Genomic DNA, 57,257 nt, shown 5'->3' on the forward strand with positions numbered 1-57,257 from the left:
CGATTTGGGGATCAAGATGAGACATTATGGGGACATTCCATGTTAATTCACGCATTCATCAGGAACGGTGACGTTCTTATCTCCCCCTAACGGAGGGAAGACTGCCTCATCAAAGTGACAATCCGCAAATCTAGCGCTAAGGAGATTGCCTGTTAAGGGCTCTAAAGAGCACATAATGGATGAGACTCCTAATCGACATGTATGCCCATCCTTTGTTGAGGACCCAACTTTGTACATTGTGACGGCACAATTTGCACGAGGACTGCATACCTAAATGCTCGTAAGTGCGAAACATCAGGTTCATACCCAGTCACCAGCTGTAACGCGGAGTAGGTTAATAGCAGTGGGCCTCAACGTGACCAACATAGCTGCATGCAAGATTGCATAGCCCCAAGCAAAAACTAGAAGCTTGGTGCGCATTACCAAGATTCTATTTGCGAGACCATCTTGGGTGTGAACATAGGAAACTATATGTTCAACATCAATCCCAAGGGATATGCAATAATCATCTAAAGACTTCGATATAAACTCTCCTGTATTATCAAGTCTTATAGACTTTATGGGATAATCCGAGTGGTGAACCCTCAATTTCATGATATGGGTGAGAGTTTAGCAAAAACAGCGTTTTCTTGTGGACAATAGTGTAACAAGTGATCACTTTGTCGATACATCAACCAAAACCATTAAAATTTAACTGGTCCACATGGTGATTGGATATGTCCACTAATTCCCCTTGCATTCTGTGCAGAAAAATTGTGGTGTATGTACTAATCTTTGCATATGATGGTCTAGTATTAAATATTCTTAACGAGTATGGCATAGTGTGTCATTATATACAAGACCCTTATTCAGAAGGGGATGCACCTGCGATGAGTTGAGGATACAGTGCATCATACTTTGACCTGTGCGTCCCAAACGGTCATGCCATAGCAAGTAGTTGCTTGAATTAGTTAGCTTCTAGCTAACAGATTTCAAATTCTCCAATGTACGCTTGTGGCCACACACTTGGAGGTTATGCAAAGATATTACACTCATTTTTCTCAATGGTTTCAATGTAATAACTGTTGGTTCGAATATCCTTAATACTCAATAACGTTCTTCTGGAACGTGGAGATTATAAGGCCTCATTAATGGTAGGTTTAGTACCATTGGACAACATACAGTAGGTTTTGTCATAGCCCTCTATCAAGTTGGATTGACTTGATACAGTTGTCACAGAGGTATGAATAGACAATAAATTTCAAAAATATCTCCGATCTGGGAGTATGGTGTGCGTAATAGCACTTTTAACCAGACAACAAACTTCCCCACAAGACATGCCTATTCATAAAGTTAATTCAATGGATCACATGTATGAATAAGTTTATTGAATTAAATATATTCGAACAAACCACATTTCTATAATTCAAAATAATTGAAAACATAAATCACCAAAATCCGAAGATGTTTCATTCATTAAGATGAAATAGATATGGCACAAAGGGGCCAATTATACCCATTTCTTCAAGTTCTAATCCTCGGTATGTTTAGTAATTGCTCGAAAATCCATGATCTCTAGTGTGGAATCGATAGAAAATAACCCTTCAATAAAGTTGGTATTTCGAGTTCCGTGACCGGCGTAATACTCATCTATTGCTTTAGCTATCGCACAGCAGGTGCAGGACCAGCAATCAATTCCTCCACATCTATAACAAAGATCATTCTAATTTTGGTGGCGGCAGCCCGAACCAGTGTTCCTTTCCACTTTGGCTTGTTGGACAAAGACACTATAACATGGGGCCATGTTTTGGGCCTGTTATATGGGCTATTTATGGGCCCACCTCTCTTTCCTTGTCTAGAAAGATCGGACTTTTTGTCCCTTCTACAACCACAATTTCTCCTTTTGCGATTAGATTTGCGATGAGCAACATCATTTGCTTCAAGCAAAAGTGCTGTTTGGGTACCAATGGGCTTGGTTTGATCATTCCTCAACAAGAGGTTGTTGTTCATTTCAGTAAGCAACAAGATAGTGATCAATTCTGAGAATTAGTAAAGTGCCTCTCCTTGTATTATTTTGGGCAGATGGGCTTGTTCAGGCAAGAAAGCATGCCAACTTTAGATAATTTCTTCTAGAAACTTTCAATTGCTAAAATTTGACATTAAATCGTGGATATTACTCAACCCTTTAGGTAACTCCAATTGAATACGACTAGGTAAGGAAGTATGAGGTTTTGGTGGAGCGAGGCTCACTTAAGTACACAGCCCCATTCGAACCTTACCTAGACATCGCATCCAACTGGATGAGCCTAGTTGGAGAAGATTCATAACATTTCGTGACTTAATGTGAAAATATATGTATAACTAATGGGAACTTCAGGTTCTATAACATGGCTTTGAGAAATCGGATTAAACATGTAAAATCTTATTGTTTTATCATGTACGGTGAATTTATGTAGGAAACTTCAAGTTCCTTCTATGGCTTTATCGAAACTACGGGTTCGATATTTATGTATAAACTTCTAGTTTATTAAGTACCTGCATTTTCTATACATATATTCTAGTGCGAAAATTTAAACAAGTAGTAAAATAATTATGAACAAACAAATTGGAATAACATCTCACAATTGCATAGAAAGAATTCATAAATTAAATCTCATAATTGGAATAAATGCTGCTGGCACAGAATATATATAAAATATGGTAAAATTATATTAACATGCAAAATAGCGCAACGGTAAGATTGGTGTTTTGCACATGGCCGTGCTTGGGTTCGAATCCCAGCAAAAGCGAAGTCGATCATTTTTGCCTTTGGTTTGGTTCTTCTTGATCAAAGAAGAATTGGGCTCGATGGTAGGGCTTGCTGGGCTCTGCTCAAGCCTAAAGGAGGGTAAGGCTCCTGCTTCATGGAACCAAAGAGAAAGTGGGCCTACTGGGCTCAACTTGGGCTATTTGAAGCTATCGGTGCGCCTGACAAAGCGACACATGGCGATCTACACTGGCCTGCTTGACAAATCTTCCGGGCCTGGCATTTGGTTGTGCTCTACTGGGCTCAATCCAATGATCTTCTGGGTAGCCTGATGCAGTCAGCCCATTAGCAACCTTCTAGGCCAGGCAAGGTGCTTTTGGGCCTTGAATGTAGTGGGGCACTGACGTGGCTTCATCTGCTCTACTAGGCAAGCCTTGAGGCTTTGGGCCTTCGGGTCAAACTGGGCTGCAGGAAACCAGAAACAACTGCAATCCTAAAGACCCTAATTTTTTTTCTTTCCAATCAATCAATCCAAAACACATGAATGAATATATATATATAGATACACACACACACACAAATATATATGCCAAATGATTAGGGTTCATGCATCATGGTGATTTTTCACATAATCAATCAATAGGCTCAATAAACATGAATATAAAATTAGATTTTAGAAAAAAAAAAAAATTACTTGATGAAGAACATATGAATCTTCAATTTATATGTGTAAAACTGAGAAGGTTGTCTTCTCAGCCAATCCAAGAGCTTGTTTGTGATTCAGATCCTAAACCAGATTGAACGATGATCCTTCTTTGGTTGATAAGCAATTTCAAAGTTTTTCGTGCTCCAAAAAACTATTCTCAATGGTAGAACTGTTCGTGCTGATAACGTGTTGTAAAACGATAGTAAAAGAATTTGAGAGAGAGAGAGAGTTTAGACACAGAGAATGAAGTATGAGAAAATAGAGTAATTTTATTCATCTCACAATTAGGTTTATATATGAGTACCTCAAGTTTACAAAAGGTAACTATTTAACGATTACATCAATCACTCGTTTGATTACAGTCAATCAATCGGTAATTATATTCTGTTAATCACCGATCAATCTTAATTGGCGTATATCATGCAACACTAATTGCTATTACATGCATAGCCACATTAATATTTACAACAAACAGTACGCGTTAATTAATTGCGCCCAATCAACACAAATCCTGAAACCTAAATCCATTAAAGTTTGAAGTCGCAGATACATAAATTTGAAGAAAATAACATGCAAATGTGGCTTTCACCCAAATCTCTAGTGGCATTAGCAGCAAGCTATGACATAGCAATATTATAACAATCTCTCCACACGTAAAGAAAAACAAACTTTCAAACCAGTGGCAGCACATCACTCACTGGTACGTATCAAAATGCGATCACTAGTCACCCTATAAACAAAGTGACACGGCGGCAATTGTCTCAACAGGCAGCATGAGGGGCACCTTCCACAGGTGTACTCATTCTCCGTCCTGGCCAAATCATGCACTCTTCGAAAGCTCCTTTAACAATTTGGTGCAAACTGATCAGTTGTTTGCAAACTGTTGAAACTTGCATGTGAATCAGAAGACCCCTCTGAGTTCCTAGAATAAAAATGAAATTAGTAAATGTCGAGCCGTACATCTTATTTAGGCTCCAAACTACATCAACTCCGACAGCATCTATGGTTCCTTGAACAATGTGATATCTCACACCGGGTAAATCTTTAACCCCCTCTTACTAAGACTACAGAATGTTCTTGTAAATTATGGCCAATACTAGATATATAAGCAGTGATTTCTTATGGGCACAGGCATCCCAAGTAATTCAGTCCTACAGTTCTTCATTATCTGCCTATGGCCTTTTTTTCGTAAGCGCTCATTTGTATGGGCTTTTAGTTTAATGTTTCTATTCTTCTTCTCGTTCAAATAAAAAGATAAAAGAATAAATGTTGAAGGATGTCGACATAATGTGTGCCTCTACAAACTAGGGTTTAGAATTGTAATAGGAAAGCTAGTGTTCTATGTATTCAATTGTATTCAGATTCTATTACCTATTGTGTACCTTGTAACTCCCTATATAAAGGGCTCCTACTATCAATAATAAACACAATCACAATTCTCCTACAACACGTTATCAGTAAGAGCCCTAGCCCTAGCCCGAAAAAAAAAAAAAAAAAAAAAAAACCTAAAACCCTAAACACCAAAAACTGCCGCAGTTTTTCCAACCCTAGCAGCAGCCCCCTGCTGCTTGTTGCTATCCAAAATTGTTGCAGAAATTGCTGCTTGTTGCTGTCCAAAACTGCTGCTTGTTGCTGTCCAAAACTGATGCTTGCTGCTGCAGAAACTACTGTCGAACCTGCTGCTGATTGCTGTTGCCGCTGCTTGCTGCCCCTTGTTGCTGCTGCTGCCCTAACACGCCTGCTTCAACACGCGCGTGTTCTCAAGCCCAAATCATCACGTAAGATTTTGTAATTAAAGTTGCTGCTTTTTGTAATTTAAATTCCTTTTATTTTCTGCAGAATGTTGGAATATATGTTGCCAAATGGTTTTGAGTATTTAACAAAGCGGAATTGTGGGGATTCACGCTTAACGAACTAAGAGTGTTCGTAAGAACTAAGAGTGTTCATAATTAAACGAACTAAGAGCGTTCGTATGAACTAAGAGTGTTCATAATACTTAGACCGTAAGCATCAAATTGTGACCATATTAAAAACATCATTGTTTGGTCTAATCCAAAAGAGATTCATGGAAATTGATTTCTTGGAAGCATAGCTCGGAAATCTTATTATTTTAGTTTTCGTAAAAGTTTAGCTCCGAAACTAATATATCTTCTCTTCTTATTTTCAAGATGTCGAATGAACCTACACTCGACTTTCCCATGCTTAACTCAACAGGCTTGGATTACCATAGCTGGGTAACCGATGTAGAGAACCACCTCACTTCAAAGGGAATATTACCCATAATCCAGGCACCTAACCCAAATTTTGTGTTAGTCTGAACACCTGCAAAGCATGCTCAAGCAGTCATCTTGATGCGACGTCATATGGACAAAACACTCAGATTGGAGTATATGTCGATCAAGGATGCAAGAGAGCTATGGGTAGCGCTAGAAGAGCGCTTTGGCAATGTCCAACATTCCCTCCTCCCTGACTTGAAGGTTCAATGGAACAATCTGCGCTTTGCTGACTTCAAGTCTGTTACTGAATATAATTCAGAAACTTTTCGCATACAATCCATGTTGAGATTTTGTGGACAACCTGTCATAGAGCAAGAGCTAATTGAGAAGACTCTCTCCACCTTCCCCGTTTCAGCCATTGTGGTATCAAAGCAATATCGTACTGAAATCAATGCTGGACGGATCACGAGGTTTCATCAGCTTATCAATATCATATCTGTAGCTAAGAAACATGATAACATACTCGTAAGGAATTATAATTCAAAGCTCATTAGAACTAAGAGCGTTCATGAGGCGAATTATAATGCACCCAAAGGAGGGCGCAAGGAGCGGAACCCTAGGAATAAGGGACGTATGGGTCTATATAACCGCCCTAATTAGGAAGGAAGCCACAAGTTTGGAGCAGATACACGTGGTGGCAATGCCACACGTGGGAGATGGGGTCGTGGCAACCCTAGCCATGGTGGTGGAGCCATAGCTCATGGTGGTGACGCCATGGGTCGTGGTGGAGGTGCCAATGCTCCTAGGGAACGCCCACAAAGTGCACAACGTGCGCCTCAATTGAAGGGAGGCAGCCATAATGATGTGTGTCATCGATGTGGATCAAGTGAGCATGGGTTCAAGCAATGGAAGGCAAGTGAGCAACTAACTGCAAGATACAGGGCATACAGGGACCTGAGGGAGCAAGAAGTGTACCTTGCAGAAGAAGAAGATAATGGTGGAGACGTCAATCTCACCATAGAGGACTTCAAAGCTGAAGACAAAGTGCACAAGGATGCTGCAGACTTTGATTAGAATAGTCCTTTTTATTTTCTAAGAATCATGTAATAGTCAATAAATCACAATTGTATCAACTCTTTCTTATGTGGCGCACCCAATAAAATATGATGTCTAGGAAAGTCATTGAGATAATTGGTACTTAAGCGAGCCTCGCTCCACCAACATCTCTCTCTACTTTCCTGGTCATATTTGATTGGAATTACCAAACGGATAGAGTAACTACAATGTGTCTTAGTTTGATTTTCTTTATTTCGGATTAGACTTTTTGGAACCTTTGATGTAATCATTGGTTATTTTTATTAATAAAGTATCGTTTTATTATTGAATGTCTTGGACATGTCTTAATTCCGAACTTTATTATTATTATTTTTCAGTATGTTTCCTAGAGAGTTGGAATGCCTTGTTGATAGTGGCACTACACATACTATATTGCGAGATAGGCAACTGTTTTTATGGATGATGCCTAGTCGATCTTCTGTGAGTACGATGGCTGGACCATCACAATTGATTTATGGTCGAGGACCAGCTCAATTTATGTTGCCAAATGGCACAAGTATTAATGTCACCGAAGCTCTATATGCTCCTAGGGCTGGAAGAACCCTATTGAGCTTTAAAGATATAAGAGCCAATGGTTTTCATGTGTAAACACATTGTGAGAATGGACAAGAGTTCCTTTGCATCACCTTTAATGACTACGGACATAAACGAGTATTAGAAAAACTTATGTGTCTCTCTAGTGGGTTGTATGCAACCACTATTCGAGTCATTGAATCCGACCATATCATGAGAAATGACTTATCGGATTCTGACACATATAGGCTTTGGCACGATCGTCTGGGACACCCAGGTCGTGATATGATGATCCGTATACTAAAGACTTCACACGGACATCCATTTTTCAAAATGAAAAGAAGTCAGAACCAAAATTCGGTCCAAGGTAGGGCCAGAGCCGCCTACCCCCTGCGGCCCAATAGTGGTATTGACACCACTAATGCCTCCTTGGTTCCTTTTTCTACTTCTAAGGTCAATTGTGACTTCGTGGTACGACCAAATTCTTCCTTAGTTGCTTCTAAAGCTCATCATTCGTTTTGCAAAGCCTGCTCTTTAGCAAAGTTAGGATCTAAACCATCCTATGCAAAGGACACTAAAAAAAACATACCATTCTTACAAAGAATCCAAGGTGATATTTGTGGACCTATCCAGCCAACTTGCGAACAATTTAGATACTTTATGGTGTTGGTTGATGCATCGACACGTTGGTCACATGTCATGTTTTGTCCACTTGAAATGCTGCATTTGCTAAACTCCTAGCACAAATCATTAAGTTAAGGGCTCACCACCCTGATCATCCCATTAAGTCAATTTGTCTTGACAATGCTGGAGAGTTTGCATCAAAAACTTTTGATGACTATTGCATGTCCATTGGGATTGAGGTTGAACACCCTATTCCTCACGTTCACACCCAAAATGGTCTAGCAGAAGCTGCCATTAAAAGACTTCAAATGGTTGCTAGAGCATTGGTTATGCGCACCAATGCTTGGGGCTATGCAATATTGCATGTAGCTGTGCTTATTCGTCTGAGGCCTACTACCACTCAACCCTTTTCTGCGTCCCAGTTGGTTACTGGATATGAGCCTGACGTCTCACACTTACGCATATTTGGGTGTGTAGTTTATGTGCCAATTGCGCCGCCACAGAGCACCAAAATGGGTCCTCAAAGACGATTAGGCATTTATGTTGGATATGACTCTCCAACTATTATCCGCTACTTAGAACCATTGACAGGCGATCTATTTACCGCTAGATTTGCGGATTGTCACTTTGATGAGACAGTCTTCCCATCGTTAGGGGGAGATAAGAACAAAAATGTTCAACAGGAATGACAGGAATTGTCGTGGTCTGTCCCCACTTTGTCTCATCTTGATCCCCGAACCGCACAGTCCGAAATTGAAGTGCGGAGAATTCTCGATCTTCAGAATGTAGCAGACTCAATGCCTGACGCATTTTCTGATATCGCTAAAGTGACAAGATCACATATACCTGTTGCAAACGTGCTTGCAAGGATTGATGTCCCTAAAAATAATGGACATGGCACCAACCCTAGGGGTATTTGGCATGGCGCCGCCACCACTAATGGTGATGGAAATGTGGCTCAGGCTGGGCTCCCAGCAAGGAAACGTGGGAGGCCCAAAGGTTCGATGGATTCTCACCCAAGAAAGAAAGCGAGTATGGCACAAATAGATCCATTAATCATCGACATAAATAACCAGTCTCATGAAGATATTCCAGATTATGGTTATGTCCAAGAGACATCATTGGGGGACGCTCCAATGTTAGAACCAATTCTAGGGAATAGAGAGATCTCCATGAATTACACTAGTGTACATGAGACGTTGAGTCGAGATTCTATTATCCTTGATGATGTGTTTGCATATTCTATCGCTCGAGGAATTATAGACCTTGATGATATCGAACCTCGCTCCGTTGAAGAATGTCAACGAAGAGCAGATTGGCCTAAATGGAAAAATGCGATCCAGGTTGAAGTGGATTCACTAACAAAGAGACAGGTATTTAGGCCTATAATGCTGACACCCCCAAATATAAAGTCTGTTGGCCATAAATGGGTCTTTGTTAGAAAGCGTAATGAGAAAAATGAGGTTGTTAGATACAATGCCCGCCTCGTGGCGCAAGGTTTCTCACAACACCCTCGATTCGACTACGAGGAGACATATTCTCCCGTAATGGACGTTATAACGTTCCGCTACCTTGTCAGTTTGGTAGTTTCTGAAAAACTTGACATGCAGCTTATGGATGTGGTTACAGCATATCTCTATGGCGATCTAGATTCAGAGATATATATGAAAGTCTCAGATGGACTTCAATTACCCAAGTCAAGTGGCTCTAAACCACGGAGCGCATTTTCAACAAGATTGAGACGCTCACTATATGGATTGAAACAATCCGGACGGATGTGGTATAACCGTCTAAGTGACTACTTGATTGGGAAGGGATATGTCAACAATGAAATATGCATGTGCGTGTTTATAAAAAGGACAAGTTCCAGATTTGCAATTGTAGCAGTTTATGTCGATGACATGAACCTAATTGGAACTCTAGATGAGTTAAAGGAAACTCTTAAATACTTGAAATCCAAATTTGACATGAAAGATCTTGGGAAAACACGGTTTTGTCTCGGACTAGAGCTTGAGCACCGTAGTGATGGGATTATGATCCATCAGTCAGCATATACTCAAAAATTACTAAGGCACTTTAATAAAGATAAAGCAAAGCCTGTGAGTACTCCCATGATCGGCCGTAGTCTTGAGCCTGGAAAAGATCCATTTCATCCAAGGGATAAGGACGAAAACTTATTAGAGGCTGAAGTGCCCTATCTAAGTACAATAGGCGCATTATTGTACTTAGCTCAATGCACAAGACCGGATATCTCATTTGCAGTGAACTTGTTTGCTCAACATAGTTCTGCACCAACACGCTGCCATTGGATTGGCATAAAGACAATCTTTCGATAGTTAAGAGGTACGATCGATGTGGGCTTATTTTATCCCTACAGAGATAGAAGAAATGACGGAACTATGGGATCAGACCCCACAAGGAAAAATGCCACCTTCCGTGCTCCTCATCCCCTCCATCAAAATGACAACGATGTCTTGATGGGTTTTGCTGATGCAGGGTATCTCTCTGACCCTCACAAAGGTCGCTCCCAAACGGGTTATGTCTTTACCATGGGAAGCACTGCGATATCTTGGAGGTCTACAAAGCAGACCCTTGTTGCCACTTCCTCAAATCATGCAGAGATTATTGCTCTACATGAAACCGTGCGAGAATGCATATGGCTAAGATATGTAATTAGACACATTCGAGGAACTTGTGGTTTGAAGTCTACCACAGATGAACCTACATGCATTTATGAAGATAATGCAGCTTGTATTAAGCAAATAAAATTAGGTTTCATCAAGGGCGACAACACCAAGCATATATCGCCTAAGTTCTTTTACAATCAGCAACAACAGGCACTTCTAAATATTGAAGTGAACCAAATCCGATCTGAGGATAATGTAGCGGACTTATTTACTAAGTTGTTACCTAAATCCACCTTCGAGAAACATGTGAAGAGCATCGGATTAAGAAAGTTATCCGAACTCTCATGATTGTAGCAATCAGGGGGAGATATTGACATCATGGGGAGGTATGATGTCTACATGTTCGATCTCGAAGAGTGAATGACGTGTTGTGCTCTTTTTGCCATTCGACCAGGGTTATTTTTGTCCCACAGGGTTTTTGTTACCTGGCAAGGTTTTTAGTGAGGCAACGATCAAATCGTCATCACCAAGTTTGAGCGGCACAAGGGGGAGTGTTGAAGAATGTCGACATAATGTGTGCCTCTACAAACTAGGGTTTAGAGTTGTAACAGGAAAGCTAGTGTTCTAGGTATTCAATTGTATTCAGATTCTATTACCTATTGTGTACCTTGTAACTCCCTATATAAATGGCTCCTATTATCAATAATAAACACAATCACAATTCTCCTACAACAATAAAGACGAATTTGGAAAAAGGTCGGTCATGACAAAAAAAGAAGAAGAACAGGACAAATGCCTATGTGCCTCCCTCTTTCTATCTTTCTCGATGTTACAAAAACTCAAGCAGCTGCGAAAGGCCCCTACCTTGCCTTCTGCCGCCACTATCATCTCTCTCTTCTCTTTTCTCACTATGTTGGTCTGGCACCGGCGACAAATACTTGTGGTACCGGTTGTAGACTCTTCCTTGAGTTCCTTGCCCCGACCCTGATGAATTTCCCTCCCCCGAGACTATAGTGACTCCTTCCTTCTCTGTTTGTTTGGTTCTTTTCGAGACTGGGAGTTGTTCTATACCACCGATCGTCAATGATTGCATACTCCTCAACCTGTCAGGATAGTCAGACAGATTTGAGCACCCAGGCAGATTGAGAAATGTAAGGTGTGCCAGATTACAGATGCTGTCCGGAAGAGCTTCAAGGTTTGTGCAGTCCCTGATACTTAATACATTAAGCCCCTTAAGCCGTACAATTGATGAGGGCAGTTCTTTAATTGCAGTCTCATCCAAACCAAGCTCTGATAGCTCCGTCATAACTTCTGAAATCTCGGGAAACTTCTGAAGACTTGAGCAGCCAGATAGTTGAAGTGTCTTAAGAGATTTCATATGGATACTGCTCCGAAGAATCTTGAGTTTTCTGCAATCTTTTAGACTTAAGAACACAAGGCTTTCTAGATCAAAAACCGATGGGTGCACATCAAATAAACTTGTACAACCTTCAAGAGTTAGCTTCTTAAGACTTGTAGCCTCAGTCAAGTCGGGGGTGTTCTTAAGATCTGTACAGTGACTTAAATTGATGAATTTCAAGTTTTCAAGAAGCTGCATGCACCAGGAAAACACACACACATCAAATAATACATACATAAGGCAGCTATACCTCAGTTTCATCTTTTAAGATATGTTAATGATGACTGTACCTTGGTTTCATTCCGAAGTTGTTCAAGGCGACTAAAACGCATGTCAAGGTCAACAAGATTCTTTGGGTGAAAATTGGATGGCAAAGACTTCAGGGGGTATCTATGCCAGATGAGAGACCTCAGCTCATGAGAAATAAACCCGAAGTCTCCAACCACATGTTGTTTACAGTTATTGGAGCCATTATCATATATTTGGAGCAGTCTTAGTTTCACCATTGTATCAAAAGCCTTTGCACGGAAGCATATCATTCTTTCCTTTGACAAATCAAGGTTTATAGCTTCAACTGTACCCGTAACCTGCATAACAAAATACACACACACACACACACAGAGTAAGTACAAATAAGGAGAAGCATTTTAGGATCATAAAGTTATATATGTTATAAATAAAATATCTCACCATATTTTCAGTTGACAGGCACTGAATTCCTTCATAAGTCCATAACCTACTGCGTTCTCCAGGATCATGAAGAGATGCTAGGAGGGACTCTTCTCGGCCAACCTTCTCTATTAGATCAAACATTTTGAGAGTCCCGTCCCTATCTGAGATATCTATGAGAGATCTATCAATTAGAACTGTTAACCCACCATAGGACAAGCCACAACTATGCAAAATTTCTGCTACACGGTCCTTTTCCATTCCCTTGAAGAAACAGGCAACATCTAAAAATATTTTCTTCTCTAAATCATGAAGGCCACGAAAGCTTCCGTTAAACACAGACTCAACTTCCCTGGAGCTCAAGCTCGCCAAGGCAGCTTCCCACTCAGATTTACTTTTGCCAAAAAGAAAAGATCCCAAAACTTTAAGTGCTAAAGGCAGACCTTGGGCATATTCTGTGGCAGACCGCAAGAGACTATTGTACTCTGTCGAGGGTTCAGTTGTTCTGAATGCATAATGTCTGAAAATCTCAAGAGCTTCATCATCTAAAAGCTTGGGACAGTATTTTTCCGGTTCTACTTTCTTATTTCTAGTTGTTAGTATTCCATCACGTAGTATATTTTCATTTCTAGTTGTAACAATCACTCTACTTCCACTACCAAATGGTTGTTGCTTTCCAAGTAAGGTTTCAATCTGGTCCTTAGAATCTACATCATCAAGAACGAGGAGAAATTTTTTCTTACCTAGCCTGTTCTGTATCATATTGAGCGCTTTATCCAAGGAGCCTACATTCTGCACCTTTTCCTTCAAAATTCTAGATAAAAGTTCTTCTTGCATAAAAAGTGCGCCGTGCTTCCTGAAACCTTCCTTGACATCCTCAAGAAAGCAATGGTATTCAAATTCATTAGCAATTGTTTCATAAACAGCTCTCGTGATGGTTGTCTTACCAATGCCACACATTCCCCATATTTCAACAATGCGATAATCATTCACCTGTAGAGGACATAATAGCAACTGCATGTGATTTATGTGGCGATCCACTCCAACCAAGCAATTGGTTGATGATGATGGTGACTTCTTCAGGCGTAAGAGAGAAAATGGTTGCTTTAAACCACTACCCTCTGCTTCGAGGTCCTGCAAGGATTCCAACTTTTCCAAGTTTTTGGGCAAGTTATGAAGATTTGAGCACCCTGACAGCCTGAGACGTATAAGCTCTGTTAAATTACAGACATTGTCTGGAAGAATGACTAGACTTCTGCAGTTCCTCAAGCTCAATAACATAACCCTCTTAAGCCGTTCAATGGATGGGAAAAGCTGTTTGATAGAAGTTCCATCCAAATGAAGCTCTCTTAATCCTTCCATATCTTCTAAAATCTCCGGAAACACCTCAAACTTCGAACAACCAGAGAGTGACACAATTGTAAGCGACTTGAGTAGAGAAAAGCTGCTCGGCAGAGTCTTAAGTTCTCCGCAATCTTCTATCCTCAAAGTAAAAAGTTTTGTACAATGTACTTCAACAGTTTTTGGAAACACCCCAAATTTGGCACAACCAGAGAGTACAATTTCTTCAAGGTGCCTCAGTTGAAAAATGCTGCTCGGAAGACTTGTAATTTCTCCACAATCTCTAAGGCTCAAAGATCTCAGGCAGGTAATATTGTTGATTGACTGGGGAAGTTCTTCAATTGCAGTATCATCTAAATGAAGCTCTAAAAGCAAGCACATAGTTCCTGAAATCTCGGGAAACCTCTGAAGGTTTGAGCAGCCAGAAAGATTAAGTGATTGAAGAGATACCATTTCAATGCTACTTGGAAGACTCTTAAGCACTTTGCACCCTCTTAGACTCAATACAGCAAGGTGTATAAGAGCCGAAGTTGACGGTGAAAACTCTTTAATAGAAGTTCCATCCAAATAGAGCTCTCTTAATTTTTCCATATCTTTTAGCCCGGAAATTTCTGGAAACACCTCAAGATTAGAACAACCAGAGAGATAAACATATCTGAGGGACCGGAGTTGGCAAATGCTGCTTGGGAGACTCTTAAGTTTGCTGCAATCTTTTAGGCTCAAAGTGGCAAGTCCCTCGAGATTTTTAATTGATGAAGGCAGTTCTTTGATTGCAGTCTTATCTAAACTAAGCAGTGGTAGCTTCTTCATAACTACAGAAATCTCGGGGAATTTCTCAAGTTTTGAGCAACCAGAAAGCTCAAGAGTATTAAGAGATTTCATACCGATGCTGCTTGGAAGATTCTTGAGCTCTTCGCACCCTTTAAGACTCAAGAATACGAGGTTTTCAAGATTAGAAATGGATGAGTGAATCTCCAACAAACTTGTACAACCTTCAAGGTTTACCGTCTCAAGATTTGTCGCCTTGCTTAAGTCCGGTGTCTCTTTAAGGTACGGAGATCGACTTAAATTGATGAATTTCAACTTTTCCAGACGCTGCGTCAGAAACCATGAAAACAAGCATTAAATAACATAAAAGTCATTTAAACTTGTTTATTATTTTCTTTTTGTATCCATAATTCTGCTACATATGAACAGCAATGTTTCGAATCCACAACCATAAAATATAATCTTGTACTGCACCACCAACAATTATTTTGTTAGACTAATGCATATAGATAAAATATAATCTTCTACTACACCACCAACATATGTATTAAGTCCAAATTAATTAGCTCAGCAAAATGGTCTAAACTATGTAGATAATATACATTTATTTAGGCAAAAATAAACCCATTTTCTTTAGAAAATACATCAATTTATTTAGACCATATAAAACATATAGTATCTTATTAATTATCAATAAAAAATTACTAAGACAACTTGCAAGAAACATAATATATGTATCGTTGAATTTATATAATCAAATGCCCCAATAAAGAGAAAATTAGCATAATGTAATAGAACAATAAGAGTTTGGTGGGATTCAATTCATTGGTGGCTCTCATAATTTTAATTATAATTGGCATGCAACGTTCTTAACACGTAAGTGTCTTGCCATCAGAAGATCACACTTATGCCACATCTATGCTACTATAAAGAAAAGAGGTGATGTCAACCATACTAAAAATTTTGTACGCAAATGGCTCTTATAATACATTGAAAACCAAATTAATTAGAAAGGATAAAGGCACTCAAATTACAAATAATGGAGTAAATGTCTCGACCTAGTAGAGCTCTACTAGGGTTGGGAGAGCGCAGCCTTCGGGTTTGGCCTCTCTGTACCTCTCTCCATCCTGCATGGAGTGTAACTACGGCGTCTCTTTTGGGATCGCCCAAATCAAGGCGAGGTATATCCGTGTCTTCTCTGTCGCAGAATCCTTCTGTACCATCGTTGCTAATAGGACTGAGGATCTGGTCTTTTCTGGAGCAATTGCCTCTTGCTGTGTAGTCTTGTGCAGCCTCAGGGGCGTGGAGTTATGGTGGCTTGTCTAGGCCACGGCGTGCGCGGCTCAAAGGATCTGAGGTGCAGATAGATCGGGTTAGAGCATGGCAGTTGCGCTTGAAGAGATGGGCTTTGTACGGGTCGGGTCAGTTTCTGTTCAAGTCTCTCCATGGATGGCAACACTCTCAACGTGGTTGTCTTCCGGCCGACCGGCTTCCTCTAGTATGGGGGCAACGTCAAGTTGTGGCTCCAATTTCATTTTTCTGGGTTGTCGACGTTGGGTCTAGTCTTTTGGACCCCCGTCGTCAGATGGCTGGAGGTGCTTAGGGGTCAGTTACTGATGTTGGCGTAGATTGGGTGGTGGTGCAGGTGTCAGTGGCGGCAAAGTCAAAGACTCTATTGAGTTGATTGCAAGGGCAAACCCTAATTGGGGTTGGGCATTGCTTTGGTTTTCTGATTTGGGCTTGGGACCTGATGGAATGGCTAGGGCTACAGTATGTGATCCAAGTGGTTCTTCTCTGTTTTGGATCCAAATTTGGGATCCGGGAGACTTTTTCTGGGCTCTAAATTTTTCTATATGTTGGAATTGCTTCTTTGGTTACTTAGGTAGAAGATTGCTCTCTATTCAGCGCATTTTTTTGCGTGGAGTAGGCAAGATCGGTCACACTACCGCCGGTTACCTTGATAGAAGGTTACCCTCTATTCGACGTATTTCTTTGCGTGGAACTATGGTCGACCATACTATTGGTACCGTTTTACATAGCTCGGATTCAGTCCGGTGCCTCATCAAATACTTAATTGCATCCCTTCGTATCCTTGCTAGGTTTTATTTCAGATACTTTGTTGCATCTAGTATTTCTCTTGTTATTTTATATTTTGATGTAGATTCTACATCTATAAGTTGTAATTTTTCTTATGACTATTATTAATAAAATGGTTGACTATTACTCTCATAAAAAATAAAAAATAAAAACTACAAATAATGGATTTTTTTTTTTATTTACAAAAAAGAAAAAGAAAAAAGAACTTGCACAACATCCAACCAATAACCACCAACCTTTTTTAGGTAACTGCCTTCACTCTTTCACTCATCATCGAGTGTGTAAATCTTATATTTAGCACTCCCAAAAGAAAAACAAAAAACTTATATATTAAGCCAGTTCAGGTTAAAATTTTAAAAACCAATAATATCCTTCCTTAATAGAACTTTATTTATAAAAAATCTTATATATAAAGAGTTAAAGACTAAGATGGTAAATTGAATTTGTGTGCTCCACAAAACTCGTGAAGTCATAGCGACTATCAATTTATGTGCTCCACAAAACTTGGACGACTTTGGTCTAGAGTTGCGATTTTCTTCTAGTTCGGCAGCGCTCGTCAGCGTTGTTTTACCTTTTGGGCAGCTGCCGGACTGGCTCTGGAATGCTAATGCCTCGGCGGCTTCTGGTGTGGGAGGTTTGGCTCAATGGTTTGCAGGAATGGGTGGAGATGGAGTCTGAACCATTTTTCTAATTCGAGATCGAATTGTACAGGGACTGTGGGTTTGGTCATGGGTTTCCAGAACCTGCAGCGGCATCTTCATCATGGGATTTCCAGAACTGGAGGAGGCGTTGGCTATGGCAGAGTCGGAGCAGATCGTGTCGTGGAGGCGTGCATGGCTTTGGTGGTCTGGTTGGATTGCTGTGGCTACGTGGCTATGGAGGGTCTGGCTAGATCATGAGAGCCGACATGGCTTGGTGGTTCTGGACAATTTCGTGGGGTGGCTGCGGCGGTGAGGTTACTGGATAGTGGTGGTCGGCAGCGCTACACCGAAGTTGTGAATAGATTTTGGGTTGGAGATGGTGTTTGGGCTGGGCTTGGGGCACCTTTCTCTGCTGAGCCGGGAGTTGGACTTCCTCTCTCTTGGAGCTGCCCTCTTGGGCTAGCTGGGGTGTTTTTGCCCCAGGCCCATTGCTATGTTTTAGTTTATCTAATTACAATAATTTCCTGTTTAGGAACCTATGTACTTTTGTGCATCCTATGTACCTCTAGCACATTTGCAGTAGTACGGAAAGAGGACTCTCGCTATGTCTACGTACTTCTTTTTATTTTTTTTAAAAGATGTCTACGTACTTAATTATCTAATGAGTGGGTCTATAACTATGTGCTATTGTGGATACTAACACTAGCTTTTTGTCTACTGCGGAAGGGTATTTACCGGACGATTTTGGCTTGTGATGCAATATATTGGACACCCAATTTGGTTTGATTCAAAAAAAAAAAGATGGTAAATTGAAAAATAGTAGAAAGAAAGAAAAGCAAAAACTAGATCAAAGTATGGAAGCTTCAACCTCTCTTGACTGCAATTGTAGTTAGTGAAAGAAAAAGAGCTATCAAACAACAAAAAAAGTTTAAAAAATTATTCTTAAATATTAAAAAAAATAAGATAAAGACCTATAAAGGCCAAGGAGAATAGGGCATCTCCAAATAATAGCTAAATTCAATTTTTAGCTATATATAACTATATTTGAAGAAAAACTCAACTCCAACAGACTAGATATAACTAAGTAAAAGCATCTCCAACTGTAGGAATTACTTTTCAGTTAAATTTAGCTATTGATTTAACAATGTTGCTCTAGCAGTAACAGTTATTTGTAAATAATATACTATATTTTATTGAATCGTAAACTGACATGTGGATAAAAGAGGAGAGACAAATATAATTTTTGCTTTAGCTATGCAAGATTCTCTAGCTAAATATAGCTAGCCATTTTAGCTCAAGCTAAATTTAACTTAGCTATAGCTAGTCTGTTGTAGTTGAATTTTTCTATAAAAATAGTTATATATAGCTAAAAATTGAATTTAGCTAGTCTGTTGGAGATGCCCCTAATAAAATTTAACTTTAGCTAAAATGGCTAGCTATATTTAGCTAGACAATCAATAATAGCTAAAGCAAACATTATATTTCTCTCTCCTCTTTTGTCCACATGTCAATTTATAATTCGATAAAATATAGTATATCACTTATAAATATCTACTACTGCTGGAGCAACATTGTTAAATCAATAACTATGTTTCTTAATTTTAGCTAAGTTTAACTAAAAATTTGTAATGCCCCGAAAATTCAAATTAATTTCCGATGACCTTTTAGATATGATTTTGTAGTCATGAGCACAAGTACGAAGCCGGAGATGATGTGAAATTACCTTCAGACTAGTTTTTATCGAAAATGGAAACTTTTTTTTTATTGGTGGTGGCCTTGCAGCATATCTTGGCCCGTAGCCTGAAGCCACCGCAGCAAGCATATCTCCGTTTCTGTTTCATTTTTTAATCTACACATCGATAGGAACATTTCAACATATTATACGTAACTTTTGGAGATCGTATGATTAAGTTATGAATTTTTACGATTTCGATCGTTCGGTTTTTGATTTGTGAGGATCAGGCCGTCCAATCGACTTGTAGTTTTGTTATATTGACCGTAGAAGTGTTCTGGAGACTTTGGGTAGTTTTGGATGAAGTTTCGATTCGATTGGCGTTACTTTTGGATTTTTGGATTAAGTCGAGAGTTACTAATTTTAATTGTTTTAGTGATTCGTGTACTAAATCAAGGCTATATTTTCCATAGGTGTGTGACAGATTACGTTATGGAATTACCTAAATTTTGTGAAGACGCAGCGGGAATTTAGAGGTGAGTAGATCTCACATGGTTCATATTACAAACCAAATGTTGTCATTTATTTTATTACATCGTATTTGTAGTGAAAATATTTTATGAAAATAAATATTTGTTTTAAATAATATGGGCTTGATTGTCCACGGTCCATGGGTAAGTAAAAACAAGATTTTAATTATAAAAATGAATTTCTCAGTTTTTGGTGCATGTGGACTATAGTTGGTATTAGTAGGCATCCCTGAGTGGATGTCTACATGTATGTATATATATATATATATATATATATATATATATATATATATACAACCTTGCTATATATACAACCTTGCTCAGGTGCGGATATCCGCACCTAAGCAAAAAGTTACGGATTTCCGGTTTTCGACCACTTTCCGATCACATTTTTACATCTTAACTGTTTAGTTTTTAGAGTCTAATGTGTAGATCCCCCTGCAAAATTTCAGCCAATTTGGTGATCGTTAAGGCATTCAAAACTGCAATTTACACGAATGGACCGAATTTGTCGAACAGGAACCGTTCGTATTTATAATGGTAAATTGCAGTTTTAGATGCCTTAACGATTACCAAATTGGCTGAAAATTTGCAAAAGTGATCTACACATTATGACCTAAAAACTGAACGGTTAAGATGTGAAAATGTGATCGAAAAGTGGGGGAAAACCGGAAATCCGCATCTAAGCAAAAAGTGCGGATATCCGCACCTGAGAAGCCCTCTGTGTGTGTGTGTGTGTGTATATATTTACGTGAAATATATATATGGATGGTGTGACATTAGGTGAAGTAATGATTGTAATTTGAACGAATTAGTATTTCAAGCACTTATTTTCACGTGAAATAAATATATTTCAGTGGAATTTCGTGTGCAGTTACTATTGTCGGGGAATGTGATGTTGAAGAAAATTAATGATGTTATAAAGAAAATGCAGTTTTGTCGGCTTCGGGTTTTGAATGATGTAGGGAGGATTATAGTAATGGTTGTGAGTTGAGAAAAACATTATTTGGGAAATGAATTCAATATTGTTTTAAAGTTGTTGGAGATAAAGAGACAATAATTGGGAAATGATTTCATTATTATTTTTGAGGCTATTGGAGTTAAGGAAGCATTTTTATGTGACAACCTGTGTGGTGATCAGTGTGAGGCATGATGATTTTGTGTGAATGATATGTGTGATGATCTAGTGTAAATGATGTGGTTGTTGTGAGTGGTGATATTGTGGTGATTGGTGTTATTAATGGATTATTCTGCATTGTTTTATAATTATTTCTATTTTGAATTGTTTGTTTTCTTTTGTAATCACCTTAACTAAATTATATGCAGGGAGTATTGTTTTCTGAATTGATTGGTTTTAATGTAATTCCTTGAACTAAATTCTATCAGGAATTACTATGATTTTATTGATTGTTTTAATGTAATTCTCTGAACTAAACTCTATGCAGGGATCACTGATTTTACTTAATTCTTATTGTGAATACAGTTGTGCTTTGGGATTAGTAGTGAGTGTGAAATGAGTTGCGATGCCTTAATTTTAGCAAATGCTTTATGTTGTGAGGCAATGAGTGAAATTTCTTGGTTGTGCTGTTGAGGCAAAGGAATGATGATCTGAGATATTGTGGTGACGTAGAATGTTTAAATATTGTTGGAGTTAATTGTATAATTCGAGTCGTGGGAAATTAGATATAATGAATCGAGAGACAACATGTGGGTTTTAGTTTGAGTTAATTTATGTGAGCATTGATAGGAGCATAAAATGCGATAAATATAGTGTGAAATCCCTTACACTTTTCTTAGTTAATTCCTTTAAAAAGTCAGTTTTAACTTTGTTTTCTTTTTAGGTAGTTCGTGAAGTGATTCAAGAGAAATAGGAGCTGAAAGGGAGAAATGGAGCCATGGATAATGAAGTACTGATGCAGAGGACCAAGTTTGATCAACCTTTTGGCCAGAAATTACAAGGGAAGTCCACGGAATTCATTGTGCAAAACAGTTGCTGCAAAGCAGAAAACTGCAGTTTCAGAATCAGCTTTCTGGGAACGGTTTTGAGGAGCAATTCTTGCATCATTCCATCTGCACCTATGAATAAAGGGCCAGCGATCCTTGAAAAAATGATGTTATACTTCAACTACAGCTAAAGAACTGGTCATAAGCGTCAACGAGGCAGTAGGAAATCAAAGTCGAAGTATGCTTCCCGATAAGGCAGAAACTGTCAGCTTTTCACAAAGCTTTTTGGGAGATCTTTTCCGGCGATTTCCTTGGAGTTTTTCCAGAAGATTATTGATCATTCTAGATGATATGATGTCATAGAGCACGTGGGAGTCAAGAACCATCCAGAAACTTGTCAAGACAAAGTCGTTCCTTGTCCAAGAAGGAAGCTTCAGAGTCAGAAATTGAATCCTAGTCAAAACAGGACGGTTTTGCAGAATTCTTCTTTGGACGGATTTCCAGGGCATTTTTGGGAGGTTATTGCTGCTGCACATATGAAGGAGAGTCCTAGAATGATTCCTCAAGATTTTGGGAAGATTATTAAGGCTTGAAAATCATTTAATTATGCACCAAGTAGAGTAATCCTCAAGCAACTAGGGGAGGCTTTCAAAGCAAAATTGGAAAAGGAAACTTGGGCTGTATATTCTATATATATAGAGGCTCTGAACACGTTGAAAATCACCATCCTACAGCGCCATCTTCTGCTCCCAAACCCTAGCACACAAAGTCTCAAAAATTCCCAAGTCTTCAAGAGCAAAAACCGTGCAATTCACCATCCACTTCCATCAAGCTCCTGCCGTGCCCCATCTTGAAGGATTGCCTGCATCTAAGGCTGCCTAAAAGTGAATTCGTGGCTCTCATACTCTTCTTTTTACGATTTTTATTATCTTGTAATCTGATACTCATGTTTTTATTTGTTGAATTTAAGACGATGTGTGGCTAGTTATCTTTTGTTAGGGGCGAGGTTTGAAGCCCCAATTATGTAGAACATATGTTTGTTTAAATTTAGTTTCATGATCTTTGGTGTTGATTGGTTGTTTATCTCTGATTGATTGAAAACTTTTACATGTGTTTGTTTTATGGTGGCCAACATAGGATTTATGCATGTAATTGGAGCTAGGTTTAGAAAATAATTCACCTAATCGTCTTGTTTTCTAATCCACAAGTATGCAAGGCTTTGAACAAAAGTTGATGTTTTAAACAACTAGAAGAGCATGCTAGGTAGGCGTTCCACACTAGACTGCAACTCTATAATCAATCGTTTCTATGAGATCTTAATGCTTCAAATGTGTTGACACTATATGTGTTGTTGATAGGATAGCGTTCTATACCTTGATTGCATGTTTGATAGGCTTAGCTATTGTGCGTTCACGTAGACTAAGTAATTAGGGAAACATTAATAAGGGACATGATCTGCTCCGACTTGTTTCTTGGTTGGTTTCTATTCACACCTCAGTAATTGAATCTAGGTTAACTTAACATTGTTCGAAAGTAATTGGTGGTGGATTTCCAAGTCTCTAACATGTTCTCCATCTTATTTTCTCAAAACCTAAAATAAAAATCGTTTTTCTTTTATATTATCTTTTATTTTCGTTAAAAACCAAAAAACCCCAAAATATTGTTCTTGTTTAGGATTGCAGACCACCTTTCTATCCCCTTCTTTTCCTGCCATCTTTTTCTCTTTTTCTACTATTTGACGTTTTCTTTAGTTTAATATTGTTATTTGTTTTGTACACTAGTTAGTTTAGTTTTGTTTTCTTTTTTGTGAATTATAAAGTTACCCTCAATCCCCGGCTTGAACGATCCCTGCTTACTCTATATTGCTAACGACTACATCTTGCAGGGTTAAGTTGAGCGCTTGTTTTTAGCGTATCAAGCATGATATTGTAGGATATGGACTTGACGTTAATTGCTTTAATTTAATTTCGTGTTATGAATGAATTAAGCAGAGGTTATCGTATTAAATTGTTTTATTTAAATTTACTCATACAAGCTTTGCAAAAAGCTTACCTCGTTTTGTGTTTGCAATCCTGGTACACTATTCAAATGTGTAGCGGATAATCCTGCAGGTCAGGAAAATCAGGGACAAGGTCGGGGTGTGTAGAGCAACAGTTTCAATTTCAGACTTGTTTTCGGTGTGTTATTAGTACGTACCTCGTGAGTCCAACACTTTATTTAATTTGGTGTTGTAATAATTAACTCGTACGTTTGATTGCTACGAGATTTGTAATTCATGTTGTTTAATGCGTGGTTTACATGAAAAAATTTCTGAGCATATGAACATGGTAGTTTAAGTTTCACATTTCGGATTTGAATTTCTTATTCAAAATTCGCAGTTTGGTATTAAAGCGTAAGGTACATAGTTGGTGACAATTAATACTACTCGAGTGATGGTCCGTCTGCAGCAGATCCCCATTGTGTGTACTTCGGTATTGATATAGTCATTGGGTATGTGAGAGTGTTAGGAATTGTCTAGAACGTTAGAATGTCACAAGAACTTTAGGTGTCCTTGTGTTAGTATCATGGTTAATATGAGCTTGTATATGACTTACTTTGTGTAAGTTTTATATATGTATTAACCAAGCGTACCATGCTTCCCAGGTGATGGATAACTTGGAAGGCATAACTAGGGGTCGAGGAAGAACCCGAGGTGGGGGTAGAGTTAAAGTTGGGGGCAGGTTTCGCCCTATGAATGATGTTTATGAGAATGAGATAGATGCACCCAATGTTGAGCTGCCTATTCCACCTGTGGATGAGGTGACCGATCCCTCACGTCTGCTAAAGTTGGCGAGAGACATTCATCGGTTGGGAGCAGCTAAGTTCCAGGGAGGTACATATTATATGTTAGCTGATCGATGGATCAAGGATATGCAAACCTACTTTGAGATGGTTGTCTGTGATGAGATTGAGAAGAGAAAGGTAGCTGCTTTCATGCTCCAAGATGAGGCTCGAGAGTGGTGAATTGTACACAGAGGACGACAGATGTGTCTACCCTGACCTGGGATGGCTTAGTAAGAATATTCAGAGAGAAATACTTTCCAACTTTTGTGAGGGAATAGTTGGAGAGGGAGTTCCTCTCACTAACTTAGGGGAAAATGAGTGTGAGAGAATATGAGGCAGAGTTCTCCAGGCTATATCGGTTTGTGAAACCATTGAATGTTGAGGATTTGGCCAAGAAGTTTCAGCGGGGGTTGAATGCTTCTATTGAGCATGATATGGCCATTTTGGAGTTAAAGACAAAAGAACTTATCTTAGCTAAAGCCTTGATCATTGAGCTGCAGAACCTGATTCACAAAGAGAAGGAAATAGTTGAGAGAGATTCCTAGGGAAAGGGAAAGGTAGTTGTTGAGAGCAGCGAAGGGAGGGATAGACATGGTGGGTCCTAGAAAAGGCAGAGGAATTATCAGCAAACTTTTGCTGGAATAGCCGCTGAACCTATTAGGGCTATACCTATTAGGCAGGTTGTGCCCTTAACCTATCATAAGTGCAGAGAGGTGGGTCATTTGGCAAAGCAGTGTGCGAGGCCGAAGACTAGATCATGTTATAATTAGGGGCAGGCAGGACATTTGGCCAATGAGTGTACCCAGCCTCAGGGTATGGGACAGAGAAATCTGTAGAGACAGCAGCCTCAGGGGTAGCACAGAGTCTTTGCTATTTGTCAGCAAGATGCAAGAGTACAAGGCATCTTATCAACTTTAAAATTTTCTTGCTTAGGCGAAATATGATAGTAGAGTTTTTATTTCTTTATGATTGTGTGGTGATGAGTTTTCCTTATTACTACAGTTAGACTTGTGCATGTGGTTTCCTTTTGTGGATTGGGGCATCTCTATTGTTGTACGATGGTGATTTTCTATAATTTAGATTTGCATTGTGGAATACCTTGTGGTGATGGTGTGTAGTGATGTAGCATGCAGAATTGTTGCTATAAAGATTCACTGTAATGTTGTTTGTGTAGTGAAATGCTTTTGTAGCAGTGCTTATGTGGCAGCCTTTGTGGCAGTGCCTTTTGTAGCAGTGCTTGTGTGGTAGCCTTTGTGACAGTGCCTTTTATAGCAATGCTCGTATGTTAGGCAGCTTTTGTAGCAGTGCTTAAGCGACAGCCTTTGTGGCAGTGCTTGTAGTACTTCTATAGTAGAACTTGTTGTGTTTGTCTGATAGTACTTGGTAGTGGTCTGTGTGACAATGATTGTGTGAAATGTCATGTGATGATTTGTGTGTGGGTTAGTTAAGGCTAGACCTTATCTTGATTGTTTTGAATGGCGGAGTTCCTGTGTAGTTTCACCATATGAGAAGTTTTATTATGATTTTGAGAATGGTTTGTGTTTCTGGTGGCTTTCTCCGGATACCTCACACAGAATGCTATACCACCTGGGGTACCGATCCAACTCCTAAATCCTATATCAAGAGCACGGGGTTAGAGGGGTAAATCGTACAGGATGGTTTTTGCCTCTCCGATGCCTAAGTAAGGTATCAATATATATAAGCGAATCGAGTAATAGTGGATAAAGAAGTTATTACCTGTAAAAGGTGGTTGTGCTGATGCTTTAATACTCGAGCAAAGGAAAGGGGTTTCCCCTTATCTTCGATGTGGGACGCATGTTGTCCCCTTGCAGCTATATCAGCTTTCTGGTGTATATTTAGATGGACTGTGCTGATCAGGTCCAGACCCCTCTGTGCCCAGGGTACCATCCCTGACGCAAACCATCATGATGGGATGTGAACCCGGCCCGTGGCCTGGTACCAGGGTCTTTCCTACGGGCCCCAGTTGACTGCCAAACCTAGTGAACTACGTAGTAGTATGTACAGTTTGATTGTGAAAGAATTGTGTATTGTGATTTGAATTGAAATGAATGTTGCATTTTCAATTCTATGAGTGTTAATGTTGCATTATCGACGTGATGAAGTAGAAATCGACTTGTGGACAAGATTCTGGACTCTTGTGTAATATGTACATAAAGTTGTGATTTGCAGATTGTTACAATTTTGGTAAAGATGGAGATTCGATGTTTAGGTTAGAATTTTCTCAGGAATTTCATGTGGGGCAACATTTCTCCTTGTGCATAAGTTGAAAAAGAAACCTACGATGAATATAGTGTGGTCAATCGTAGAATAGTTGAAGTAGAAATCGTTGTGATCATATTTAGTGTTTGGATGGTATTTTGTATGAACTACAGAGAACCTTAATCGGGAGAAATTAACTTGTTCAACGTCGTGCAGAGGCTTATTGCGGAGAGCATTACTTGTGGGAGAGCAAGGACAGGATGCAAGATTGAGTTAGCCGTACCTAATTTAGTGCGCTTAAATTTCAGGGCAAAATTTCTTTAAGGAGGGTAGATTGTAATACCCCAAAAATTCAAATTAATTTCTGATGACCTTTCGGAAATGATTTCCTAGTCGTGGGCACAAGTACGAAGCCGGAGATGATGTGGAATTACCTTCGGATGTGTTTTTATCGAAAACGGAACGTTTTAGGAGGGTCAGAAAAATTTGACTTTTCATACATTAGGAATTTGTGAAAACTTCCTTCATGAAAGTTGTAGAGCTCGTCGATACGAGTTTGTATATATGTGGAACGGGAAAATCGGAGTTTGTATGAGAGAATTATGAGCGATTGAAAATTAGGAAAATTCTATAAATACGAAAAAATTTCGAAAATTGCACACCTATTGGTGGTGGCCTTGCAGCATATCTCGGCCCGCAACCACCGCAGCAAGCAAAAATCCTAAGGAACCGCCATTTTAAGTCAACGTGGATATCTTCCATCTCCGCCCATCACTGCTTGAACCACTTGACTCTTTAGAACCCCCAAATGATGCTGATCATGCTCTCAAAAGGATTTGAACCGAATTGATGTGTGGAAGGCGAATCGAAGCAAACATGAAATCGGGCAAATTTCAATCTTCAAACTTTTGAGGTAGTTTTCGACCCTTTCCTCTTTGATTTTGACTTGATGCTAGTTAGGAAAGTTGTTTGTCTTGTTGAGAGGAAGCTTTGCATATAGGTTTCACCACCATCCGTGGTGGTTGACGGCGGCACCGCTGTCTGTGGCGACCTTTTCCAACCACTTCCGGCCACCTTAGGAACAGTTTCTATTCCTCTTTTTAATCTACACATCGATACGAATATTTTAACATATAATACATAATTTTTGGAGATCGTATGATTAAGTATTGAACTTTTACGATTTTGATCGTTCGGTTTTTGATCCATGAGGATCGGGCCGTCCGGTCGACTTGTAGTTTTGTTATATTGACCATAGAAGTGTTCTGGAGATTTTGTATGGTCTTGGATGAAGTTTCACCTCGATTGGCGTTACTTTTGAATTTTTGGATTAATTCGGGAGTTACGGAATTTTTAATTGTTTTAGTGATTCATGTACTGAATCGAGGCTATATTTTCCATAGATGCGTGACAGAGTACGTTATGGAATTACCTAATTTTTGTGAAGATGCAGCGGGAATTTAGAGGTGAGTAAATCTCACATGGTTCATATTACAAACCAAATGTTATCATTTATTTTATTAAATCGTATTTGTAGTGAAAATGTTTTATGAAAATAAATATTTGTTTTAAATAATATGGGCTTGATGGTCTACGGTCCATGGGTAAGTAAAAACAAGATTTTAATTATAAAAATGAATTTCTCAGTTTTTGGTGCTTGTACGTGGACTATAGTTGGTATTAGTATGTTGGCATCCCTGAGTGGATGTCTACGTGTGTGTGTGTGTATATATATATATTTACGTGAAATATACATATATATATATATATAGATGGTGTGACATTGGGTAAAGTAATGATTGTGATTTGAACGAATTAGTAGCACTTATTTTCACATGAAATAAATATATATCAGTGGAATTGCATGTGCAGTTACTATTGTTGGGGAATGTGATGTTGAAGAAAATTAATGATGTTGGAAAGAAAATGCAGTTTTGTCGGCTTTGGGTTTTGAATGATGTAGGGAGGATTATAGTAATGGTTGTGAGTTGAGAAAAACATTATTTGAGAAATGAATTCAATATTGTTTTAAAGTTGTTGGAGTTAAGGAAGCATTTTTATGTGACAACCTGTGTGGTGATCTGCGTGATGATCTGCATGATAATTTTGTGTAAATGATCTGTGTGATGATCTGCTTGATGTTTTTGTATAAATGATGTGGGTTGTTGTGAGTGGTGATATTATGGTGATTGGTGTTATTAATGGCTTATTCTGCATTGTTTTATAATTATTTCTATTTTGAATTGTTAGTTTTCTTTTATAGTCACTTGAACTAAATTATATTATTGTTTTCTGAATTGATGGTTTTAATGTAATTCCCTGAACTAAATTCTATCAGGAATTACTATGATTTTATTGATTGTTTTGATGAAATTCCCTGAATTAAACTCTATGCAGGGATCACTGATTTTACTTAATTCCTATTGTGAATATAGTTGTGCTTTGGGATTAGTAGTGAGTGTGAAATGAGTAGTGATGCCTTAATTTTAGCGAATGATTTATGTTGTGAGGCAATGAGTGAAATTTCGTGGTTGTGCCGTTGAGGCAAATGAATGATGATTTGAGAGATTGTGGGGACGTAGAATGTTTAAAATATTGTTGGAGTTAATTGTATAATTCGAATCGTAGAAAATTGGATACAATGAATCAAGAGACAGAGCATGTGGGTTTTAGTTTGAGTTAATTTATGTGAGCATGATATTGTAGGATATGGACTTGACGTTAATTGCTTTAATTTAATTTTGTGTTATGAATGGATTAAGCAGAGGTTATCGTATTAAATTATTTTATTTAAGTTTACTCATACAAGCTTTGCAAAAAGCTTACCGTGTTTTATGTTTGCAATCCCGATACACTATTCAAATGATGTAGCGGATAATCCTGCAGGTCAGGAAAATCAGGGACAAGGTCGGGGAGTGTAAAGCAACAGTTTGAATTTCATACTTGATTTCGGTGTGTTATTAGTACGTACCTCATGAGTCTGACACTTTATTAATTTGATGTTGTAATAATTAACTCGTAAGTTAGATTGCTACGAGATTTGTAATTTGTGTTGTTTAATGCTTGGTTTAAATGAAAAATTTCTGAGCATATGAACAAGGTAGTTTAAGTTTCACATTTCGTATTTGAATTTCTTATTCAAAATTCGGGGTGTGACAAAATTAACTTCTACTGTTGGAGTTTTATAACCCTAAATTTCTATTATACCTTATACTTAAAAATGTCTTCTCACCTCCTCTCTCTCTGGTGGTGGGTCTCCTTATCCTCTCATCTTCTTTTGATGGCAGCGGCGGGTTCTATGATGGCGACTCTGGCTAGCCTCAATCATCAGGGTGGCTGCGGCTACCTCCCCTTCCTCTTTCTCTCTCCATGGTGAGTTTGGTAGCTGCGGGGATGAGGGTTGATCCCCTGTGGGATCACGATATCCAGCTTAGGCCTAAGCCAATGGCAGGGAGATTTTTTGGGTTTCGACCCTTCCTTTCTTTGTGTTAGGAGGCCGTTTAATGTCGGTGGAGGAGGTGTCATTCTGTTACGGTGGCTCTGGTGGGTTTGGATTGTTGAGGCTGTGACAACCCACTTGGATAGGGCTAGCATTGTCATTGGTCCTGATTGCGATCGCCCTAGTGATGGATGCAGGTTTGATCGGTGTTTCCCTGGTACCGTGGGGTAAGTGGCGGTTGATGATGCTGACAGCGGAAGGGCTGGGGTGTGACCAGCATAGTTCAGTTTCAGGTGGAATGGTTGGGAGGTGGCGCTACCTGGTTTGGTAGTGTTGGTTCTGAAGCTAGGGTTTTGTTGAAATCCCTGTTCTTGGGCCTATGGTTAGTCAATTGGGCCTCTCAGGCTTCTCGTTTGTTTATTCGGCTAGCAATTTTCTAGACTGTTAGGCATGTTGTTTCTATTTTTATTCTTTATTTTCTCATTGAGTCTGGGGAAGTCCCTCTGCATAGGGTGGTTCTTTGGGAACATGAATAATATTGGGGAAGGGTTTTGGCTGCATTCGGAGCCTTCGCTAATAGCGTCAGGTTACTTGGTCACTTATAGCTTCACTCTAGGGTTGCATTATGTTAGTTAGCTCTATGGCTTTTCTCTAGGGTTTTCTTTCAAGACTCAATATTGTCGTAACCCAGTGTTCGGGTGAGTCATTGTGTAATGTAAATCTCATTACTATAATGGATTGACGTCCCTCTTTAAAAAAAAAAAAAAAATTACAACCCTAATAAATTAACAAGGAGAAAAGCCTCTCTTCCACCAGGATTAGGAAAATGAGGGTTTTTATTTGAAATAATGGACTTTAAATGAAATCAATACTATCATATAAATAGCTAGTATTTTTAGTTAGAATTTAACGAAACAATTAACAAAAAATTTAACACCTAGAGATGACATTGACTAAATTTGAAGTGCACATATGCAAAGGAGCAATGAAAATGAAATGCAAAGGCACATATAATGTACGTAGTTTTTAAACCTCAGACAGCTACACAAAATTTACACAAAACTTAATTGCCTTCTAGAAAACAAGAATTAATGTAAATGATGATTATACGTACCTTGGTTCCTTCCCAGAGTTTTTCAATGTGGCTGCAACGCATGTCAAGGTCGACAAGATGCTTGGGCCGAAAATTTGACGGCAGGGACTTCAATGGACATCCATGCCAAACGAGACACCTCAACTCCTGGGAAAGAAACTTTAAGTCCCCACTCACGGATTGTTTGCATTTATCACTTGACTGGTATAATTCCTCATCACTTGAACGGTAATAATCATCAACAGAGTCTATAGAGCGGTTGAAATGGATTCTGAGCAGTCTTAGTTTCTTCATGCTAACAAAAGCTTCAGTATTTATCTCCACGGCGTTTGACTTGCACAAGTCTAGGTCTATGCTTTCAACTGCTTCCATCTCCTGGATGACCAAAGAGAAAATTACGTGAGTGCAAATATCCAAAAACTTACTATGAAGTTAATATATACTTATATAGAATGATGGTCAAGGTGAAATTTTCTACCGGAAGAACGTTACATGTTGAAAGATACTGGAATGTATACTGCATATGCTAAAAAAAATAAAAAATAAAAAGTCGTATATAAATCTCACGGTATTTTGAATCAACAGATCCTCGATATCTTCAAAAATTGTCAACCTACTACGAGGTCTCGATTCTTGGGAACGAACAGGTCCCAACGCCATGTCATATAGTAGATCATGCATCTCCAGCACCGGGGAGTAGTTTCCAGAGGTAGTTACAAGACCTCTATCAGCCAAAACTCTTAATCCACTTATGGGAAACAAGTCGCAAGCATCCAGAATTAGTGTTGCATAGTCCTTTTTTATCCCTCTGAAAAAACATGCAACATCTAGAAATAATTTCTGCCGTGATTCTTCTAGTCCATCGAAGCTTGTCCTTAGCACACCTTCAATTCCCTGGTCCTGGTATTTTTTTATTCTCCTAAACTCGTCTTTCCACTCGGAGATACTTTTGTCACGAACAGAAGCTCCCAATACTTTAACTGCTAAAGGGAGCCCTTTAGCATATTCCAGGGCTGTGCTCAAGAGATCATCATACTCTTCTGAAGGCTTCGCATACTTCCGAAAGAGTTCAAGAGCTTCCTTATAGTCTAGGAACTTTGGTCGGTATATCATCACAGATTTACTGAGCGATTGCCTGTCTCTAGTTGTTATAATGATTCTACTACCACCAGTAAATGAACGATAATTTCCAAGTAAAGCTTCAACTTGAGCAAAATTGTCCACATCATCAAGAACAAGAAAAAGTTTTTTCTTACTAAGCATTTGCACTACCATCTCGGAAGCCATACTCGAAGTGCCTAAATTTTGAACCCTGTCCTTCAAGATTTTGAATAAAAGCACTTCCTGCATTTGTCCTTGACCTTTTGCCTTGAAAGTTTTCCCAACATTTTCAAGAAAGCAACAAGCATCAAAGTTAAAAGTGAATTTGTCGTAAGCAGCTCTAGCAATTGTTGTTTTGCCTAACCCGCCCATACCCCATATTCCAACAATACGGACATCATTCGACTTAGGATGCAATAGGATTTCCAATTGCTGCATGTGGTATTCCATTCCAACCAAGTATTCACTCTCACTGGACCTGGTCTTTATCAACTTTTTAAAAATATCTTCAACAACGAGCTCAATAAGATGGGCGTCATCCCTAACAAATTCGAAAACAGGATTTGTAAGAAATCAGAGCTAAACCGTACTCAAATAGTCAGATCCTGGCAACAAATAGAAGGGAAAAAACAGAGAGAGAGAGGGTTTGCAACATAACACAATTTACCTGAAATAATTAAGTAAAAACAATAATTTATATATATAGTTCATCATTTAATATAAAAATGAATTTAAAACAATCTGATTTGAAAATTTCTTAAATTAAATTCATCGAGTGTTATAATATAGTTGTTTGGACAAAATTGGAGCCAAACAATAGTTATCACTCGATCTTCTAACCCAAAACCCTTGAAATTCATTATTTTCGTAAATTCAAAAGGATTCCAGCAACAAATCAAGATCGAGAGTCTCTGATTAATTTTAGTGGAGGAGAGACCTAGCCTACTCATAAAAGAGCAATCTCATGTGATTTTGATTCATTCTTCTTCTCATAGTTGAAGATAGAGAGAAAAAAAAAAAGTACAGTAACAGATTGTTATATCTCATGTTCGAGGGTGTTTTAGTAAAAATAAGGAGGTCTACTTAGGTTTTCAAGTATTCTAAAAAGTAAATTAGAAGTGTATTGAGTATGGGTGGTCCAAATAACAAATTTGGAGGTCCAACTAGAACCTCCCAATGAGAAAAAAATGAAAGCTTAAAGAAAAAAAACTATATTTTGTAGTTGAGAGCAGTTAGTTAAACGTTTAGAAAATATTCATTATTTTTTTTTTGTTCTTATAGTTGTAATTACGTTTCTATCCAAGATATATAATATTTTCTATAGAAAATTACACGCAAGTGTCATTTTGAAACTTTATTTAGTTCTAAGGCCATCTAATTTTTTTTGTACACATAAGGCCATTTCAGACCAGAATTATTTTCAGTCATGACAATTATGCCCCTTCACTTTTATAACAAATAATTTCTGATCTCTCTCTCCGAATCCGGATCCATTCTCATTCTCAATCTCAATCTCGATCTCATTCATCTCTCTCTCTCTCTCTCTCTCTCTCTCTCTCTCTCTCTCTCTCTCTCTCTCTCTCTCTCTCTCTCTCTCTCTCCCCCCCCCTCTCTCACGCCGGCGATTCAGGATCGACCTCCTTGCTCTTCTCCGGCAGATCTTGTTGTTAGTTAGTGTTGGGAATGGTGAAGATGTCGATGACGCCGATTTGGACGAGGAGGCAGGCTAGATGGCTATTGAGGGTGACGTCGGTGTAGTTGAACACGGTAGAGGGGACTGAGTTTTGAACGGTGGAAGCAGTGCCGTTTGGTATACGATCAGCGTCGTGGTTCTCAGCCTTGCAAACATCAAGTGGTCAATCTTGACTCGGCATCATCAACGATTTCGCAGTCAGCATTTAAATTTCAGAGAAGCCTCCACCTTCTCTCAATCAAACAGGTATGGTCATGTTGATTTTGCCTTCAATTTCGACTAGTGGTTTTTTATAATGGAGATGAAATTAGGTTTTTGTACTGGTTTTGATTGGGATTTGTGGTGAATCACAGGTGGAGCTGGTGAAGGTGCTGTGGAGATAGGGCAAAGTCATCTGTTCAATTATTAGGCCGAGCCAGGAGTCGATGATGATGAGGAAAAGAAAGTGCTTTTTGATCAGGTTTGGAGTTACAATCTCTCTCTCTCTCTCTCTCTCTCTCTCTCTCTCTCTCTCTCTCTCTCTCTCTCTCTCTCTTGTGGTTAATATGTTGCTATTGTGCGTTTTCGTTGCTTTGAGAGTTCAACTCATACTTGTGCAACGAATGAGCATTCTTTCCTATTATACTAAATAATGCCAGTAATGGTCAATGATGATAATTGGTGTGCACTTGATGGACTTGAATGCAGTCATCTTTTTCTTTTCAAAATTGAGGCCAGTGGATTTCCATTACTTGATTGTCTATTGTTGCTCGGTTTAAGAACGACATTGGTTTTGTATTCTTCAGATGTGCATTGGATCCAAGTGATAGTTTTGGTGTTTATTTTGATGGAGTTGAGCTTAAATTAATGTCAGTAGGTTTTTTGGTTTTATTTTGATTCATTTCAAGTCAGTAGCTCTATAGGTGATAGTGGCTTTTCAACACAGTGATAGTAGTTTTTTATGCCTATGTTAGTATATTTTAAAACTGATTCCAGTAGCTTTTTTCTGTTCATTTTGATTGATTTCAAGTGGTCTTTTGTCAATAGCGTATCAAATTGAAAGATCATGATTTTTAATATATTTCAATTTTCTTTTTGTTGTGATTTCATATATATCTCTAGCCTTTCTTGTTTGGGATTTGTGTTACACTATCAACATGGATAATCAGTTGGTTTTGTTGCAATTAGTATATATGTCCGTAGCTTTTTATTATTGGTCTAATAGTTTTATACATGTGTTAGAGTAGCTTTCTGTTTCTATGTCAGTAACCGGAGGTCAATAATTTTTTATTACCTAATTGATAATTATTTCTTGTTTTGCTGTACTTTTGTTCGTACAGAATTCTTCCCCTTTACATTGGCAGTGGTTGATTCCGAAAATCATGTGAATTTGAGTAGTGAAGGCTCCATTGACCAAGAGATCATCCGGCCAACCAAGAAATTTTGAAATGAAGCTTGGTGTTGTAGGTGGGAAAATAATGTCTATAGTTAGTGTAGAGTGGTAGAGCTTGACAAGAAGAAACATCAATGGTGGCCATTTGAAATATGACACTCGCATCACAACATCAACAGTAGCTTTCTACAACTATTGTAATAGATTTTCACAACTATGGTAGTAGCTTTTTACAACTATGAAAGTACCTTTTATATAGTTATATCATTGTTGGACCCTGCATACTTTTTATATCATTAAATTTATTTTCTTTTTTCAATTGCAGTAGCTTTTTTATTTTATATTTCCATAGCTTTGTTAGTCTCTGAGAATAGGTTTCTCAGTTTCTGGGACTAGCTTTTGTTATGCTTGTTTATTGCTTTTGGCGTTGTTGAGAGTAACTTTTGATGATGGTGAGAGTAACTTTTGTTACTGGTGAGAGTAGTTTTCTTGTGTTGATGATAGTAGTGTTTGTTACTGGTGAGAGTAGCTTTTGGCGTTGGTAAGAATAGCTTTTGTTGGTAGGGTTAGTAACTTTTAGTTTTGGAGAGCGTAACTTTTGTAGTGACAGTAGTTTTTGTTGCTGGTGACAGTAACTTTTGTGACATTGCCAGAAATCTCACCAGCGTAGTTTTTGTTAGTGACAGTAGCTTTTGTTGCTAATGACAGTAGCTTTTGTTGCTAGTGACAGTAGTCACAAGCGTAGCTTTTGTTTGTGACAGTAGCGTTTGTGATCTCGCCGGAAATCTTGTCAGCGTAGCTTTTGTTGTTAGTGACAGTAGCTTTTATTGCTGATGATAGTAGTTTTTGTGACGTCGTCGGAGGTCAGAAATCTCATCAAAGTAGCTTTTTGTGGTCGCCGGAGTTTGTCGGAGGTCGGCCGGAGACCTGCCGGAGTTAACCGGAGATGAGAGAGAGAATGATTGTTGACTTTTTTACTCTAGTGTCATTTATGTAAATATATTGGCTTTTATATCCAAAATATAACACTCTTTTTAATCTAGTGGCCTTATGAGGGAAAAAAAATTAGTTAGTGGCCTTATGGCTAAAAATACATTCAAAAATGCACTTATATGTAATTAACCTTATTTTCTATTTTTAGAATTTTAATCAATTAAGGACTATTACATTAGGGCTGGGAATTTCAAACCGAGATCCCGAAACCGATCCCGTCCGATCCGAGCCGAAACCGATCGGGTCGGTATGATGAGTGGTTTCGCCGGAATTTCGATCCGAACTGTACCGAAACCTCTGCAAACGGGTCGGCACCGGTATGGGTGAAAAGCATACCGTATTGACAGAATCGAGCCGAAACCAGATCATGACGGCGGTTCTGTGTCGGATCGAGTTGCTGAGATTCGTGGTGAGCCATGGGTACGGGTTGACGGAGACGGCGAGGTGGTGGTGTCATACGCGTGGAAGCCCGGGTGGAATAAGTTGGCGTCGCTTCGCCGCTCGAAAGCCCCAGCCTGCTCTTCATCTCCATCTGCGAACTGTTGAAACCGATTGGTGCCGACACTGTACCGAATCGATCGGTTTCGGGATCAATCGGTTACCCTGCTAAAATTCCAGTATCGGTCTCGGTATAGGCTCATTCCAGAGCCGAGCCAAACCGATCCCACCCCTAGATTACATAGTTTTGAAAATTTTACATTAAATATTATTATCTTAATTAATACTGAATTGACAAAAAATATTGGTCGAGATTTTAGTTTGTATTCTTCAAAAAAATTCCCTATGAAGATCATCGGAGCATGCTTTATTTTTCGGACAAAACTTATTAACATTATAACTAGAATGAGATTCAGAAAATTACTTGTAATTGCTTGAATCCCAGCCATCTAAATCAGCAGCTCTTGTTAGAGCAAGTTTCCACCTCCCCAACACTTCATTGCTTTGGCTACCACGGTTCTCATGTTCGGCAAAAGCTTCCTCGAAGCTTCCCTTCTGATAACGGACGTGGGCCGCAGGTACTTTGTAGAAAATGGGTACCACTATCTGCTGCTTTGAATCCATACGTTCCACGATTCGGGCTAGCTCTTTTAAGCACCAACTAGAAGAAGCATAGTTCTCAGAGAAAACTACAACCGAAAGCTTTGAATCGTCAATAGCTTTGAGGAGCACTTGAAGGAGTTGGCCTTTTTCGAGCTCTTCGGTGTCTATGAAGGCGGTAAGTGCTTTCCGTTCCAGAGCCCTGTGAAGATGACCAACGAAGCTCTGGCGAGTGTCTGGCCCTCTAAAACTAATGAACACATCATATTTCGAACTATGGCTTGATGATGAAGAAGAAGAAGAATCGGTAGCCATAAAGTAACAAGCAGAAGATCGAAGCTAGCTGGTGAGAGATCGATCCAGTAGCTACTGAGTGGGAGGCTGCTTCCCTTGTCTGATAGATATATAGCAGGCTCAAGATAAAGACACAAGAGGCCTCTCTTAAGTCTAAATTAACAGACATTTGTTAACCTAACATTCATCATGACATCATGTGAACATCCATGATTTGTTCAACAGAACCGTAGAGTCTTCAGTACACGACCGTGTACATACAGGGCCCAGGTGCAGCAAAGATGATTGGATGGACCATATATTGATAGCCAAGTCCACGTATTGGACGGCTGAGACAGGATATGCATTTCCATCGTACGGATCAGGTTACTGTGCACTTGAACCCGCCGTGCACTGAAGAATTTTTTTGAACAGAGAGAAAAAAATTAAACATAAAAGTTGTCTGTTGTTAGGTCTGTACGAAAAATTCAAAAGTTTGTAAACGTTTTTTTTTTTTTAAGGAATAGAGTCTGGAAATTAATCAGCTCTCTTCAAATTCCAGATTCACATTTGCTCACCCATCTAGACGCAGGTAGTGACCACCACTGTACGTCAACACCACACGTACTTACTCACTAACTCTGGTTAAATATTGTAAGTTTTATAACTAATATATATATATATATATATATATATATATATATATATAGCCCTTGTGAGAGATTTTTTTTTGTCTTTTATAGGGATAGAGCATTAGATTAACTTTTTGATTATATTTTCACATCTCAACCGTTCAGTTTTTAGGTCCTAATGTATAGATCACTTCTGCACATTTTCAGCCAATTTGATGATCGTTAAGGCATCCAAACTGCAATTTACCATTATAAACACGAACGGTTCCAGTTCTACAGATTCGGTCCGTTCGTGTAAATTGCAGTTTTGGATGCCTTAACGATCACCAATTTGGCTGAAAATTTGAGAAAGTGATCTATACATTAGGACCTAAAAACTGAACGATTAAGATGTAAAAATATGATCGAAAAGTTAGTTTAATGCCTATCCTTATAAAAGATAAAAAAAAAATCCTTAGTAGAAGTCCTATATATATATATATATATATATATATATATATATATTACTCACCCATCTAGACGCAGGTGGTGACCCCCACTGTACGTCAACACCACGCGTACTTACTCACTAACTCTAGTTAAATATTGTAAGTTTTATAACTTATATATATATATATATATATATATATATATATTGCTCACCCATCTAGACGCAGGTGGTGACCACCACTGTACGTCAACACCACGCGTACTTACTCACTAACTCTAGTTAAATATTGTAAGTTTTATAACTTATATATATATATATATATATATTGCTCACCCATCTAGACGCAGGTGGTGACCACCACTGTACGTCAACACCACGCGTACTTACTCACTAACTCTAGTTAAATATTGTAAGTTTTATAACTTATATATATATATATACAGATCCTATCCAGAGTGGAGCTCCGCTTTGAAAATTTATGTGTGAAGTTCGAGTTTTTGGTCACTTTTTGGTCGCATACCCACATCTCGACCGTTCAGTTTTTAAGTACTAGTGTATAGATCGTCTCTGCAAATTTTCAGCCAAAATGATGATCGTTAAGGCATTGATAATAGCCTTAAAGCTAGTATGGTTCAGGTTGACAGATTCAGTCCGTCCATTGGTTTAAGCGAGTTAGATACCTTAACGATAATCAATTTGGCCGAAAATTTGCAGAGAGGATCTATACACTAGTACCTAAAAACTGAACGGTCGAGATGTGGATATGCAACCGAAAAGTGACCCAAAACTCGAACTTCACACGTTAATTTCAAAGCGGAGCTCCGCTCTGGATAGGATCTGTATATATATATATATATATATATATATATATTGCTCACCCATCTAGACGCAGGTGGTGACCACCACTGTACGTCAACACCACGCGTACTTACTCACTAACTCTGGTTAAATATTGTAAGTTATATATATATATATATATATATATATTTATCTCTCTCTCTCTCATGGGACGATTCATCCCCTCCAATGTATTGTTTCACCTTTTTATCTCTTCTGCCTTCTTCTTTCCTAATCAATCCTATCTCTTGCGAGCTGCATCTTACTTCAACCATTCTCGCCATTCTTCTACTACCTTCCAAAATTCATCTCGATTATCATCAATTTATCATTTTTTTTTTGTTGGTTTCTCGGCATATACTCTAGAGGCTCTTCATCAGTTATCATCAATTCATGCGAAATAATGCATGATCAATTGTGTTTATGTGGTTTCTGGGCATTTCAATTATCATCAATTCATCAAAAAATTTTAAACTTTGAAAATGACAAATTTCAATTTACTACCTTGTGTTTTGTGCTCAACATTATGTTACTCCCTCTCATTTTAATTTCATCAGCAACACCCATATACTCTTAATTGCCAAATTTTTTTGAGACATCCAACTTCGACGTTAATTGATGGCATGGCAAGGACTAACTAATTGAGTGGGCCTACATGATGGGCTAAATTCCCTTCCTATAATGTCCCTAATGGTGTTCCTATCAGATCATTCTTGCGAGTTGCATCTTCCTTCAACCATTCTCGCCTTCTGCTACTACTTTCCAAAATTATCTCGATTATCATCAATTCATCATGTTTTTTTTTGTTGGTATCTCGATATATACTCCAGAGGCTCTTCATCAGTTATCATCAATTCATGAGAAATAATGCATGATCAACTGTTTTTATGTGGTTTCTGGGTATTTCAATTATCATCAACATTTACTCTGAAAATGACAAATTTCAGTTTACTACCTTATGTTTTGCGCTCAACATTATGTTAGTCCTTCTCATTTTAATTTCATCAACAACACCTATGTACTGTTAATTTCAATCAACCATGCCAAATTTTTTTGAGACATCCAACTTCGATGTTAATTGATGGCATGGCAAGGACTAACTAATCGAGTGGGCCCACATGATGGGCTAAATTCCTTTCCTATAACGTCCCTAATGGTGTTCCTATCAGATCATTCTTGCGAGTTGCATCTTCCTTCAACCATTCTCGCCTTCTTCTACTACTTTCCAAAATTCATCTCGATTATCATCATTGTTGCTATGACATACTAAATTTTATCTTATTAATTATTCTATTGATTCGAATTTATATTATGGTTCAAAGAAAGGTTGAACAATTGAATTTCAATTGACTGATTATAGATCAAGACATTGACCAATATTATTATGATATATGTTAATAGGCGAAAACAAAATTGTTGAGAATAATTAACCATAAACATAAAGTGATTTTTATTATATCTTTATGTTTTTAGGAGATTATGAATGAGAACAAATTAGCTAGACAGAATAACAATCATTCATTTGAGTCAGTTTCTATTAGAAGATACTTGAGCATTGAAGATACAATGAGTTATTATCTTGTTTTGTGTTTGGGCTGCATTGGATTTGTTTTTTGTTTTATATTTTGTACATGCTAGGAAATCTATAGAAGTCATTCATAATAAAGTATATAGATTTTCATGAATCAATAAAAGTCTGTTGCTAAACTCAGGGCACGTTTACTTACTTTGAATGGGAGAGAATGACTACGGGGTAAAAACATTCCTGTGTTTACCAACACATAAAGGAATCGGAATGATTCCGAATAAAAGAATTCTTGCATTTACTAACACATGAAGGAATCCCACCTCCCTATCAGGAATCAGAATGGATATAGGTCCCACCTCCCTATCAGGAATCGATTCCTGAATACTCAGGAATTTGATTACGAAGGGGGAGTGGGTTTAGGAATCAATCCTCCGGAATTATTACCGATTCCTTTCTTCTCCCATTCCACTCGTCTCCGATTCATGATTATTTTCCATTCAAAGTAAGTAAACTTGTATCAATGGTTTTAAGAAATCAGTAATATTCTATCAACTTTTTAAAGAGTCCATGAATTTTTCAAAAAGTCTGTCATTTAAAAAACACAAATCCAAATAAAATACATCCCCTAAGTACGTTATCACCTATATAAATAAGGCTCGACATCCAGGTAATAAAATACATCCCCTCATTCCGATTCCTTCTTCTACACCTGACTAAAAGAGTTACCAACTTAGGCATCAGCGAGTTTTCTGCATGTAACCCCTCCTCTTCAAGCCGACAGTCAAACTTCTGAGTCAACGCTCAAAGGAAGCTTCTCGATTGTTTTGGTCATCTCCCGCTCCAGTTGGCATTCATTGGTGAGTCAAAATCCAATTCGGAATTTTTTGTCACTAACAGTTGCCTGAAGGGTTTGTGAAGAGAGTTGAAGGCAAAGGACTATTTATAAGCGGTTGCGCTCCTTAGTTGCAAATTCTCAAACATTAGGCGGTCAGAGGCTTTTATGACACACTGTGAGTGGAACTCGATGTTTATAGATGATATTTTTTTTCTTTGTCTTAGAAGATTGCAAGAAATGAAGAACTTTTGTTGGGTATGTTCAAGTTGTAATTTTTATTTAGTGTTTTCATGTAAGGATAAAATTGAAATTTAAGCAACTAATTTTCAGGGCTGGGTATACTTAGATTTTTGCTAGATTTATTTATTAACAGCCAAAAAAAAATATTTGAGGTAAGACATGTTGAGATAAGAATATCCTTTGAGAGAACTTCTATTCATACCTCCAAATTTGACATTTGGACCTCCCCACTTAATAGACCTCCAACTTATTTTTACAAATAATCAATTTGCTATCTACACCTCTCTAATTTTCCTATAATGCCCATCATCCAATAAAATCAATAAACCCCCCCCCCCCCCCCCCCCCCCCCCCCCCCCCCCCCCCCCCCCCCCCCCCCCCCCCCCCCCCTTTTTAATAGATTTTATTCACACTTTCAAAAATCAGTAGTTGGACTTCCTTCAATTTTCGAAGATTTGGAATTGCGGTAATTTTTTTTTTTTTTTGGAAGTTCATCCTCCATATTTGAGTAACAAAGGTGCTAGCAATTTTTCAATGAATTATCAGCTCTTGGTTAACGTAGGCAACAATACCATGTTTGCTCATCATCTCGTACAAATATGTTTTTCAAGTATTATTTTCATTGCATTTAGGTGTCATTGTCCCTAAACTGATTCTCTCCTACTTGTTTCCATAGCAACTTGAAATGAATATGGTCCTTTTGTTTTAAATATGTATGGGATAGTGGAGGAAATTACAATAATCAACCATGAGTCTAGTGCATTCTCCATAGATTTATATCAGAGGGTCGATTTTTTCATCATATCTATAGAATAGTTCCACATAAAATTGCTTTGCACTGATGATGTGCAGGAAGATCTTGTCGACCCATTGTTGATTATTGCGTTTGTCATATAAATGTGCTGGGGTGCTGCTTTTTGTCACCGCTCGTTGACATGTTTGATTGCATTCAGAATAAGTAGAGCTTTTATCAACTGAGGTGTCTTTTTATTTTTTTTCTTCTCTTCGATAAAAGAGGATAAAAGGATTTCACTCTACCCCTATGGTGACTCGAACCCAAGACCTAGATCCTAGGTAGTAGGCGATCTAATCACTGAGTTAACACCATTTCGTCCAACTGAGGTGTCTTTGTATTTCCTATCTTCTCTCCTTTTTTATTTTATATTTTATTTATCGCGCAGTGATAGATCTTGTAAATTGTCAGATGTGTGAGCATGAAAGTCTATCACTTTACGAGGACAAAGTCAAATTCAGAAAATTTTGACTACAACGTTAAATAACGTTTGACGATATATATTTTAGGGTTTATATTAGAGGAGAAAGTTTTTCCCAAGTTGAAGACTACTGTTATAAAGATAAGAAGAGATTTTTTTTTTTCCTTATTTGTGTCTTAATTGGTAATTTGATCTGAGTTGACAAAGTCAATTATTACTTGGAAAAAGATAGAGCTCCAAATAACAATTTTAGAGGTATGAATAAAAGGTTTCATCCTTGAAAGTATGTACCCCGACATAACTGTTAATTGTTAATGCTGTTATCAACAGAAGAAGGTATGAAGATACTTCCGTGATAATTTAAAAAAATTTAGGTACTAAAATTTAAAATGACTCTTAATCGGGGTATGATTGTTAAATCTTTTGTTTAAGTTTAGAAACGTCGCGGAACCGCACCATATTCAATATTATTTTTCTCAATATTTTGAAATTCACACCGACCGAAGGTTTCCGGAGGAATAAAAAAAGACGAAGGTATAAATATAATAATGCTGCATTAAACATCAAAAAAAAATATAAAAAAAAATAATAATAATAATGCTGCATTTCAACTATGGCGGCAACCGAGTTGTCAACTTCACCACACGTCCACACCTATCAGTTTTCCTACTTGGTCTCTTGCTGAAGAGCTTATTGGATACCTCCTCAAGATGAAAGACGTTGAGGACTTGAATTAGTGATCTCGATAAATAAAAAAATAGAAAGGTAAAAAGTAAAGAGAAACAACTTCACGGAAGTCAGAACCACATCATATTTCAAAAGGGTGGGGTTATTTCCACCCCCACCAAATACTTTGTTTATCCAATAATTAAATTTTTATCTGAAAACTTTCAATTTCACCTTAAAAAAATTTTAGATATATAAAAAAAAAAAATCGTTGTTCGGCAACCCCATACCTTCTAGTTTCTTTTTACCGTTTCTCAGTACTTTGAAATCATTGTTATTCTGGCTTCCGCTACCGAAAGGGAAAGGTGCGGTCACATTTTCCGGAGGAATAAAAAAAGATGAAGGTATAATAATCTGCATTTTAACTCTAGCGGCTACCGAGTTGTCAACTTCACCAGACCTATAAGTTCTCTTACCTGGTCTTTTACTGAAGAGCCTACTGGATATTAACCAAAAAAAAGAAGAACCTACTGGATACCTCCTCAAGATGGAAGAAGTTGAGGACTTGAATTACATATACAGAAACCGAAATGCACCCACTGAAGCTCGAGTCAAGGATCTCCTTTCTCGCATGAGTTTGGAAGAAAAGGTGGGCCAGATGACCCTGATAGAGCGTCGGGTCGCTACCCCTTCTGCCATTAGAGACTTCTCGATCGGTATATCTTGCTAGCTCTTTCTCTCTGTATCGTTTGTCATGTGAAAATGAGGGAGAGACTACTATATCCATGTATCTGGCTATATGCTAGGGAGTATATTCAGCGCTGCAGCAAGTGGGCCCTTCAAGAATGCCTTATCGGCGGACTGGGCCGACATGGTTGACGAGTTTCAGAGGTCTGCACTAGAAACCCGGCTCGGGATCCCACTGATGTATGGGAATGATGCGGTGCACGGGAGCAATAGTCTGCATGGTACCACTATATTTCCTCACAATATTGGTCTTGGAGCTACTGGGTTAGTGATCTTCTATCTCTTGTTATTGTTGCTGTGTTATTCGATTGCTCAGAAACTCCAGTTGTAACTAAAAGATAATCTGAAAAAAATGATCTTTCATTTTTTCCACTTCTTCCTTACCGTTATTATTGTACATATGTCCTAAGAATTGTTTTCAGACAGCGCTTTAATTAGGCAGAGCTTTTGTTTCAATATAACTTTATTGGCTATCCGATCAATTTTCGTTCTAAAACAAAAATCGATAATTCTCCAATCAAAATATTTTCTATCCAGATTTTTCTCTATATCTCTATTATCATTTTGTACTAGATCCTTATTGATAGGGATAATAGGAATACCTTCCATCATATAAAAAGATTTTCGTTTATTTCTGTTGGAATTCGAAAAAAAAAACTTACCTATCTAAATTGCTTATCAAAAAAAAAAAAAAAAAAAAAATTAATTTTCCTTATAATGCTGGTCTCTGAAAGACTGAAAGTCAGTAGGTTTTGTTTTCAATCTTGTTTCGTTGTAGTGATCGATTCTTTGCTTTGACATCAAGAACCAAAATTTTTCTAAGAAAGGAGATTTCAGCGACTTATTCTAAGCTTTTCAAAATTTAGTCCCTCCTTTTCCCACAATTTTGAACTATCTGACACTGTGACAGAGATGCAGATTTAGTTCAAAGGATTGGTGCGGCAACTGCTCTTGAAGTTAGGGCGAGTGGCATCCATTGGACTTTTGCTCCCTGTGTGGCTGTAAGTCATTATGGATTTACGGATGTAATCAGTGAATGCTAATTACGATTATATTTATTTGTTCTTGTTGGAGAGGAAAGATCCCACATTGGAAAAGTGACAAATAAAATATAACTTATAAGTGGGTGGATCTCACCCAATTGTACCGAGGCCTTTTGTGATTAAAACCCAACACCTATTGGGTGGTTAAGTTGGGACAATATCGGTACAATGGTGGGACACGGGCCACGCTTGTCGCTGTTTAACATGGTATCAGAGCGGGTCATTCTCCAATTGCGTCTCCACGTAGGCACGTATCATGAGCCCAAATTGGGGTTCCCTGTATTGCCATCGAAATTACCAAGTGTCCAATGTGGGCCTTGGATTGTATCGACCAAGTCTCTAATATGAGACTTGTGTCCCAATTTCCAATGTGGTTGCACGTGAGGGGGCGTGTTAGAGAGGAAAGATCCCACATTGGAAAAGTGACAAATAAAATATAACTTATAAGTGGGTCTGCACGTGAGGGGGCGTGTTAGAGAGGAAAGATCCCACATTGGAAAAGTGACAAATAAAATATAACTTATAAGTGGGTGGATCTCACTAAATTGTACCGATGCCTTTTGTGATTAAAACCCAACACCTATTGGGTGGTTAAGTTGGGACAATATCGGTACAATGGTGGGACACGGGCCACGCTTGTCGCTGTTTAACAGTTCTTTTACTCCTAAATCATAATATAGATTACATAGTTCATTGATCATCAGATTGCAATCAGTTTCTTTAGCAGAAAAAGATTGCAGTTGGGCATTTGACATTATCAATAAATTTAATTGAATGGGTTTTGGCAGGTATGCAGAGATCCCAGATGGGAAAGTTGCTTTCTGAGTTACAGTGAAGACACTGAAATTGTTAGGAAGATGACATCGATTATTTCAGGCTTGCAGGGGAAGCCGCCCCAAGGACATGAAAAGGGCTACCCTTTTGTAATGGGAAGGTAGAGAGGAATTGCCAAACACATTTGATCTTGTCTGAACTTGTTAAGGACAAAATATTATCTTTATAAATCATTTTCTAAAAGAAAAGTGAATTTTCGATCCACTTTTAAGTACCATGTCATGCTAATTAGGAAAAAGAACAAAATTAAAAAAGTACTTTTTAGGGCTATGTAAAAACATCCATGCCATGTATCTTTTGTACTCTCTTGTCCCATCTTATCACGTACTCTTAAATGTGAGAAATCGTTTTTTAATTTTACAATCTTATGATTCCAGAAACAACATTATTGCCTGTTCCAAGCATTTTGTTGGAGATGGGGGTACAGATAAAGGTGACAATGAGGGAAATACCATATCATCTTACAGTGACTTAGAGAGGATTCATATGGCACCTTATGTAGATTGTATTTCTCAAGGAGTTTCCAGTATCATGGCATCTTATTCCAGCTGGAATGGAGATAAGCTACATGCTCATCATTTTCTCCTGACAGAAATCTTGAAAGATAAGTTGGGTTTTAAGGTAAACAAGATAATGTGAACTTTTTTTTGTGAACAATATAAAACCAAGTACAAGAAAGTACATGTGGTGATTTGGCAGCCTATTCTAAAGTTTCTTCTGTTTACTCTAAACTACAACAGTATTGGTATTCGACATTTTCTTACAAATAGTACCATTTCATAGAAAATAATCAAAATACAGAACTGCATATTTTGATTGATTATCTCCTACGTGTGTGTGCGCGCGTGCTCGCGCGCTTCCCAGAGAATAATTTTGGTTCCCGTTGCTAATATTAAGATGATATGGCAAATTTGAATTTAATCAATAGTGACAGATTTTTCTTTGGTATTAGTCTATGAGACGCCACTTTCTCTGGTATATGGCGTGAATAGTTAGATGCAGTTGCTGTAACATTAGAAATCTCTATGTGTGAATACTTATCAGGGTATGCTCTGCGCGGCTGCAGGGAGTTGTGATTTCTAACCGGGATGGACTTAGCAGACTTAGCACACCTCGAGGGTCAGAGAGTCGTTCCTGCATTATATCTGCCATTAATGCTGGGATTGACATGGTAGATATTGAATTTCAATTCTAAGAACCAAGCTATTTGTTGCTTCCGTTGATTTTACTTTGTCTAATTGAGAAGGTTTACAGGTTATGGTGCCTTTCAGATTTAAAGATTTTGTGGATGATTTAGTATATCTGGTGAAAAATGAAGACGTACTAGAGTCCAGGATAGATGATGCTGTTGAAAGAATACTCAGAGTGAAGTTCGTTGCTGGTCTTTTTGAGCATCCCTTTTCTGATAGATCTTTGCTGGACCGAGTTGGTTGCAAGGTACTTACGTAAACAATGCAAAGTCATCCCATCTTATATTCCCCTGGTGTTATCATTTTAACGTTTCCCGCTGAGAATGTTCACTTTTTTTAAATAAAATATATGACTCCTACTTTGAGGAACAGCGCGAACATATTAAAGCTTCAGATTTACCAATCGTTTGTGGTAGACAGCCCAAAAACAATTTAATACCGAATTTGCATTTTTTATGGATATCAATATTGTGCAGCTGCATAGAGATCTAGCACGTGAAGCTGTTCGCAAGTCCTTGGTTCTGCTGAAGAATGGAAAGGAACCATGGAAACCTTTTCTTCCATTAGATAGAAAAGCGGAAAGAATACTTGTTTGTGGAACGCACGCTGATGATCTTGGATATCAGTGTGGAGAATGGACAGGTACTCGGGTTGTAAAAAGTGGAAGGATCACAATTGGTAAGTAATATTGATAAGGCTAGCTATATGTATTTATGTTTGATGCTCATAATAAAATAACGTGCATTTTGTATGATGTGGGATCTGATCTGAGTAGGATTTTACGTACAATAAGTTTTCCATTTCGTGTTATTTGAACCAAAACTTCTGTATATATTTACAAACCATCACAAAAGACAGGCTGTAAAAATCCTCTATTGTTGTAAGTGGGGAATCCAGCAATCTGTTACTCCTTGAATCATTTCTACAATGTTTTTTTATTTTATTTTGTTTCATTTTTTGTTTTGTTTTGTTTTTTGTTTTTTTTGTTTTTTTTTTTTTGTGGTGAAGAAATCTCGAATAAAGAACGTTTTCCTTTGCTTCCTAGATGGATTCCTTTGTTTCGCAACCATATAGTTAAGCCTTGGGCACGCTGACATTTTGAAGCTAGAACAAGAACTTCATAGATTGTAATTTTTCCTGTTTGTATTTCCATTTCTAGGCACAACCATCTTGGGAGCTATTAAGAAGGCAGTTGGAAACGAAACAGAAATAATTTATGAGAAATATCCATCAACGGACACCCTAGCACGTGAAGATATCTCTTTTGCAGTTGTTGCTGTTGGTGAAGCTCCAAATGCCGAGTTTTGGCATGCGACTGCCAAATTGGAGCTCGTGATCTCTTTTAATGGACCGGATGTCATAAGCTCAGTTGCTGACAGAATCCCAACATTGGTGATTCTGATATCTGGAAGACCCTTAACTGTAGAGCCAAGTCTCTTGGAAAAGATGGATGCACTTGTTGCTGCTTGGTTGCCTGGTAGTGAAGGAGAGGGAATTGCGGATGTCATCTTCGGAGATTATAATTTTGAGGGCCAACTACCGATGACATGGTTTAAAAGTGTTGAACAGCTCCCATCGAATGTTGGAAGTAGCTCATATGACCCTTTATATCCTGTTGGCTTTGGATTAACATGCAATAAGGAGAAAGTTATACAGTGAACAGGTTTTGACGATTAAGTCCGTTCTCAAATTCTGAGTAGACCAAGTTCCTTGAATCTGTATAAGGCGTTTAAAAAGAAGGGCTGTTCATTAATGGATGTCTGTCTTGTCAAATGTGTATCTCTCTAGTCTTGGTTTGGTGGGATTTGACTCCTCCCTTCATAGTTCATACCATCATCATGTAATAATAACTTTTTAGGTCTTCCACACAATCGTTTTCGCTAGTTTGTTTTGTGTTTATTTGTTATTACTCACCAGAGAGTATTGGCTTAGTCCTTCTCTCTTTGAAGATATTGGCTTATTTTTCTTTAAATAAACTTTGGGGCGCGAGAAGGAGGCTTATTGCCTATATTATCATATTCCTCTTTAAAAGGAGGTCTGTACTCAATTTTTGGGCGGTACCACATGTTGGTGAAAAGAACCCCTATGATTAATTTTTTTCATCTCTAGAGTTTGGTGGTGTATATCACATGTAGCATCATTTGAGCTGGAAAGATCATGACAAAGAGAACCAAGTTATTAACTACAAATTTGTTTCATTGGAATGTCAATCATTCCTTTAAATCAAATGAAATATTAGACAGCAAATGAGTCGATTGATGTGTTCGGTATCGACATTAAGGAGAAATTGATATATCTTTTTTTTTTTTTTTTTTTTTTTGAAATAGAAGTTGAATTCATTAGATCAACAGCAAATAGGCTGAAGTCTACCAAAACTTACATAAGAAATCCGGCAAGAAAATCCGGAGTAACCTACTTAAGCTAAAGCAAACCTTTAAGGATCACTGGGTCGCTCACATTTAAGCGAGCCTATACAAGAATGAAAAAACCTCGCCTCCTACGGAAAGAAATCATTCAACTAGCCCTCACTTGCCAAGCACGCAATTGTGGTACAAGCAAGAGACTAGAAACGTCATAGAAGACTCATAGAAGTTAATCCAACTTCACACAGGCTCAAACCCTAATACATTAGGGCCCCAATTGCCTTGACCCAAGCCCAAGCTCGTAGGCCCAAGCCCAAGTCCAGTTTGATCTAGCAGAAATAAAATCAAACAGGTCCATCAACCCAAGATTGAGTCCAGGCCCCTGCCCCATCAGCCCAAGAGTGATCCCAGGCCCAAAGACCCAGTCCCAACCCCAAGCAAATAGAGGAGGAGCCTCTCTGCACCGCTGCTCCTTCGCCGCCGTCACCGTCATGTCCTCCGGCGGCAAACCCTTTGGCCACCACATCAGAAGTGCACCAACTCGCCCGATCCGCCTCCTTGCCTCGACTAGACCAACCGCTTCCTTCACCAGCGACCCGGATCGAGCCTGACGCTGCACCAAAGCCCAAAGCCTCCCTTGCAACGAACAGCTCTCCTGCGTCGCCTGCCGTAACCCTGTCCTCCCAGCCGCTGTATTCCGGTACAACCCCGTAGCCCAGATCAGAAACTCTGATCAACGCCGATGCCAAACAGAGAGCGAAAGTAATCCCCGATCAACTCAACTGCCGTCCTCCAAACGGAGCTGTTTCCCTCTCCAGACTCACCGGTCAACTCTGTTGCCCCAGCCCACAACGAGAAACCTCGTCGTTGCTTGCTCGGACAGCAAACGGAGAAGCCCACCGCCGCCACCCACTTCTAAACCCTAAGGTTTCTTGTTTATCGACTGGAGAGAGAAATTGATATATCGGTTCCTATAATGTTGATAAAATTTGTGAATAATTTGTATTTGGTTCTAAGTTCTAACTAGTCTAATGTTAATCTTAATTCTCAACCCTTCCACTCTCTACTAGGGCTAACCTCAAATGCAAACCGTCGAATATTAACCATAGTTTGCTATAATGTTCAAGTAAATGATAAAGTATTCTTATCTAAAGAAAACATGTCGATGTTCAATTTAAATACGTTTTCGATCATCCCCCACATAATGATTGGTTCCTCTAGGCTGAATGGTTTACTTATAGTAAATTTCTAGGAAATTTTGATCGACATATAATTTTTGTCATTAATGATGTTTGGCTAGATAAAGACTCCTGTTATTATTTAGGGTGTTCTTCACGAGGATTATTCCCCCCCCAAAAAAAAAAAAAAAAGGGGACGTGGGGCTGAGCCTCCCAACGAAACTGGATATCAAAACCCTAAAACAAAAAATGATGAAATTTTTGTGTTCTCTTTGGCTTTTATTGCTAGCAGCTAATTTTTTGCATCTGCTTGTTTTCCCCCCACTTCTTGGTCTAGTTAAGCTGACCACAACCAAAAGCTAGCAACACCTACGAACTTGCAATCTTCAAGAAAGTTTAATTTGAGTGCTTGATGCTTCACATCGGATATATCGTATTGCACCTATAAGCTGAGAACTAGTGTTAGTCTTATCAAGAAAAGCATTTATTGGGCAACTGTAGCCCAAGAAAAGGAAGTAGGGTTATTGGACATTTCCGTTGGGCTTGGTTTTGTGTTTGGGCTCGGTTGCTATCACATAGCATGTGACATTTAGTTTAAATCTTTATTAATTAAGCCAATTATCTACCAGAATAGTTAAATTTTTGAAGTACCTGTAATACTCACGGTTTATTCAAACTCCACATATATGTGAATATTGTGCGAAGGGTATGATGGTAATTATGAAAATAAAAGGCAAAACTAAATCTACGGAAGACGATTCTTTTTTTTGAGAATTAGGCGAAGAGGATTCTGCGGCAGAAAAGAGAAATAAATAAAAAATAAAAAAAACGAACGCAGTCACACACGATCTCCAGAGTAACTGCCGGGGCACGATCTCAACACAGACGAATGCTCAAGACGACGTGGGAGTTCATCGGAGTACCAATGGATGCATCAGTACTCCTTCCTCTTCCAATTTACAGTTCATGCGAACGTAGAAAACAAACACAGAAAGAAGAACATAGCAGAATCAAACCCAGAAGGAGGAGAGAGAAAAAATCGGCTGACAGTTTGCAGACTTGATAATTGCCATTGGGTAATTTTCAAATTTCAAATTTCATTGATTTTCAGATTCAATTGGTTATCTTTTTCTGGGTGATCCTTGGGTAATTGATTTCAAGCATGTATATTCACAATTTTGGTTCTTTTGTTTATAGTCAATTTCAAATGAATCAAGTCTTTTAGCTATGCAGCATGTGCATTACATTTATTTATCTTTGGGTTTTGTTTTGCTCAAGTAGTAGGCGAATCCACTTTTGCATTCTTTTAAGGAATATTTGTGTTTGGATTCTGAATTGTGCATCAGTTATGTTATTCCTAAAGGAACAAATTGTTTTGGGGTTTGTATGTGAAGACCGTTTCAGTTCTGGATGGTGGCTGCCAAACTGTGTTTAGAATTGTTTGAACCTACCAAATACCAGTTTCCGGTGGGAATATTTTAGTGGGTTCAATTGTTCTGGGTTTCTCTTTCTATGGTTAATTTCTGAGAATTTGAGGGAAAGGAGAAATTGGTGTTTTGGGTTATCATAATTTACTGAGTTAAGTGCTTCAAGGGTGTGCCCATTTCTTCTGGTTTGATGTTTATACATTTCTTGATTTTTTCAGCTCCGATAGTTAGAGGTTCTGGGAAGTGTGGAGTGTGGACTATTGTATTTGGCTGAGCCTGAGTGTCTTTGTGAACCTGATCATGAGCCTTTTGTGTTGATTATAAGAGGAGGGTGCAGTTTTGAGGAGAAGGTTAGAAGAGCTCAAAAGCCTGGGTTCAAAGCTGCAATTGTCTACGACAATGAAGAGGGCGGCGTCTTAGTTTCAGGTAATGGCCTTTCTACTGTAAAACTTTTATGCGTAGTGTTCTAATTTGTGAAGTCAAGTGTTTGTGTTGCAATTAATGATCCATGAATTTTACGAACAATTGGTTTTTAATCTTACCTCAATCTTTCTTTTCTTTTTTCTTTTTTAATAAGATATTATGTTCACTTTCAGACCCATCTCTCTTTGGGGTTATGCTACCTATACTTCTGTGTATTAAAATTCTTCTTTTGAATACATTTACTTTTGGTTTGTGTAGAAAGGTATGCTTTTGATCTTTGTTTTGAGGTTTGTGGATACATTTATATGTTTGCATTTCTTTCTTTTTTTCTGATGCTTCACCATTCACTTCACTTGCAACATGTATATATGAATGGCAGATTGGACACTAGAGATTAAACCATGATCAGGAAGCAAAACTGAAAGCATATCGATACAGACCTGTTGATCTATATTCAAGGTATCTCAATTATTTAATTATGCCCCATGTCATTTTCAGAATCCTGATATTATTAAGATCCTTTGCTCCATTTTTGTCATGTATCAAATTTTCAATTTGATTAAGCATTTATAGTGTATGTCTTTTCATGCAGTAGAAAACCATTCTGCATTGACCGGATTATATAGAAAGTACACCAAACGACTGGGCAACTCGACGGTTAACTCAGGTCCGGTTGGGTTCACATACCACTATGTCTGAGTAAGATTCACATACTAGACCAACTCAGGTTCACAGAGACGACTCAGGGGCAACCCAGACTATGGATGCTTCAAGTACGTACTGGCCTAAAACTGAAACTAGCATAAAAATACAAGAGGAGCTATAGCTAGGTTAAAGCATGCACTACTTCCAATAAGTTCTGATGCGCTATTACCGTAGCACACCGTTACTACTTGGTCGTGTTTATGTATTTAAAAGCAAGGTGTTGATGACAATGGACGAGTAGTTTGTCTTTGGGCATAGGTAAAGTAATCATATGTCTAAACAGGGACAGGGTCATGTTGTTCAGAATGATTTATTGTTTCATTCGCCGCAAGAAAGCATGAATTTGAAAAAGACATTTTTATTGCAACCTATGATGATATGATTAATTTCATCAGTATTGCAATTCTTTATAAATCAGGGAATCATATCATTTGTCCATGAGTTGTAAATAGAGATGGCTAGAAAAGAACAATGATGTTATTTAGCAATTGATAGTAGTTTACATGGATAGTACACGTATACCAAACTATATAGCAATTTTCTCCACCAGACTCAACAATGGGTTAAAGTTGGTAGGGAGACTGAAATTGAATGTGTTTTCTGAAACTAGCAATTATAAATTTTCCTATTTCCAAATAAAGATACTATAATAAAAAAAATTAAAAAAAAAAATTGCCAAGCATCAACACAAATGTCGTATTTAAAGAAGTTAGATCGTCTTCATAGGTACTTCAACATTTTTATTGATTAGAAACGTACATATTTGATTGAATTTTTATTATATTAGAACCTGTAACTTTGTGTAATTCTTACTATATGTAGGAATGGTACGAGATCGTCGCCCTCAACAAAAGAAAAAGTTTCAAAGAAACGAGGGCTTCAGGAGACGTGTTTCTGTATTTTCATGTGATTGGTGCATGGGAAAATCAATAAAAATAAACACTGCTTATCTCAGTGAGCTTATTTTGAAACAGTGGAACAAAAAGAAGCATGCACAGTTGTGCTCTTAAGCTCTGTTTGTCTTCCTTTAAGTATGTTTTTTTATTTTGTGGTAGTTAACCATTTCCAATAATAAGTAGACTTAAAGGCGGGATTACCTATCCTCCTACTGGGTTCCAACCATTAAAATTATATATATTTGTATATACCAGTGCATGTTTTTGTACAAAGTTTTATGTTTTTTACTAATGGATTGCTAAAGACATATACAATATATGGGGTAAGAGTTAGGTAATATGCAACACAGAAATTATATTGCACTCATAAGTAACATTTCAAACATGCGTAACAAGAGAGGAAGTACAATACGCACGCGCGAGCGCTGCCCTTCCGCACTCGCATCGCGCGTGCAGGAAGGCTAGTACGGAATAATGGGAGAGACTAGCAGTTGGTCAGGCCATGCACATCCTTCGGTTGCTCGCCTCATACGCCCTTTTACCCACTGGCTCATGACTCCTCCATTGCTGACTTTTAATTCCCTCCTTTGTTGATTCCCTTGCCTCGTTCATACTTCACACATGGTTTGTTTTTGAATTTTTTTTTTCTCTTGTTTCTTTCCAAGTTTGAATCCAGATCTGATCGATTCTGATCTTTAATCTGTTTGGTATTTTACTGCTCTTGATTTCATTCATGATGCCCTTGTAAGCAATTTCCTTGTTGATAATCAATGAATTACTGTTTTCTTTATAGAATATGGCTTGTTAGGGGTCGTCTTGGGTACCTTGATGTATGCCATACCCTTATTTTTTTTTATTTTTAGTAAATTAATATAGTGGAAACCTACTAAACTGGTCAACAGGTTACCTAATTAAATATTGACAAGTGTCATTTTTAAAAATAAAATTTATCATATTAACAACACACTCTTTCTTGATATGTAACATTGTTAAAAATCATGTAACAAGTATTGTCAAAATAATAAATTACACATAGTTGAACTACAATTACGACTTATGACAACAATTGTTGTGGTTATTGTAATTGAGTGGTCAAAGATGTAAATATCATATTTGGACAATTTTTATCAAATTTAGAACCTTGATTATCAAGTGGAGAAGCTCCTTAAAATACTGAGTTGTTACATATCTTTTGGTCTAATTTTAATTTTACCATGTTCACAACACAAATGTTGTCGGAATTGTAAAATGGTTGGTAATCTTGTAAATGGTATAGTTTTTGAAGTAATTACTACAATCAGAACAAAAGTTACCACTTTTACACCAATAGTTTCGAGTTGTGGTAAAATATGTAGTCATTGAGTAATTATTTCATTAATGATAAAAATATAACGATTTACCACTTTGACAACAAATCTGTTGTTGCACTTGTTAAATTGTCCATAAATTAGTACATTAGTTTAGGTTGAGTAATTACTATAAATAGGACAAAAGTTACCGCTTTTACATCAATTATTGTGATTGTGGTAAAATGTGTAGTCATTGTAGTAATCATTTCATTAATGATAAAAACATAAAGATTTACCACTCTGACAACAAATTTGTTGTCATACCTGTTAAATTGTCCATAAATTAGTACATTAGTTTAGGTGGAGTAATTACTATAATTAGAACAAATCTTTTCTTTTTTTCATCAATTGTTGGAATTTGTGGTAAATTACATCGATTAAAAGTAATTACTAATTCGACGATGGACATTACACAATATATTACTTTCATTACGCAAGGGCGAACTTTATTACACAAATGAGGACGGGTAAAACTATGGATATTAACATTTCTCATACATGTTTTATTTTATATAATATTTACCACTCTGAGGACTCATGTAATCACTTTGAGGACACATGTGGTAATTAGAAGAAAAAATCCTCATTAAAGTAAATAAGGTCTTAGTTAGAGTAAAGTAGATTCTCATTTGAGTAAATAAGTCTTAAAGTAGGTTCTCATTTGACTACATTTAAAACAAATATTATTTATTTTTACACTAATTGTTGTGGTTGTCATGATTTTGGTAAAAAGAATCATGTCATTTGTTTAAGTAGGTTGTCATTTGCATGTAAAAAGAATTATATTTGGTTAAGGAAACTACTAATGATATAATTAATTGGTAATAAAGACTACATAACTAATACTAATTTTGTGAATTTAGGTTAGAAGGTTTTGTTTTTAATAGGGAAAAAACATAATTTTCAATTGTGTAATTATCCATTAATAACAAGCATTAATCAAACATTAATTCACTAATAAAAAAATTAATTAGTAATATAGACTATTTAACTAATAGTAATTCGGTGAACTTAGGATAGAAGGTTCTTTTAATTTTTTTTAAAAAAGGAAAAATCATAATTGTCAATTGTCAATTGATAATCAAAC

At 37.9% G+C, this 57,257-nt stretch overlaps 2 protein-coding genes across 4 annotated transcripts; one reads left to right on the top strand and one right to left on the bottom strand.

The window, feature by feature from the left end:
- Positions 1–11,275: 11,275 nt before the first annotated feature.
- LOC112169240 (disease resistance protein RUN1-like) lies at positions 11,276–37,748 on the bottom strand. The gene is made up of 6 exons (XM_024306249.2): positions 37,185–37,748; positions 31,731–32,805; positions 31,185–31,538; positions 12,617–15,031; positions 12,217–12,513; positions 11,276–12,118 (listed from the first exon to the last, which is right to left on the bottom strand). The coding sequence occupies exons 1-6, from the start codon at positions 37,673–37,675 to the stop codon at positions 11,357–11,359; spliced, it is 5,394 nt and encodes a 1,797-aa protein (XP_024162017.1). The 5' UTR covers positions 37,676–37,748; the 3' UTR covers positions 11,276–11,356.
- Positions 37,749–44,372: 6,624 nt separating this feature from the next.
- Positions 44,373–49,837, top strand: LOC112169415 (beta-glucosidase BoGH3B). Of its 3 annotated transcripts, XM_024306438.2 has the most exons (9): positions 44,373–44,731; positions 44,822–45,026; positions 45,673–45,763; positions 46,594–46,739; positions 47,017–47,260; positions 47,706–47,810; positions 47,894–48,076; positions 48,306–48,507; positions 48,989–49,837. In XM_024306438.2, exons 1-9 carry the CDS (start codon positions 44,563–44,565, stop codon positions 49,486–49,488), a joined length of 1,845 nt encoding a protein of 614 aa, XP_024162206.1. In that variant the 5' UTR covers positions 44,373–44,562; the 3' UTR covers positions 49,489–49,837. The 3 variants fall into 3 exon arrangements, with proteins under 3 accessions (XP_024162206.1, XP_024162207.1, XP_024162208.1); XM_024306439.2 differs by having other exon boundaries at positions 44,589–45,026; positions 45,681–45,763; XM_024306440.2 differs by lacking the exon at positions 45,673–45,763 and having other exon boundaries at positions 44,589–45,026.
- Positions 49,838–57,257: the final 7,420 nt, after the last annotated feature.

Source organism: Rosa chinensis, chromosome 6, assembly GCF_002994745.2.
Source record: "Rosa chinensis cultivar Old Blush chromosome 6, RchiOBHm-V2, whole genome shotgun sequence".
Classification (NCBI taxonomy): domain Eukaryota; kingdom Viridiplantae; phylum Streptophyta; class Magnoliopsida; order Rosales; family Rosaceae; genus Rosa; species Rosa chinensis.

Excerpts from the sequence above, each read along its gene's own strand:
- LOC112169240 (XM_024306249.2), bottom strand. The coding sequence starts at position 37,675 with ATGGCTACCGATTCTTCTTCTTCTTCATCATCAAGCCATAGTTCGAAA. Across the intron at positions 31,539-31,730 it reads ATCTGTTGATTCAAAATACC|GAGATGGAAGCAGTTGAAAG; the intron begins GTGAGATTTATA and ends TTGGTCATCCAG. Across the intron at positions 12,119-12,216 it reads AACTTCGGAATGAAACCAAG|CTTCTTGAAAACTTGAAATT; the intron begins GTACAGTCATCA and ends TGGTGCATGCAG.
- LOC112169415 (XM_024306438.2), top strand. The coding sequence starts at position 44,563 with ATGGAAGAAGTTGAGGACTTGAATTACATATACAGAAACCGAAATGCA. Across the intron at positions 46,740-47,016 it reads TACCCTTTTGTAATGGGAAG|AAACAACATTATTGCCTGTT; the intron begins GTAGAGAGGAAT and ends TTATGATTCCAG. Across the intron at positions 48,508-48,988 it reads AAGTGGAAGGATCACAATTG|GCACAACCATCTTGGGAGCT; the intron begins GTAAGTAATATT and ends TTCCATTTCTAG.